This window comes from Archocentrus centrarchus, chromosome 1, assembly GCF_007364275.1.
Source record: "Archocentrus centrarchus isolate MPI-CPG fArcCen1 chromosome 1, fArcCen1, whole genome shotgun sequence".
NCBI classification, from domain to species: domain Eukaryota; kingdom Metazoa; phylum Chordata; class Actinopteri; order Cichliformes; family Cichlidae; genus Archocentrus; species Archocentrus centrarchus.
In genome coordinates this window covers 24,408,866-24,480,954 of record NC_044346.1, presented here as the reverse complement: position 1 = coordinate 24,480,954, position 72,089 = coordinate 24,408,866, and the positions used below count along the sequence as shown (strand labels likewise).

At 39.7% G+C, this 72,089-nt stretch overlaps 2 protein-coding genes across 5 annotated transcripts; both read right to left on the bottom strand.

The window, feature by feature from the left end:
* Window positions 1-20,877: 20,877 nt before the first annotated feature.
* Window positions 20,878-28,254, bottom strand: LOC115787282 (uncharacterized). Of its 3 annotated transcripts, XM_030739914.1 has the most exons (6): window positions 28,209-28,254; window positions 23,805-23,935; window positions 23,265-23,313; window positions 22,638-23,094; window positions 21,785-21,915; window positions 20,878-21,568 (listed from the first exon to the last, which is right to left on the bottom strand). In XM_030739914.1, the coding sequence occupies exons 3-6, from the start codon at window positions 23,287-23,289 to the stop codon at window positions 21,396-21,398; spliced, it is 786 nt and encodes a 261-aa protein (XP_030595774.1). In that variant the 5' UTR covers window positions 23,290-23,313; window positions 23,805-23,935; window positions 28,209-28,254; the 3' UTR covers window positions 20,878-21,395. The 3 variants fall into 3 exon arrangements, with proteins under 3 accessions (XP_030595774.1, XP_030595754.1, XP_030595765.1); XM_030739894.1 differs by having other exon boundaries at window positions 23,265-23,935; XM_030739905.1 differs by lacking the exon at window positions 23,805-23,935.
* A 1,331-nt stretch (window positions 28,255-29,585) lies between these two features.
* rab11fip4b (RAB11 family interacting protein 4 (class II) b) lies at window positions 29,586-57,415 on the bottom strand. 2 transcript variants are annotated; one of them, XM_030737451.1, is made up of 14 exons: window positions 57,028-57,415; window positions 44,096-44,346; window positions 43,339-43,524; window positions 41,041-41,175; window positions 38,300-38,335; window positions 37,257-37,356; window positions 36,648-36,751; window positions 36,151-36,291; window positions 35,766-35,847; window positions 35,337-35,474; window positions 34,931-35,089; window positions 32,831-32,974; window positions 31,833-31,949; window positions 29,586-31,776 (listed from the first exon to the last, which is right to left on the bottom strand). In XM_030737451.1, the coding sequence occupies exons 1-13, from the start codon at window positions 57,103-57,105 to the stop codon at window positions 31,833-31,835; spliced, it is 1,671 nt and encodes a 556-aa protein (XP_030593311.1). In that variant the 5' UTR covers window positions 57,106-57,415; the 3' UTR covers window positions 29,586-31,776. The 2 variants fall into 2 exon arrangements, with proteins under 2 accessions (XP_030593311.1, XP_030593302.1); XM_030737442.1 differs by having other exon boundaries at window positions 29,586-31,949.
* Window positions 57,416-72,089: the final 14,674 nt, after the last annotated feature.

The following is a 72,089-nucleotide window of genomic DNA, read 5'->3' as shown; positions in this document are numbered from 1 at the left end:
TCTGTTTTATCGAACAGTTGAGCTCGTTTGCCTGGAAAAGTGTCTTTCTGTGCACGACTGTTTGCTCCGAGCATGGGAGTCAAGCTCCCAGTCAAAAAGCAGCTAGATTATTCGGCACATTTGCTTTGATATTGTGCTTATGGTGGTGGTGGGGGGAGGGGTGGGTGGGTGGGGGCACAGAGGGCAGGAGTTATCCCCAGGGGAAACTGTCTACCTGTGAGATATGAGGCAATTATCCAAACACACACACACAGACCCTCCATTACTGACATCCAGTCCAGTAGCTTAATCATCTTTGCATGTTCTCTAAAAAACATGTATACCCCCAAAGAAAACTTGTACATGAACCAAATGCTTTGCATTAACATGCTCGGTGTAAAGGAGTCCTTAAAGTTTAAAAATACTTCCGATCAAATTCTCATGGCATGCTTTAGTGATTTAGTTGTGACTCAGAGTTATTTCAGATATTTCACTCAGTTCAATGAGCTGTGACAGCACAGCCAAACATATGTTTACTCTGGCTAACTCCCAGTGTATGCACAGCGGCACAATCATGATCTAGGTTATAAAGTTATGGATATGAATAGCATGTCAGTACATTTTACCGCATGATATTTCCTGCCCTAGGTGACTAACCTTTGCTTTTTGGCTTTCCTTAGAAATTAAATAGTTAGATCTCAATCAGTAAAGCCTCGGTTTAGTGTTGTTTATAAATGTAGGCACGGGTGTGTGTGAAACGGTGCAGATCAGTTTTTGTTTTCAAGTAAGAAGGTACTTTGATGGAAAAGTGTTTAGACATTATCTTGCCAACAAGCCTTGTTTACCATCATAATCCAATGTATCAGCGTGCTAACATTTACTTATTAGAGCTGAACAAAGTACAGCTGTGGCTGATGGGACTGTGTATTTGTTTTGCCAGTATTTAGTCATCCAATAGCCAAGCCAGTAGACAAATTTACATTTTAAACTGGTGACTAGTCTAGAGGCAAAAGTTGGGATTTGCTGAGACATCTTCTTCAAAACCACAAATGTGAACCTCATGTTCGTGTTTGAAGAAAAGTAAAGTGGTCACCAAAGCACAAAATTTCTCAGAAATCCATGTCCTCAGTCTCGAGATGTTTTAATTTGGACAAAAGTTGTTGACTGACAACAGGCTGGTTGACTGGCACACCAAGACTGCTGTCCATAAAGCTTCTTCTACAAAGTCAAAAGATGCAGCTATTACCTTTGGAGCACATATCTCCATACTGTACAAAGGCAGGTCAGTACTGAATTAAAAAAACATATTTTTGGCAGCGTGGCTGACAGTTCATTTTCAACATGTTTTTCTTTGTGAACCCAGACAGATTTTTCAGACTATTGTGTTTGCTTATCTGCAGCATGGGTTGCATCATGTGGAGAACTGATGCAATTCCCTCACTTAGCATGTAAAAGGACATATCTACAAGCAATGGTGTAGTCCTTACATAGCATGAATACTTTGGGTCCCTGTTAAAAAGAAAAGGTAATAGTAATAATAACCATTTTTGAGAGGCATGTTTTCATATTCCCATAACTCTCATTAGGCTCCTGACCCAGATTTAGGAAAAAAAAAATGCCTGAAGGGGATTGTGTAGACCTGCAGCACACTTTACACCATGTACAACACTGGCAATACTGGGTGTGGCAAGAAAAGGAGCCATGATGGTAGGTTGTAAGAGGAAAGATGAGAGTTTGGAAAGGAAGGATGACTCAGTGTCATCAGCCAGACTGTATCTCACTATAAAAGGCGGGGGTGGCAACCTGGCTTCCTCACACCCACTCGCCATCCCTCCCATCCACCCATCCCCAGACACACATACCAACTAAGGAGACCTGAGGGTGGTAGACTTTTGCCAAACCAATTTATAATAAACCAGCACCAACTCGGTATGAGTCACAAAGGAATTTCCCTGACACATATTTTAACCAAAGACAGTCTTTCTTACTTTCAGCTTCCTGTTTGAGATCTATGACATCCAGTAAGCTAGCACTAAGGCCTTCACTTCAGACACATCTTAAATACCATTAGCAATCGTCTAAATATGTATGAGTCTGTTTTTAACTTCTGTTTGTATAATTAGGGGGTGTTTAGCCAAGCAATTTTTAAATGTTGTTTTTGTTATGTCTAGAATAACTAATTGATGGCAGTGCTTTGGTTTTATCACACTAAATGTTTTAATCTACATCTTTTCTTTGACCTGGCATTGGCTAACTGACAAGGCAACCTCTGTGTGTGTTTGCGTGTGTGTGAGAGTGTGTGTTAACCAGACAGATGAACTGGAGAGAGTAAAATATCTTCACAAGGAGTGCTGGATCTTTTTTTTGATTTTTTTCTTTTTTTTTTTTTATTCTTTTATGTGAAAGATCTCACATTAGCTCTCAGGGAAGTAAAAGGAAGCTTGAGCTGTATCATGAATATGCACAAGTGTGTGTGTGTGTGTGTGTGTGTGTGTGTGTGTGTGTGTGTGTGTGTGTGTGTGTGTGTGTGTGTGTGTGTGTGTGAGAGAGAGATTACAGACTGAAGGGCAAAGAGTTGAGGTGGTGTTTGATGCTAGTCTCAGTGGCAGACTTAAAAAAAACTGTCACTCAGCTTTTGTCTAAGCGATATCTAAACAAACAAACACACGTGACCACCTGCATACACCTGCATACCCACTCACACACAATCTGCCTCTCCAGTTCTAGCAGCGACAGCTCTGACCATATAAATCCGCTCCTCACATGCATGCGGACACTTACATTAATACCTGCACACATAGGTGAACATATGGGCAGGCACATAGAACAGTTATAATTGGTATGATGCATACAAATAACAAACAGGACAAATCAATTCAATGTATATTCAGTGTATAGTAAACAAAGATCATTTCCTGCCGAACAGACGCATATTGGAACACACATATGCACAGGCACACACACTTATAGCATGCATACTGTACGGCTGTGTGTAATCGTAAAGTAAACAGAGTGCTAAGCAAACACCTAACTAAGCAACTTATTCTCTTTGTCACGCACACACATTTAAACAGCACCCAAACTGGGTGATCTTGCTCTTTCCTTTACAGTAGGCCATTGCCTTCAAAAGATTTATCACCAGTGTTGCACAATTCGTTCGATTATCTATGTGTGCGCCCTTCGTGAGAGAGTGACCAACTGAGCTTCTGTGATAGCGTCTCTGTGGGTGTTTGTGTGCATCAGAGGGCCGTAGACTCAAGCTATTAAGATCAATATAGTGGTGAGATATGTGATCTGAGGGATGCTACTTCAGAGCACTGAACAAAGCAGATGCTGCTCCAGAGAAGAAACTGCACAAGGCCAGCATACAAACCCTGGGGGTCCCCTCTACAATGCTACCTTTGAAACAGCTATTGTAGTTGGCCAAATATATTAGCGCCAACAGTTTAATCTAACACACTATAAAAGACTGCCAAGAAAATCTGATGTGTTATTATTGTCACGTTTAACCATCTGTCTCGGAGTTTTGGTCCAAATTTCTTATTCACAACGCTGAATAATATCAGGCCCTCCCAACAGGGATGACTGTGACAATGAGTTGATATTCCTGACAGGAACTATCAGGGGGATTTTGGATGTGTTGTGTAAGATCTCTTGCATACAGAGGTGAGTGACAAATAAAAAAAAAAAGAAGAAGAAAGAAACAATAACGACAAGCAGATTAAAAGATAAACAAAGACAAAAACAGCCAAAACAGACATAATCTACAAATTACTTTTATGAAATGCAAATGTGTGCTGAATTTTTAAATGGAGAAAAACACTGGAGAAATTGCAGGAGAGGAAGACAATAATAAAGGTCAGTGACAAATACGTCTGCAAGATGTAAATACAAATCAAAGAAATCAAGAAAAAGCCACGCACAGCCAAGTGCTCAATATGTACCTACACACTAGTGCCGGCTCACCATTTTTGAACCCCTTTGCCAGGGAGAGACAAATCTGGAAGGCCGACCGGACCGAAATCCCAAAGCTGCCATTTTAAGGCCGATGAACTGCAGATTAGTCATGGCATGTAAAACCTCAGTGAAGAAGTAAAGTGGTCGGACAAGAAGCAACAAGAATCAAAAGTCATCCGGAAAACTATTTGTGAGTCATTCGCTGGAAAAAAGGAAAAAAAAAAAAAATCAGAAAATTATTTTCTTAAACGCTTACCAACCTGGTAGACATAGTTAGATATACTGCTTTCATTAACATATTAACATAATATTGTAGGGACATAATGTTATTCTTTTTTGAAACTCTATGCAGTTATTTGTAAAAATGAATTAGTTTTTTGAAATTTTATATATATATATATATATATATATATATATATATATATATATATATATATATATATATAAATGAATAAAATTTACTAAATATTGTGTACATTAATGTTACTTTCTAAAATCTACCAACAATAAAAAAATTTTTTACTCGCAACCCAATGTGAGTTTGGATAGCTGAGATAAGCTAAGATTTCATGACGATAACTGATGAAACATTGTCTGTTTCCTTTTTTTTTTTTTAAAATACATGTTTTCACATTTTAAAGAGCTGGACTGAAGCGTATTTATAATTAAAAAAAAAACCCTAATATAATATATACTGTGTCAAATCTGGTTTAACAATTAAAAAAATAAATAAATGTATATTACTGGATAAAAATGAGAAACAGACCTGACCAACTAACTGGTATTGATTTAAATATTAAATATTACTCTCCTCTGTTTCAAATGAATTTTAAATGAAATATTTACAGTACGCCTTAATATATTTCAATAGAACACAAATTTTCAGAAAATATTTCAAAATAATGCACCAAATATTGGAGTAAATAACCCTGCTTACACTTGTTTACTTTTCCAATTATTTTTCTTAAGAGAATGAAATGTGCAAGAGAGAATTTGATAAAACATAAAAATGTCATATGAGGGTGATTGTTTGAAACTACCTCCTTCTGTGTGTCCTGCAAACCACCTAGAAAGTATAAACTGCAAGTCAGTAAGAATAAAATCTGCAAGCATACAGAACAATAAGGAGAACAGCTGTTTTAACAAATGGCTTCTATTTTATTAACATTTACTATTCTAGAGTAAATCATAATTTATATGAAATTACTTTTCTCAGTGTGTTTTTTCAAGTCAAATGTCCTTTTACAAAAGGAAAAGAAAACAGATATTTTAAAAACATCAGTGTCAGAAAGGATTTCAATTTAAATCTATTGTAGTAAAAACTGACAGAATAAATCAGTCTTGAGTTAAATTATATCTATATTTTTTTTCTCCCCAAGAACTCAGGATTAAAAGTGCTATGATTTTTGTAACTGTGCTTGGCAGCAACTGGCTGCCTGCAGCCGCTTCCAGCACAATAGCACAGCACACAAACATGTATGAATAAGTTATGAAACATGAATCCATTTGGTCTACGTTCAACAGATCTTTCTCCTTTTATTGCACTTATTGAACTCGATACATCTGACAAAGCTTAAGGCCGCAACGCAGCCAAATTCTTGTAAAGGAATCTTCTGCCGATTTGACTCCGTTCTCATCGAACCTTGGTTTGCGCTTTGGCAACGGGAGCAGAGCCAAGCACATTTCTCTGAGTCATCACAGAGGGGGAGAGAGGGAGGAGGAGAAACAGGAGGAGGAGAAGAAGAAGACGACGAAGAAGAAGAAGAAGGGGGAGGAGGAGAAGCAGGAGGTGGCAAATCTGGAGTTTCCCTCTTGCTCTTGCAGTCGAAGGCCTGCACCGAGCAGCAACAAGCTGAGAAAACCGTGCTCTATTGTTTCAGGCCCACTGGCAAAGTGAGCCTTCCTGAAACTCAGCAAACAACTATCACACAAATGGGAGACAAGCCAAAACTCTGCTCACTGAGAGACCTGCCAAAGTGGTAGAAAGCTGTTGTGTGGGAAGTTTAGAAGGACTTTTGTAGAAATTGTTGTTTTCTTTCCCTGGCAGTAAGACAAAAATACTTCCAATGTAACCTTAAAAATGATGAGAAAAAGTGGAATACAACCTTCAAGGAAAAAAAAAAATAGAATACTTTTTCTAAGACAGGTTATAATCAAGTTGCTTCAGTCTTGCAGTGAGAAGAGAGGTGATTGGGTATGTGACAACCATTAATTATCAATGCCTAAAATACATAGTTTTATTTTGCAGTTATGACAGCTGTCTTTTTAACATGCTGAACAATGTTGCTGAAATATATCATTTAAGTGCTGCAAATGTGTTTACTACATACTACTTAGAGCTATTGTGGGTCAGGAGAGCAGCTACTTGGAAGAAAGGAAGAGGAAATTGACAAAACTGCCACATGATTGATGGTTTCTACGAAGCTACTAGTCGAGCCTCTCCTTCTAGGAATTGTTACAAGCTTCATTTAAACAAAGGTTTGAGAAGTTACACTGACTGTAGGAGCAAGCGGACGTCTTTAAAGCAACTAAACCAGGAGATAGTTTTGCATCTTCACACCAGCTGTGTGTGGAAGCTTGTCACAGTGGCAGGTTTATTATTGTTTTTCTGACAACAGGCAAAAAGTTGAAGAAATGATAAATGAATGAAAACAGCAAGCGATGATTAACTGCGTGAAATGCAGCGGTGCAGCTTCAAAGTGCAACCCTTCATCTCTCTCGTCTTGGGCTCTGTTCAAACAGCCTGCAGGTTCTCATGTCCCCCTGGACCTTTCAGGCAGCTCCACTGTTTGTTTTCCACTCCAACGTGGGGACAGATTTGGACAAGGGCGACAGCAGAGTCTATTTTCTCCACCTGGAAGCTTGGAACGGTGGGGAGGGAAACTCAAGACTGGTTTTACCCGCTTCCTGGAAACGGTAAAGCAAGCGGGAGGCCCCGCTGTCAGGGAAAGGGGTAGTGAGAAAAGGAGAGAGAGAGACTATGTGTGCACAGAAAGAGCGACTGAAGCCTCTGTCCAACAGATAAGAAATATGTGTGAATGCATGAGTGGGCGTGTTTATTTGCCTGGCTGTCTGTATGTGTTTGTGTGTATGTGAAATAGCAAATTACAGAATGGTAAAGAGCACGTGCTCCAGCCAGGGGATTTGCTGATGCCCACGAAGATCTGTTTACAGTAAGTGCCCCTGATGACCCCTCCAGAGGATACAGGGTTCAGTTCCAGCACACATACATATACCCACACATCATCCCAGCCTCACATCTCAGCAGACACAGATACAGAGTGTCGAGGGGCACCTGTTAGAAACATCCGGAAGTCTCAACTGCAGACAAAGCATGCACACCTATCGTGGCACTAAAAGCACAGCCTGGAGTGAGGTGTTGTGTGGATGTCTGATAGAGGGAAAAAGAGTGAGAAATGTTCCTTATATTCAGCAGGTGATGAAGCCCTGCACGTACCATTCTGCACTTGAATGAAAACATGCAAAGCACATTCAAACAGCGATGGAGGCCAGTGAGGAGCACGGGGGTTTAAAAGGCTTATTCTAGAGCCTGAAGCAAGAAAAACTGGAGAAAAGGTTGAGGAAGGGATTGGACAAGAGGGAGACATACATGGGCAAAGGCACAAGGACAGACAAATAAGGATTCAAATGTTCAATTAAGCAAGAGTCAGTGAGGAGGGAGGTCAAAAACTCAGTGCAAAAACAAAAAAAGCATTTTGAACAACTGCTGCGTTGTTTAAGGAAAAACTTGGGGAGATATGCCTATTTGCTTTACTGACATGGAACAAACGATAGCTTTGATGCCACTGACGTCTTTAGATCAAAGAAGAAGCTACAACCAGGACATGATGATCACTAGATCCAACCTTGTTGTCACAACAGGGTGACTGGTAAAATTAACTGCATCCAGCCAAGAATACGTTACTTTTGGACAAATCCAGCCAAGCTGTTTCAGGGGACCTACTATGCTCCAGCACCACAGAATCATCTAGAGTAGCTTTGCATGATTTACTGGGGGTTGATGCAGACCCAAAGTTTGTCCACTGTCTGAAACAACACATTTTAGCTCCATTCTCCCTCCCTTTTAAGCAAACAGTCTTATTATTGGCTGCCCCTCGTAAACATAAGGTTGAACAGCAGGTGAGTGGGGCTCCTGAGCACACAGTAAGAGGTGTGTTCCTGATGTATTGGGTATGTGCCCTCCCACTGACTTAATACAGAGTTGAGTTGAGAAAACTGTCAGAAAAGGAGTGTTTAGAGCAGCCGGAAGCCAAAGCTTTCAGCTCATGGGGATTACCTGTGCATACGCTGACCTCATTATTTGAAACTATGGCCATATTTAATAAGAGCACCACTATTGTAACAGCATATACAGTACCAGTCAAAAGTTTGGAAAATGTGTCCATACTTTTGACCGGTGCTGTATTGGCTGCAACCTGTTTCTTCATATTTACCCTACAGACGTAGGTAAGTATTTGAGATCTTCCACCTGTCAGCACAGAAGCCAATAAGTATATTTTCTAAACTATTACTTTAAATCCCCATCTTCCACCTCCACTTGCTCTCCGCTCTCCACTTATCAGCCCTGCTGTGCTTTTCACATTTGCATATGACGGCCAGGTTTTAAGCCTGTCTGTTACATTTCAGTGGCAGACCCACTTGACACACATGGACGTGTGTGCATGCCTGCTGACTCACTAACCTGCTCATCTGTCAAAGCGATTACGGATGATCAATGCTGTGTGCCAACCATGGCTATGCTAATGCACAGTAATATGGCCTGTATAAAAGCAGCAGCTGGCTGCAGTGAATGAGGTGGCACACACAAAGAGAAAGTCACAGATTAACTTAACATAAGCTCTAAATTATAGGGCGTCGCTTCGATACTATGCAGTGAACACAGTCAAGGTCCAGCGTATTTAAATGTGGTGTGGCGGACACACCAAAGCACAAGAAGCATCAAGCATGAACATGCTACGTGTGAATGCCTTGAAAAGTGTGTATGGGAGTATACTGTACTGTAGTGTGTAAATATGTGAGTGTATGGGAAAAGAGAATGCGTCTACGTGACCACAGGGACAGAGATGGTGAGAGAAAGAGCGCAGTAGAGGGGAGGGCGAATGTGGGACAGACAGCAGCAACACAAGATCTTAGCTCCCTCCTCTCCTCTCCTGCTCCATCCTCTCCTCATTCTCCTGTCTTTTGCCACTAAGGGGAAGCGAAGGAGGTCACCTACGCCTGTAAGCACTCAATCAACCTGGCGGTGACCTTGCTTGTCCTGGATACAGTGCCCGCTCCCTCTGTTTGTCTGCCTGCTACACTGCCAACCTGCTGCCATCTCTCTGCAGCTGGTGCCAGGTTACAGTGCCACAGGCACAGAGGTGTCGTTCCGCAAGATGCCCACTTTTCTGCTCATGCTGTGCCAAAATTCAGAGGCAGACAACTCTGTTTTCCATCAGTGTTAGGAGAGATTTTTGACAGGGGTTTATGTCAAGCCATACCCAGGTTAATTAGTATGTGGGGGATCTTATTCCTCTTTATATGCTCTGCTGACAGACTGCTAAAAAGTGATTAATACGGCACATAATGAAAGAAAGGTTTTGATTAACCAAACCTTAAGAAACTTGTGCATGTATGTAAACCCCTTAAGAGCTGGTTGGTACCTTTAGAGCCGGATATGATGTGAGCACATTTTATATGCTTCACATCTTGAAAAGAATGACATCATGGATCTGAGGACAAAGTGCTGTTTTAATAAAGTCAGTGAATAAGTGTTTGACGCTTGATGGGTCTAGCTTGAACAGTAGCTTGAACAAAACGAAACCTAGCAATGCATTGTCTCCGTCACAGGGAAAACCTGAGGCAGGAAACATTGCCTTCAAAAGTGTGTGGAGGCTGTCTTTTGACTTGTGCATACTTATCATTTGCAGAACCCATAATACGTCAGTCTTCAGTGTAGCAGACGATGAAAAGCTTAAGCTTAAGTTCTTTTGGCACATCTTGGAACTGTCTCAAGTGATTCCCAGTATATTTAATCTTGGATCCATGTGCCATTAGGTTTGGATTTCCCATTCTTGCAAGAGGCCCCTCTTCAGTATGCAGTCTATGGCAGTGTACATAACATGTTATGTGACAACAAATGTAACACAAAGTGCATAAAGTAATATATAATTGATAAAGTATGAGGGCATGTCTCAGTAATAAGCACCATCTCAAAATTTAAGACCATTCACTTCATTTGGGGCCACTAAAGACAAAGAAGGATTGAATTCTATTTGCAGTCATTTATCTCTGTCTCTGATACCTCTCCACACTTTCATGTGGATACATGGATAGCCAGAGGCTGGGTGAGCAGCAGCAAAACCCCAGCAAGGAATTCAGATGCAGCAAAGAAAGGAGGAGCTGGGGCGGAGGTGGGCCTCAAAGCAGCTTGCAGATGGAGAGCAACTGTGGGCAGGCTAAAGCATGTTAAATAGCGTGCGCTCCATATTTGCCAAATGGGTGTACAGAAGGGCATCAGCTGATCCTTCAGTTGGCACAGAGATAACGGATCTGAAGGGACTCTGGCTGCCTTTACAGCCTGTCTGAACTAATGTTTTTTTTTTTTTTAAATCAAACTTAATACTTCCTGTGACTTTAAAGGATCCACAGGAATCATAGCTCTGGCACAAATGAAAGGTGTGGCTCATCATAAATAAAATCATTTTTTATGGAAATCATGACACTACCATTTCACTTTAGCCCAAGAGTAAAGAGGTATATTAAACTGGAGGTCAAGGGCAGGGATCGCTCACTGTGAGAAGCTCCATAATATCTAAGGATTGTATTGCAAGACTACCTGACATGTAACAAAGTTGTAAGCAGCTGAACTCCACCAACCGCTACTGCAACACACAATGCCACAGATAACTCTATCAGCTGTGACAGTGAGGTCACATTCCTTTGTTATGTGCTGTCTGAGGGGCCTTCCCCTTCGGAAAGTTGGTTATGACTGTGGATACAGCTGCAAAGATGGCTCCAATGACCACAGCTACAAAAGGCATGGAAAGACAACACGTGGCCTGAGACAGATGAGGGAGTAAGATGGTGAAAAAAAAGGTTACATTTTTCTGAATGGATGGCAGAAAAGTTGAAGAACCTCAGCCGTGATCATGTATTAGCCTGTTCCTGTGAGTGTGTGCATTAGGAAAAGGGAGAGACAGAGACAGGAAGGTGGATGTAATTCATCTTTAAAAGGGCAGATTCTTGTGTGATGTATGATGCATAGAGTCTGTGTATTGTAGAAATGGGTGTGGGAGGTGCAAGCTAGCTAGCTGCATCTCTTCTTACTGCTTCACAGAGCAATGTAGAGAATGAGGATTTTAGGTTCTTCCCTGCTGATCAAAGACACGTAGAAGCTGATACAAAATCCTCCTCCTGCTCCCTTCCTTTCCAATTCTCTTGTGGATGTACACACACACACACACACACACACACGTATACACACAGACACAAAATTACAAGCTCAGCAAATAGCATCCAGGCTAACAATTTGAGTGATCACACCACTGGAAGTCAGAGGGAGTTTAGTTTAAATATCTGTGAGAAATTTCACTGAAAAATGCCACCTGTTTTTCTACATACCTCCACTGTACACTCATATGACTCATATGATATTTCAGTTACTTAGGCAAATTCACAGGCATAAAAGGCAAAATAACATCCCTCAGTGTCATGATATTACTTATCAGCTTCGGCCCCAGTCAAATGGACTAGAGACTAGGTGACCGCCTCTCAACAACTGGTAACTATAGGGAGAAATGAGTATTCCCTGACCAGTTGTGAAAAGTTGCTGGCAGTCGTTGTGAAACCGATTGCTAAAGTCCCAGTCACGCAGACTTCGAGACCAGTCAGTGACCTCTCCAGTCTGAAACAGAGCCCGACCGATATAGTTTTAAAACCAATACCGATATTTGGTGATATAAAAGGTTGACATATCGGCTGATATTTTTTTTCTATCAGGAACATGAGACATAAACAGATTTCCCTGACATTGGTTATGTGTGGTTATTTAGGAGTGCTCACTATGATAATATGACAACACAGTTTAAAAATAATTACGAGTAGTGGATTATTTGTTTATGCTCTGCTCGAATCTTTCAGGATCAAGTAGCTGTTGTGTTTGTGGCGTTCCAAATGTGTGAAAACAACAGGGAAGTTGCAGAGTGCCCTTTAGTGGGCAAACTATGCAACATTAACAGTCATAACATGGTTGAAGGTTGTTTCTCCCATCTGTACTTTACTTTTTTAATTTTAAATTTATCAGCTATTATGAATGCTGATGCTGATATAGCTAATATCAGCCCTGCTGAAATACTGGTCGGGCTCTAGTCTGAAATTAAAAAATGCCCATCACATTTTCCTTGAGCATAAAGTAAAATTACCTTGTCTGGCTAACAGTCAAACACTTAAAAAAGCAAAAAACTCTTTGGGGTTGACGGTACACATAAGCACGATCACTCTGTGTAGAATAAAGGATGATTTTACATTATTTGACCTAATGTGCTTTTGTTTTTTCCTGTTACTTCTAGTTCTGATAACAACCAGAATGTCAAGGAAGCAGTAGCCCATCTGGCTCATGATCCACCATAATTCACAGGTTATTGTAAGATATAAAGTAAAGAAAGAAAATGACAAGTTTTATTGTCACTGGTTGGCTGTATTGCACAAACTAATGAGAATTAAAACCCACTGGGAAGTCAAGGAGGCTCTCAAACAGTTATATCCAGGACAAATTCATCCTGTTTCACTAAATTCTTACCAATACTGTAGCAGCAGCAGCCATTCTTGTGAACTGTGTAGGAACAGACGGATGGCTGGAGACAATGGACACCCTGCCATTGCATAAGCTCATCGGTCCTTCAGTCAGATCATTAAACATGATAAAACCGCAAAAACTGAGGACCCTCTTTGAAAGTGCCAAAAATTTCTCTAAAAATTCCACACAAGTTTTGCATTTTGCTTGATGAATAACTTTATGCATTTATTTATTTTATCAAACTAGTTGGAAAGTAAATTTTCTCTTGATAGAAAAAAAATTCTTAACTGAATCCTACGTAGATTCATGTCAAATTTTTTAATTTGGGGGTACAGCTTCAGTTCATGCCCTGTAAGATTCTAAATATTCATTTTGCTCAGAGAGTTTAAGCAGGGCATTTGACCGCAGCATTATATAGAAAGAGAGGCCCAAGGTGCCTTGATGAGATTAACTAGAGTCAAAGTCATGTATACAAATGAGTCTCTGACTACAGCACTTTACATTAGATGGTCTCATCTGTAATTCAGATGCAAGCCTCATCACAACGCCAGTGTGCAGAGACCCAGGAGTCTGACACTAGATAACTGCATGTGTGGGTGTGCATGTGTAAAAGAGAGCGTGAGAGAAAATGTGAGAGACACAGACTGAGTGGATATGTGTTTTTGTGCATGTAAAATCCCTATAGAGTCACAGTTCTGCTCTTCAGACTAACAGTACATCTTGCACACTAATTCAATAAAAGAACAGCCGTGGTGTGTAAGCCTCTTAATAAGCAGCATGCCCCGTCTGTCTGTCTCCCAATCTCTCGACTCACTACTGCTTTCACTCACTGCGCTCTGCTTTCCCACCTATCCATCTGCTTCACCCTGCCTTCGTCGTCTACCTCTGTTCCTCTTTAACGCTTGTCTATCTCCATGTGCTCACTCATTCTCTGCCTCTCAGGGTTGCTCTCCACACCCTCTTTAACTGTATGTGCTCCCTCCCCACTCATCTCCTCCTTTTTCTCCATTTATCTCTCCTTTCATCTGTCACAGCCACCTCCTACGCCCCCTCTCTTTCTCCCTCTCACCCTCCCTCCGTGCCTCTGTTCTTGTATGTGAGTGGTCGGTCTGCAGGGTGCTTGTTATCCAGCACCTTTCCAGACATCCCTCGGTTGGGAAGCCAGACAACCAGACAGGCAGCAGGGCAGATAGACAGACAAAAGGAGAGCAGAGAGGAGGGAAGAGTGACAGCCAGGCAGCTACTGCAGCAACACTGACAGGCAGGAGGAAAGGCAAAAAAAAATTGCAACTGGACGGCAGACGTCCAAGGAGACAGCTAAGAGAGTAGTCTGTCAAAAAAGACAAGAGAGGCTGTCAGTAAGAGACTACCAAACAGGTAAGAAGACAGATAAAGGCAGACAAGTAGGAGAGAGACAGGTAAGCAGAGTAGCCAGACAGGTCGCCACAGGCCGGTGTGTAGCAGCCAGCCGAGCTACGAGCCCAGCATCCCAACAGGCCACAGGGTCAGTTGGTGCATGGCTGATAAACACTGCCGCTGTCTGGGCCTGGCACGGTACTGCAGGCAGTAATTGATGCCCGCATAGTGACAAATAACAGTCTAATTACAGGCTGTCCAATTATCTCCTCCTAAAACCGGTAGTAAGGGTTGGAGGAATGGAGTGAACATTAAGGTCAGCATCATCTGACACTTAACTAAAGTTAACAGCATCACAGTTCACTTAGACTGCTACTCAAACCAAAGTTTTTGAACAGATCAACTTGTACGTAAGAGAATTGTGATGAACAGATTTTGATTTTTATTGACATTCTATGGGTCTAATAATGGAACAAACTAGCAAAAAAATCATGAACTTATTTTTACAGTTTTACGAGTAATATAAGGTGACTATTTAAGCAGCAATATGGATAGTCTATTATAAGCAGAAACTATTTCACAAAGTATAAAGCTTAATATTGTTTGGAAATGGCACTGACATATTTTCCTTTTCTCCTACTAATTCTTTGTGGAAATGTGTTTTGTGACGTCGAACAGACAGGTTTTATATCTTTTATGATAAAGCTCACATAAACTGGATCTCAGAACAGCCATCATATGTTGCCTTAATTCATGTCAGGAAGGATTTATGTTAAAACATGTGTATTTCCTCAACTGTACCCTAATAAAAGTCATCATGTTACCGCAAGAATGGACTACAAAAGCATTACTGTGACACTCAGGAAGTGATTTTACCAGACCCAGGCTTCCAGCACTTGTGCAGTGCTCCAGTTTCACCATATGGTGAAGATTTCAGTCAAGGCAAACGCCTCCTGATTCCAATCACCCTGACTCAGCAAAATCCATTGGCCCTTCCTCTGCTCACCAGATGTGGCCATTTAGAGGAATCCTCCAAAAAAAAAAAAAAAAAAAAAAAAACCCAAAAAACAACATTATATGCTAAGACTTTAATTGCAGAGTGCATGTTCTGAAATATAAACATCAATAACCTGGTTCAGAGTTGAGGCTTAGAAATTATTTAGTGTGTAATAAGCTCACCTCACATCACAAAGTTAAGAAACAGTGTGCTTTGTCATCAGGCTATTGCAGCCTTTACAGCCACTACTGCCAGCTATTTCCACAGGCTATGTGGGGGTTTTTCCTGATGGTCTGTCACCCAGATCTCTGCACTCTGGCTGTCTTCCTACTGGGTCAAGTCACAATGACAGGAAACCATGAACCTTCTTCTTTGGGAGCGATACAAGCGGCTTTACAGAAACTAATAGCAGGGAAACTCAACAGAATTCAACATGTTCTGATCCTCAGAGTCAAAAACAAGCCATAAAATACAATCCACCATTTCCCGAAAGCTGAGGGTTAAAATTGCCAAGAAGTCATTATATTTAATGCTGCCAAAATTCAACCAAAAGAAATCCCAAATTGAATTAAACTGGCATGGAGCTCAAGTAACTGAGGCGATTTTTCCGAACGGCCTTTCTAGTTTCCATCTTTTACCAGTTTTAACTAGTTGACTGCAAGTAATTGTTCAAATTTACTGGAATCTCTACACCCCCAAAACTGCCAATTTATTTATGTTTTTGTAGTGATTAGCTCTGGCTGTAGTTAGCTCACTACATCTTTCTGTACTTGCCAACGCGCCATTACAAGATCAGTCAAGAGGAGGCACAGAAAATGACCGGACACACTGAAGCGAGATGAAAAAGCAATGACTGGAGGTGAGTCACAGAGGAGAAACAAAGCGTTAGCTGCCTTTCTGAACTGGTTCTACAATTTATCATGCACGGTGGGAGGTCATTTAAAGGAGAAAGAAAGGGGATAGCATCGTTTTGATAGAACAAATAGCACAGGTTGTTCATATGGAAGCATATAAAGGAATAAATGTTTTTTTTTTTTCAGCTGGTAGAACTACAATATTTGGATTAGAAGGAAAGATGTGTAAACTGAAAAAAAAATTATTTTCATGCTGTTATAAAATGCTGCACATTTTGTATTTGGTTACGCTTCTTTTTCTGAGTTAAATCCGACTTTGGCTAGGAATAGAGTAAAATATTTATTTGAGATCTCTTTCTACTATGTAAACTATTGTTAAAAAACAAAACAAAACTATGAAAATAATTTTCAAGGGATGGGCTCATTTGTGGTGCTGCAGCATTTTCCATCACCTCGAATGGAGAATAAGCCCTCTGGGGTTAACATGCAAATTTGATGCTTATCTCAAAAATACAAGTATTTTAACTTCACATTTTATGAACTAATTTGTCGATGTTTACATTTTAGGAAGGTTAATATTTTAGGATTACGTAAGCAATACTTTATGTAAATAAAATAACATTACTCTGCCATATAATGTAAAATATTGATTTTTTAAAACCTAATCCTGCAAAAAACAGCCATAATTAACAGTATATTTTAAGTTAAGAATACTTTCTGACTCCTTGTCTGTGGGAATGTTTATTTTCTGTCATATTCATATGTTATTAACATGGTTATTAACATAGACAAAGTTCCAAATAATGAGGTCAGAGTGTACCAGTAAGTAATCCCTGTTAGCCAAACTCTCAGGATTCAGACTGCTTTAAATGATCGGTTTCATGCAGTTTTTTTTTTTTTTTACCCCACTTTTGGATCCATATGACATCAATAAGTGTTAATATGCTTGAAGAACACCAAATTTTCAAAAACATGAAAGAAAATGTTACTTACAAACAGGAGTACATCTGAATTTGTTAGGGACTATTTAAAAATGTGGATAAATAAATGTTTGGTGGCCAGTACAGCAGCAGGTTTTGCAAAAAAAAAAAACAACTAGAGACTACATTCAGGATAGTGACTGCACTACAAAAGCTTATCTTATCTTATTTATTTTTTTAAAAAAAAGAATCCACTTCCTTTTTAAAATGTATTTTGCTAAACATCCCTTAGATGAGTGAGTTTTACTCTGCACAGTGTGTTCGGCACTAGGAGACGAGAATGTTTCCACATTTATCTGATGAAAGCTGAACGTTTGTGTTCACCTGAAATCCAAATACAAGACATTTAACTGTGCATATCAGTTAACAAAGAGGTTAAAATGTTTTATAAACAAAAATGATAGCACATAAAACTGTTATGAGATGGGGTGGGGAATACATGCAATTTTGATTATTTCTAACCAAATTATTTGAACGTTTTTATGGAAAACCACACAATATCAAATATAGATATGTCTTCAGGCATACCTGGAGGGGACCTTATGATAGACTTTACTTATTAAAAAAAAATAAAAAATTTATACTGAATTTAACTATAAAATGAAAAATATACAGCAAAATGTATGATTACACAAGGTTATCAAAGTAAAACCCCTGACTTAGAATAACAGTCATTACTGTGACAAATTTCCATTTGCTACTGCAGTGTGTTTGCTTTGGTTAGCTGCAGGGGATTGAACTGACCACACTGCTGCTTCCTGTCTCCTCCTGGGTCTCTTCATGTGCTCAGGCTAACAAACCATTATGTTGCCAGATCAATAAAGATGGTGAATGCTAAATTACTGGTCACACCGGATCCAGATGAAATAACTGGAGGGGTGGTGAATCACAACTGAGAAATGTGGCTCTTAAGGCCTGGGGCTGATTTCCCAGAGTCATGTCTGCATGAGAAACTTTTTACAACAATCAGAGGATATCTGGCAAGAATTCATTATTATACCATATCGTGAGCTGGTTAGCGAACTGCCAGTGTGTGAATTTCAGTATAATTTTCTTCAATTAAAAGTTGAACTCTAGGAAAACAGATGAACTTTGAACAACAATGTGTAGGAGGGCATGCAGGGCAGGGCTGGTTCGTGTATCTGCTTTTTTTGTCCAAATACAGGATGTGGTGCAAGGATCCGCTGGGACATATATGGGTATTAATCACTCAGCGTTTACAACATGTTCTGAGACATACCGTTTCTTAACATTAGCGCTCCCATCACCACCCCCACAAAATGGTAATGCAAGACTATTACAGCTACTTCAGCATTCAAAAGGAAGTCCCTTGAAAACTGAATGCTGGTTAATCAAGATCACAAATGTGAAGCAGCATCTAAACGCGAGCACCACGACGATGAACAGCAGATGTCTTAGTGCACAGACTCAGCATGTTTAGGGTGACTTTGAATGTAGAAACACATTTTTAGAAAAAAAAAAAAGCTCATATGTAAAGTGAGTGAAAGTGACATACTTTATAACAAAAGAAGCATCCGGTCACAATGACATAAAGTTCATTCTGGTTTTTTTTTTTTTTTTTTTTGGGATTCTTCATGCAGAAGGAAGTTATTCATGACCACAAGTGTTCATCAACTGTTTATGATCAAACAGATAGCATATGTGAACTCTGCTTTGCAGTAGATTTTCACTGGAGGGTTAGCCAAGTTTACAAAGAGTGATGATTACTACAGTACATTAAATACGACGTTCAGAATGGGTCAGCTTCCTGGAAACTAATGCTTCAAACAGATGGAGACAAGCACAGATTAGAATTAACAATCAGGAAATCATCCATCCAATTTCTATCGCTTAATCCTCTTCAGGTGTGCACATGCTACAAGCTATTTGAGTAGTTTGCAAGGCTATTATGAGGCCATTATAAACATGCAGATCTCAGCTTTACAAAATGAAACAATTATATATATATATATATATATATATATATATATATATATATATATATATATATATATATATATATATATATATACATACATACACACACACATACATATATATAAAATAATCTAAGCTTAGTCACAAACCTTGGGTGGCAACCAAAGAATACTCAGTAGACCTACACAGACACAGAGGGGACATACAAATTATTCCTTCCTGTTGGGACATGAAACACACTAACCTTTGAAACAGTGAGCCACCCAGACTGAATCATTTCTATATTTTGAAAAACTTCATGTCACCTTTCTCCCATTTATGACAATGTCTCCTAAGACCACTTCACTTGTACTTAAGTAGTGCTCAGTCACGGGTCAGTCTCCATGCGCACTAACATGCTGTAAGGTCTTGAAATGTCTGGGCAGAATACAGTTTTCATAAATTTGGCCACAACAACTGGTGTGATGCAATTATTAGCTTCAAGCTTTAATTCATGGGGTTGAAAAAATGATTATACTATCATATATATTTTTTTAAATTTAGTCTTCTCTTTTATGGGGTAAATGAGTGCCAGAGTAAAGTAAAGGCTTTTAATAGTTCATGATCTGAAGCATACAACTCCGTAAAACACAGTGCAGCCAGTGTGATCCATGTGTGGCTCCCAGTTGCGCTGGATCACTAGAAGACAGAAATCGGATGAATTCTAGGTTTAGGGATATAACTGCTGTTAAAATTCAGACAAATGCACCAAAGTTGACTTGACAGATAATGCACAATGAAACTAAATCTACTACAAAAACAACCCGGGAGATTTTCAACTTCAAGAAGTGGATTGTTCTGCAATCAATCACCTGACCTGAACCTGACAGAACTGCATTCCTCTCGCTTAAAGCAAACATAAAGACCTAAAGCCCCTCAAACAACTCAAGTCAGCCGCAGTATAGGTTTGGCAAAGCATCACAAGGGAGGAAACCTGTTATTTGGTCATGTTTATGAATTCCAAACTTCAAGCAGTCACTGCCTGTGAAGGATCCTCAACAAAGAAATCGAAAATATTTGTTATGTTAATTTGTCTAAATACATTTGAGCTCCTGGAAATAGGGGATGGTGTATAGATGGCTGTAATTCCCCAACAGCTGAGGCAATATTTTTGTTCAGTTGCTTGAATTAGAGCTTAAAGTCTGCACTTGAACTGCATTTTGATTGATTCATTTCAAATCTGTTGTGTTCAGAGCCAAAAGTATGAAAATTGTTTCAATTTTCAAACATTTCCGGCCCTAACCATATCTGTGCATGTCTGCAAACAACAGTAAAGTACAAGGGTATCATTATCTTTCCCTGTCATCACCATTCCTTCTATCATATTTGCCCCCAACAATCCTAAAACAAACAATCAGGTTCACAAGAGCCTTCAGATTGCAGTTTGATTTTCAAATTTTAAAAAACAGAGCAACTTAAAACACAATCTTTTAAGAGGGCCTAGCTATAGATTTCATTTTATCATAACCTTAAAGGATTACTGACATTGTGTCTGTAAACATATTTAGTCTTACTAAATGGTATTAATCAGCTCAGCAGCAGTGTCTTGTTGCATTCTTAATTCCACACCAGACAGAAATGTGCTGAGCAGTATGCAAGCAAATGCCTGTGTCTCCCTAGTCCTTGGGAATGAACCCACTGAACTCCCCGTGGTGTGTGGAAAGAACTAGGAGAATGCAAAATCCTATATCCACTCTGCCATCTAGTGGCGAAAAGCCATCATTGCTTCTAAAAAACCCTTTAAATAGCAACAGATGGTAAGATTTAAACCAGGAAAAACGAGCAAATCCATTTGTTTGTGGTTAAATGGCAGAAAAGCAGAGGTGGGCCTGCCTGATTAATAACATTTTTGACAGTCCAGATGGAAACATACAAGGTTTAAGCAGAAGTTAGAAGAAAATCTGATTTATTATGGTAATAAAAATGAAAATGATATGAACAAGTAGATTTTATTACATAATCAAACCATACTTTCTGGGTTAAATCGGCTGTCCCATAAGTATCAAATTAAAATAGTTACTTCATTTACTTGCTATGAACAGGTGCTGCTTATAAACATATCTTTCCGCTCAAATGAGCAACTTATGACAACAGGGTATTCATTTCAAACACAAAGAAACAGTTAAAACTATTATTTTAGCTCTTTTAGCACAGACAAGTATGGAAGTGAAACAGGAAAAGCATGGCCTGTTAAAGAAACAGCACTGACTAAAGCAGCGCAACTAAAAGAAAGTGGCAGTTAACTAAAACCAACATTTACAATCCCCAAAGTGCTTTGCTTTCATATAAAACAAATATAAAACCTGAATTTAAAATATAAAATAGAACCTACAGTAAAAAACAACCTGATGGCAACCTAGACTCCACCCCACAATCTTTGATCTATGGCATTAAATATGTTTTCTACTAAACCAAATGCTAATGAAACAAATATTTGATAAACAGGTGAATTTATATAATTGACCACTACTCTAACATATAAGCCTATGTCCGGTTTACTAGTCAGCATCTGCAAATTGGTCTGGCACAGTGGGAGTGTTGTAACAGGACCATGTCAGGGGGCACGGGTGGTGCACGGCCGGGTTGTAACCGGCTGTCACCGGCAGGTCTGCGGTGTCCCTTTGCCTAAGTGTCATGTCCCGCAAAGCAAAATGGAGCACGTCTTCCGGACCTGGAGGAGGCACACAGTACCAGCAAAGCAGCTGTCATGTTCTGAATCCGAACAATAGCATCAATATCTGTAGTGGTGATATATTCAGTAATCATCCTTACAGCAAAATAAGCTCATAAACTTGAAACATTTGCATGCATACAATAATTGGTTAAGAAATTCAGCACAGCACTATGGGGAGGGCAGCTGTCACGAGGAGGTTTTTTTTCCCTTTACCGTAAGGTTGAACCCCAAAACACAGCTTTTCCCAGCCAGAGAGTGTGACCTCTTGGATCTCGTTCTCCCAGTCTTCCTCCTCTCGTGGTGGCACGAACGCACGATTTGCTGGATAGGCGACTCGTTCGGCACTGCAAAAGGGCTCAGGTTAATTAAAGTGGTCCAAGAAGGTAAGTTAGTTACACATTTGAGATACATTTCTGGCTTTTGGTGGTTTGTTTTAAACAACTGCTCAAAACCCATAGCGTAGGTTAGCTTTTGCTTCATCTTTCTCCCCTTATTATTCACCTCTCCCGAGGAGGTGATGTTTTTGGTAGCATCTGCGTGTGTGCGTATCATTCTGCCTGTACACACAACAGCTTGAAAAGTTTTTCATTAATGATAACACTTTGTAGGGGCGTAGAATGGGGACTGTGAAGCACTTTGTAGCCTTGTGTTTTTAAAAGTGCTATTCAAATAAAGCTATAATAATAATTATTATTATAAATGCCTACAGAAGATATTCAAAATTGTCTTAATATAATTGTTTAGCATTTTCAATTACATATGCAAAAAGGAGCAAATCTAACTCATCTCTATCAACTGAGCTCCAAGCCTCAGGGCTTCTGCAGTAGTCAATCTTGCTACTCTAGATCTGTTAGCCACGCTTCACTGCAAAACATCAAATGTGTGTTGATTTGAAGTGGAAAAGTACAATGAAATGAAAGCCTGGGTCATAATTGATGACGCATCTTTCAATTACCCTTTGCTGCCCCCCCCACAGACACACACACACACACACACACACACACAACACCACATATAAGTATAGGTGCCGGACTCGAGCACTTTAAGACTAAGATATATGGTGCACCTATTCTTGGGTCTGAATCTCCTCCTCCTCCTCTGCTTCTTCCCTGATGCGGACAGGCTGGGATCTGGTACCACTTGCTGAATATTACTGGGCTGAGCACTAGCTTTGGCTGATTTACCACTTGGAACATCTTCTCCGCTGACCCCATCGGCTGCTGAGGCATCATTGAGAACTGAATTTTTGCTTCCTTGTTTCTTCAGCGTCCCCGAGGGTGCTGCTTTTTTACTCTTGCCTCTGTAGCCATGGTTAATATAACCGTTAATCCTGTATGCAGGCTTAGGACCATAAAGTGTGCCAGCTGGGATCCTCCCACTGGTTCTGTTGGCAGAAGCTGAGCAGCCATTGTAAACAACTGCTCCATTAACCAAACCTGTGTTTTTGACCAGATCATTGGTTTTACAGCTGTTGTGATGTGTTTCCCTTCTTTTAGCCTCAAATCTCATACCAGCCTGAGGCACTGCGAACAGAGACGGGGAGGAAGCAAAACATGAATTAAAAAAAAAGAAAATTCACATAAATTTTGACATCAGTTATTGTCAATTCCTGCGAAGATGTTTTACTTAAAACAGACAATACATCCACGATCCACAGAAGATGATTTCTAAAGAATCTTGTGAACCCCCTCACCTAAGCCCCTTTGTACTTCATACATCTTGGGTGGTTTTCTTCAGATGGACTGTAGGAGGTAAACACAATTACACCAAAGCGACAGGAATATTATACTCGGATTTCTCAGAGACTACAGTGAAGGAATGAAAACATCTTGTTAATGGCATCAACAGATCTTTGGTGTTATTAACATATCAAAGAGATTTCCATACTTTTACAGTGACTGACACAGAATATAGAACTTTCAAATGCAAATTAGTGACAAACTTCCTTCCCTTTATACTGAGGAACGTTTGTGTTTAGAAGATGTCATCCTGGCTATTTTTTTTTTTCTTCCCAAAGTTTCGACATATCTCATGTATTAAAGTCTAAATTCACAAACATTTACTTTTAGTGTGAATAGGTAGCTTTGAGCTGACAAATGTACTTATTTTTTTTCCAGGTGTATGTCATTTAGATAAAGCCGAACCTGAAGCCTGGCACTTCTGTAATAATCGTTCCCTGAACATTTTTCCAGATGTATTCATTTGGCATGCTCTCATGCATCTTCAGTCTTACCTCTTTTGAAGTTTTTCTTTAAACACTGGCTGCTTTTTCACCTATTTTCAGTGCAGTCCTTGTACCTGACCACTTTAAGGGGGGTATTTTATCTTTGTTAATCCACTTAATGAACTATGAATCATTCAAACCTAAAAAAAAAAAATGGCACGTTATTCAAAGGATGAACCAGTGTTGTGACTATAACAGGCAACTTTGCAAAGCTACTGCTGTTTGCCTCATCAGAAATGTTACCTCTGTCAAGAAGCCATTTTTAAGGAAGGGAAACAGGGAGAAAGGGCTGAGGTATGCCAAATTTTACAAGGACCATGCTGATAATCAGTGGCAGCAGGTCTTGAACACAACTCTGAAGTTTTTGGTTAAAATCATCATCAATATGAACAGAGGTCTGGACAGAGGAACAACAGTGAGTGTCTACATCTGTAAAACACAAGGTCATGGTTTGGGGCTGCGTTTCAACCAGTGGTGTTGGGGAATCTTGTCGAAATTGATGAAATTGCAAACACAGAAAAGTATCGTCAGATGTTGATCCAACATACAGGCAATCTGGAAAGTGACTGACAGCTTAATTTGTAGCATGACAATGATCCCAAACACACTGTCGAGGCAGTAAAAGCATATCTGGATAGAAAAGCACAAAACTGAACACTTCCAGTCATGGATTGGTCTCCCCAGGGCCCAAACCATAACATACTGAAGCAGTGTGGGATCATCTTGAGAGAATGGAACAAAAGGCAGCCAACATCCAAAGAAGCGCATTGAATTTCCTTAAAGAAGCCCGGAGAACTGCTCCCAAAGAACCCTTTATTTACCATGGGCCTGCCGGTGGCCCGTGAACTTCAAAAGTGCCGCTACTCGCGGACGTCCGGCAACAATGACCGCAATAACCCTATGTTGGGTGTGAAGTGCAATTTGTCAGCTTTCAGAAACCATTTCAATTTTTCCGATAGGACAAACAGTCACGCAATTATGGTAATTCAAAGTACGTTTGATCAGATGTCTTAGTGGTGATACACTCGGATTAACTCTGAATGAAAAGGTGGTCACACCAAATATCGACTTTCAGGAACAGTTAAAAAGTCTTTTTTAAACAGTTTTTCCATGTATGTTTGCACATGGTTCAATAAATCTCAGCACTTATCTCCTATTTAGTTTTAAAAGTTGCTGCTCTTTAGAATATGCCACGTAAACAGCGTAACTTTATTAATTAAGCTAAAGCATCAGCCTGCACCTTCTCAGTCAACACCCTTTCTACTTTTTCTGTCATGTATTTATTTCCATAGGCATTTTTTGGTTGTTGTCATAACAAAAGAAAAAAAAAACTTTAAGTTACGACAGAAATTAAATAATAACTCACGGTTCTAGCCAGAAAAAAAAAAAAAAAACTCAGTCCGGCGCGTGAGTGTTGGGACATTTAGCGTTTAGCTATTAGCAACCCTGCTTGCTAATTCAGTGACCATGAACAGTTGAATAATTATATATATATATATATATATATATATATATATATATATATATATATATATATATATATATATATATATTCTGTCATAATGGTTAGTACTACGGGCCATTGAAGGCACCTGAATCTGATTGGACCATGTGACTTGATCCCAATAGGGAGTGTGGATTAGTGGTGTCCGATACCACAGATTTCCTTTCTGATCCGATACTGAGTAAAATTCAAGCTGGTATTGGCAATACCGATCTGATACCGATACTTTGTGCAAAAACACCTAAAAAAAAAAAAGTGGTGTAATTCAAATCTTGGCTTCATAAAGAACACAAGATATCACTTTGATTTATTTATTTTAAACTCAGAAGTACATGGAGGTATCAGCCTCATTTATTACTCATTCACAGATCGTGTCTTGGCTATTTGTGGAGCTGAAAAAGCTCCAATCGTGACTCCTTGCATCTGAGTGCGCAGCAGCAGTACACTGTGCACTTAGGCATTATGTCCTTACGCATTACTGGCTCGACACAAAGGAGCGACAAACGACACATGGGACAAGATAGCGACGGCAGCATAGCAAATCGCGCTCTCACGTCACTTGTCTCCATGAAATTGGAGCAATTTTGACATTTTCAAAGCAGTCCGTGTCAGACAAGGAAATAAAGATGAAGAGTCAGAAGATTTTACCAGAACTGACAGAAATCTTGCTGTTAAGTCTCCTCTACAAAAGTAAAGTACAACCTTGGGTTCATCCTTTATCTATTTCCTATTATACAGGAAAGTCAAACACAGCTAAAACGATCCTTTCCTCCATGTTGAAAGTGGTTGCAAACTTCAGCGTGTAGCATACTCTCTGCCAGTGATGTCAGTAATGCGCTACTTAGTAACGCGTTACTCTAATCTACTTTTTTTCGGTAATGAGTAATCTAATGCGTTACTATTTGCAGTCCAGTAATCAGTAATCTAGTAATCTTATCCAAGTCACTGTGTGTTACAGGCATTATTTGGAGTTTGTGTCAGCTAAAGATGACAACATCAAGGTTAGTTGTGCACTCTGTGCTGGCGACAAAGTGCTGTCTAGCTTCAAAAACACTATGTCAGATGTGAAGAAACATCTGGAGTCAAAGCGCAGTCAAACTTACAGAGCGAGTCACAACAGGTGGAGCGAAGCAGAGCTGCGGCTAATGCAGGAGCCCCCCAGCACCCAAACAACAAAAGCTGGACTTCGGTACAAACCAGTAAGTGGGGGAGAGCTGAAAAAGTTGAAAAGCCCTCTACTACAGTATTTAGTAGAGGCTGGTGTTGTGCCAAAAAATGATCGTCTGCCAAATAGCAATTTTCAGTATTTGTTTTTTTTTTTCCAAGGTAAAAACTGTCTGACATTAAAAATGTCTTTTTAAACAGAAATCTGACTCAGAAGGCTGCAGAAATCACAACAAATACAACATCACAGTTCTATAAAGATATTTGAAGTGGTCAAAAAGCACTGGATTGATTATAATGTAGATACAAGCACACAGGCTCCTAAAGATTGTTGAAAAACAGGTTATTTCTTCATTTTCTATATAAATCAAGTTGACTGCACTCTATTTACCAATATAAGCAAAGACATTACACATAAAAACACACAGAAACATCTGAATCACTTTATGACAGACGATCACTTTTTGGCACAAGACCGGCCGCTGTTGAAAGTAACTAATAAAGTAACTTGTAATCTAACTTAGTTACTTCTAAAATTAAGTAATCAGTAAAGTAACTAAGTTACTTTTTAAAGGAGTAATCAGTAGTCGGACTACTTTTTCAAGGTAACTATAGATCACTGCTCTCTGCTCATTGGTCGCGTCGCCTGCCCACGTGTGGACGTCTACCGAACTCGAAATTTCACAGACACAAATTTCGCCGGTTGCTTAGCTGGAGGAGGGCAAGTGATTGTCGCCTCGTCGCACAAGTTCCATAGGAAATAAATGAGAGGGAGCGACGTCGCTCCACGCGTGTCGAGCCCATAACACACTTACCAGGTGGAAGAAAAAGTAGTTCCCATCAACCCCGTCTCATTTAGGCAAGATCTCAATAATTTAGTTACTTTTTAACGTTTTCTTGTTAAGATACCTTATCTCAAATGTCTGAAGTATTGAAAGTATTGATACTTGGATTTGAGAATCCATTTTAAAGCATAAAGGTCTGTATCGGAAGTATCGATATTTCAGTATCAATCCGCACATCATTAGTGTGGATCCCTCTAGGCTGTTAGGATGCTCTGAAAATAAGATGCATATTTACCTGCAGCTATTGTTAATAAGCATTCCTTAAGCAACAAATCAGTGTGTTATCACTGTGAGTCTACAATGACAACAAGACAAGCTCCTGGGATTTTATGTTGAACAGGAAGCCCAAAATTGTCCTTTGAGCTCCCCTTCCTCGCCACTTCTCCCTCGGTTTCACGCTGGTAGCTATTTTGCCCCGCAAAATCTAGGTTATCAGGACATGGCATGCACATTGTGAACGAAAATTCCGGTGAAATAATACTAGAGTGCAGCGATCTAGCCAGAGACCAAGAAAAATAAATCTGTCTCAATATCGGCGCGGCCTGTGCTGGCTTGCTAATTGCAGTGATAGAACAGTTCCGATAGATAGCAAATCGTGAAATTCTTAGCCTGGCGCAAGGCGACCTCAGGATGACGCAGCGCCATCCCGAACCCTCAATAACTAATCGAATCAATTCAGAATCAACTAGACAAACTGACACGTCGCTAGTCTATTCAAAACTCTGACGCTAGTTTTTCCTGTTAGCTATCATCATGCAGGGTGCTCACAGTTTGTGAACTTACTGGGGGAAGAAGGCAACATGCGACGGACAACATAAATCGAAAGCACAAAGTAAAGCGTTCACATGCAAGTCAATCCTCGAACATCATTCATAGCCTTCATTTGAATCTGACTCTTACCTGCACAGCAGCGTGGGGTACGCCAGCCGCGTGCAGCACCAACTGACCAAACGAGGCTGCGCAGGTCGCCGATAGGAGGCACTAGAGTACACAACACTGAACACCCACCAAGAGCCCACGCAAAAAACTAGAAGCACTCCGAGAGCGCAGCTCACTCTCTGGGCAGCATTTAGGTTCAGTTCAGTTTGCTATTCAGTTGTTTTCTTTGTTCTTTTAAAACGTACCGTAAGACCTTTGTAGTGCAGTGAAAACAAGTGCAAAGTGCGTGCTTTTGTTATCTGCCCTGTTGAAACCCATTTTAATAACCTTGACATAATTTTGAGTATATATATATATATATATATCACAAGTTTATATATATCACAAGTTTATTAAAAAAAAAATTAACCTATCCAGGAACATTTTACATGTATCCAAATGGTTATGTGTTTAAGCTGTTATAACCTGTTACTTTAATGTACATAACAAAATCATAATAAAATGTGATATTTAGACTCCCTATATATCATTCCTTATATGCTGTCAATACAAACAATGGCAGTAAGAAACAGTTTTAAATAGCTCTTTATATCATTATCACTTTGAAGTGCTACCAAAAACATAACCTCCTTGGCTGATGTAATAAAGATGAAAATACTTAACATATGAATAAAATCAAAGATAAATCAAAATAAATAGTGATCCTGGTCAGGATCCACTTCAAGTTCTGCATGTGAGGAATTCCACATGCTGATTGCTTGAACATAAAAAGCTTTTGGAGTTTGCAGTTTCCATTAGAACCATCATGTTCTTCTTTAGGGGTCGCCACAATAGATTATCCTCCTCTGCATGTCTTCCTTCAGTATACTTCCATGAACCTTCTCTGTGGCCTTCCTCTTTTCCTCCTGCCTCTACATATCCAGACCATCTCGGCTTCGAACTGCTCTAAATGTTTAGATTCAGACAGTTTTTCTACTCTTTGCTCTGTATTAGGTAAATGAAAGCAACGAGGTGCACAACTTCAGCTGTGAGCACAGACTCCCCACCCACTACTGTTCAGATCCTTTAGTTTGCAAGGTGCAGCCTATGCTTGATAATCCCATAGGTGTCTAAATTAATTAAACATAGATTTATGTTTGCATATATGCAAAGCAGCCTTCCCTAAATCTGGAAAAGGTTGTGAATCTTGCCTGAGTTTTAAAATTTCCAATATGACAAAGCACAATGCACACACTTAAAACATCACTTTTAAGTTAGTCAAGTAACCAGATAAGAATGGGTTACTTTCATGCCATTTCAAACACTTTTATTTATAGCAAACTACATGATGGCAGCTAAGACAGCAGCAACATACACTGTAGGCACAATATGAGTTGTTTTTGTTTTAGAAATTATAGCCCATTACAAATAAGGAGAACTGAAATCAAACGAAAGCAACAGAAATTTCTTGAGGCAACATCACTGCCAAAGCCATTTTTATTGCTATTTAAGATGACTACATCCAATTGGACAGTCCTAATAACAGAAAACTACAAGCCATGAGTTTGTGACAGTTTTTACAGCTCAGTGTATCATAGAAATTCTTTATATTAAGAATGACATAAGCAGATAAAGAGTGAAAAGGTTTAAGATGCTAAACAAGACACAAATCAGCAGGTAGTGGTAATAAGTTAATATTGCTCCTAAGTCACTGTTTAAGTTAGGAAGACAGTTTACAACCATATAAAAACCCAGTTTAAAGCAGACTGAAAATCAGTAGACTTACTAAAATTAACCAAAAAAAAAAAAAAAAAAAAAAAAATCAGAAAAACGCAAAAATCATTGCTCACTGCGTTTCAAAACAAAACAAAAAGAAACTGGCTTGTATACGTCACAAAGCCTTGTGCTATACTGCAAACAGGACACCTAAGCAACAACAATTAGTTTCTTGATCAATCTGTATAAAAGTGTTTTCTCAGTATCAATCTGAAAAAAGGACTGGTGAGTGGCACATAAAATACAAATTATCACTAGATAATTACAACATTTACAGGTCATGAAAATGTCATACACAGACACAGAACGCACCTTCAAAAAACAGCGCAAAATCTATAGCAAGATTATCTTGAAAAATGTCTTCAAAAAGGCACAGACAGAAGTAAATGAGACCATGCAAAAGGAAACAAAACTTTTTTTTTTTTTGTGCAAGGAAGCAAAACTCAAGTTTAGAATAATTACATAATACATGAGACCGTAATGGTTTCCCCTCTGAAAACAATGCCCTCCATACAACCGCACTGAATACTGTATATGCGTTGCTAAATGTCGTAAATTTCAATTCAAAACAATTTTTTTTTTTTGGCCTCAAAGAAAGGTAATAATGAGTTTTACATTCATGATATTTACAGTATCAGAGGGCTTCAGAGAGTCACTGGGACTTTAACTACAATCTGCAACCTGCTCTAGGTGCTGTAGGTGACCACAAATCACGTCTGTTGTACCAAAAAAGTGAGTCTCCTGTGCATGCTCACATCTGCTATCCGAATCATTGAGCGTAAAAAGATGACTCAGTAAACCATGTTACAATGGCTACCAGTCACTCCACCACACACCGCCACATACGATACATTCACATCTTTACATTTCTGTGCAACATCATTTGGGGTCTACTGCCAGCAACAGTGACTTTTATTAAGCTCAAGTTTTGCTAGCAAATAGCAGCCATGGAAGTTACAGTTTGAAGACACTCCTTGGTTGCAGCTTCTGCGCCAGAAAGCGACACTCTGCGAACCAATTCAGGGCCACTACTCACTATTATTGGACTGACCGACAAGTGTGGCTTCAAGGTTTCCTGGAAGACGTGCGCAAGAATGAACAAAAAAAAAACCTCAATTTCACCTTCAATGTACCTTCTCCGACTTCACAAAAAGCCTCTTTTGGTAGCACCTGGTTTGGTAGCATACCTGGACTATCGTGTAACATCTCTACCTCTTCAGGCATCATTCTTTTTCCTCTCTCTGACCGCTTGTGCCTTGCTTCTCAACCTTCTTTCAACATATACTTGTCCAAATATGTCATCAAGTGCACTCAGAGAACCTGCATGATAGGGGAGACTGGCAGTTTACAGGTCAGGCCACATTGCACTCATCTGCCTTCATGTCTGTTTCGCACTGGTTTACAGTCTGCTTGCCACCTTGCCTCTCTACAGCATGCCAAACAGTATTGGATCAGGATACAGCCATTGTTTCATTGTTCCAGGTTTCATGTCCAGTGTAGTGCATCAAGCAATTGCGTCAATCTTCAAAGCACGTTGGGCGCAGAATATTCCTGGGTTTTGTCACAAGACCAAACTTGTGACTTCAACGCCAGCTCACAGCATAGACAGAGAATAAAAACGGGACAGAATGAGTTGAACAGTCACAGTAGTATAACCATCAGTCAGTGAACAATCACTGGCTGAGAAAACTCCCTTTTGTTCAACACAGAATCCCCCCTCTACTGTCTGAAAGAGAAGCTCTTCTCAGTACAAACAGCAGGGGGCGATGCATGTCTGTTTATATAAGACTGGCTCTGCCTCTCTCTCAGTCACCTGGCTCTGATCAAACAACTGGAATGATCCTCGCTCTCCCGAGATCAGGAAAGATGCTCATTCCAGTTGAGTCACTGCTAGTTCTTTATCTCCAAAATGGAGGGGTTGTGGTCCAGGATGGACAGGATGATTTTGTCCATGTACTGTCGCAGACGTAAATTGATTTCCTCTTGCTCCTTCAGGGCTTCCATTAACTGGGGAGAAATAAGTATAACAGAGGTTACTCACTAAAAAATACATGATTATGATTCAGTTTCTTACTTGTACTCTGGGGTTTATTACTAAAAACCTAGTAGTGTCTGTATACAGATTATCTTTGTCTGGGCACACCTGTAAGAATTAAAGTACATAAACTGTTTGATGTTGATTAAGGCTTATTGTAATTAATTTCTCTATTAACCAATGAATTATTTGATCTGTAAAATGAAAACATACAGTAAAACAAATAAAATAACCTCAATGGAATCCAAAACTAGACATTAAACTATTCTGACTAATCAGCCAGTCTGAAAATCACAAAAAAGTGAAGCCAGAAAATGTTTGAAACAATACTTCAATGATTATTCAGTTAAATTAAAATCTATATTTGTATCTAATAAAGTGGCTGGTGACTGTATAATAGTTTAACAAACTAATAAAAAAAAAACAATAGCGCTAAATATTTTTAACCAACAAAAGCAGACCTTAATAAAAAAAAGAAAAAATCATCACCACTGTTGAAAATAACTAACTATAGTATAACTAGTGCACTAAACTGAAGTGAATGAAAATAAAAATAAAAACTAACAAGAAAAATCTAAAATATAATAACTCATAGTAATAATCTCATTATGCAGAATAGATCCAAATCTAAAAAAGAGGTAGCTCTGGAACTCCATCATGCTGTGATACAGCCTGAAAAACAGTTATTGCTCACTGTATCTAAGGACCCTGTAAGCACTGAGATAAAATCCTTCCTGGAAGCTCAGAAATTTGCGGAATACTCAAAAGTCCCAACGTAGCCACAGGGGTGTTCATGTTATTTCTTACAAAGAGGTAACAACAGTAAAAGACTGTAATAATATCCTGATTCTACCTGGTCTCTGGAGGCATTATCGATCTCAGCAGCTAGAGACTGGGCCTTGGTCTGCGTGGCAAACAGATTCTTGGCTTCGTGCAGGCTGAGGCTGAGGATCTGACCGTTCAGCTCCTCATTCTGCTCTCTCAGCTTCTGGTTCTCCTAAAATACAAAATTGGGGCAGGAGGTAGAGGAGAGAGAGAGAGAGCGAAAGAAAAAATGAGGTCCTAGGCCAAACAAGCGTATTAAAATGGCTTAAAAAGAAATGGCCACTACTCAAGCCACACTCAACCCATATGAGAAAACACTGCGGTTTGATAGCAGCAAACACAGCAATGCATGTCTATTCTTTGCGATGCCTACAACATGTCACATGGGTTATGCGTGTTACAGAACAAACTCTTCCCCTGCTTTGTCTGGTGTTATTATGAAAGCTCCATGAATAAGTGTCTTTTAACTGCTGACAAGAGGTCAGTTTGCATTTCCCTTACTCTACCCTTAACCATTAGTAAGGGAACTGCAGTGCCCGGTCAGCATGGGCAAGTTCACTCTACTCCATTGTGATTAGTGGTTAATCGGTAGGTCAGAGATCACGGAAGCAATTTTACCATCAGACCAGGACGGAGCCGAGCCCCAGACAACACCAGGTGCTGGAATTCAGGGGGAAGAAAGTCCTGGGACACAAATCGCTGGACACACACATAAAGACATTTACAAAAAGGTGCACAAGCAAGCACAAGAGAGTGAATTTATCTTGCTCATTGGTGACAGAGGGCATGATCCCATCACATTAGAACTGTTAAACACAGACAGTTTTATGTGTCTGAGTTTAAAAAAAAAAAAAAAAAAAAAACATGCTTGGTGGGAGGAGAAGATTTAGAGAAAGATAGAAAATGAAGGCCGTGTGAAACTACTGCTATCACTCCTTGTCTTGCCTGCAACTAATATGACAAGTCTGACTCGAGGCTACAGGAGGACGTGGACCTTATCACGCTAAGTCACTGATAAAAGGCACACTGAATGAATCAGCAGTTCTGGCTGGCTAGGTGTCATTTAAAAGCTAGCTCAAGGCCGCAAGGGTTTGATAACAACATGTTATAAGAATAAGTCACAGAAAAACTTCTACACAACTGCTTTTACAGGTCTTATCAGGGAGGATATCTGAAAAAGACTTCCTTCTACTTGCTTATCTCTAATGTTTACTTTCCACCAGGTCTGTCCACTTAGCAGGAGCGCAACAATGCAGTTTTATTTATGCAGCGCCAAATCGCAACAGTCGCCTCAAGGCGCTTTACACTGTAAGGTAAAGACCCTCCAATACAACACAATAACATTTGACTCTGCAACTGCAGGAAGGAAAAATCTGGAAGCAAATGTCAGACACACACAGATCTAAGAAAATATAAAGATCACATGTCCTCTGCTGCTAGCATTGCATTTAATAACGTTGAGGAGCGTAACATTTATAAAGTACGATAATCTATTCTGCCTAAATGCAGTCTGTTGCACTTCACTGTCACTGATCACTGTATAGAGTGCAATATGCAGCATGATTGGTAGTGGAAAAATGTACATATGAGCCAATAACTGTAAATCCATTCAAAAATATGAATCACATTAAAAGCACAGTTTGAATCGATGAAGGATAAGAAGCCAAGTAAAGTCTTTTGCTCCATCTTTGACAGAAATAAAAACAACTGGTCAGCCAAGGTACTTCAACTGCTACTCTAATCAAATGAAACATGAATATTCTGAATATTCATACACGTTATGCTACATTCAATCCGTGACAGCCTAATTTGTAGCTCACTTTTTACTTCTGTGCAGCTAAAATCTCCACATGCATCCAAAGCTACACATAAAGAGGAATCATCTTTTCACAGAGCAGAAATTTCTGCGACGGGATTAAGTCAAAACAAGTCCTTAGATTGCTCATGCACTGTGACCCTTTTGGAGGCCAGCAGGTGAATGAACACCAACAGATTTTAGAAAGTTGTAAAAACTTTTTCATGTTGTTATTGTTCATAATAACAGTCTTAAAGCACACTCAGTAGCTACAACACTCACTGATCTGAACTTGCTCAACAAAGAGATTTTAACAGAGCATTTCATCAGTACCTGCTTGAGCCTCTTGACCTCATGCTCTAGCTCCACCTCTCGACTCCTGTTGCTGAAGTCTGAGAGCCCCGAGGAAGAGCTCCGGCTCCTGCCTGGCCTCTCCGTCTCCAGCTTGAAGAGTTGCAAATGCTCCAACTCTCGACGAAGGTCTTCTATCAGCTATGCAAGACAGAAAGAACAACTGAACAATGTTATATAATGTGCAGAGGCAGTATCATGTAGGTGTAAGTGTATCAGCTGACATAACCACAGGGAGAGACTGGTTACAGAGAAACAGAATGAGCAACTGAACAAACAATCACACTTTGCTGTGTGTGTGTGTGTGTGTGTGTGTGTGTGTGTGTGTGTGTGTGTGTGTGTGTGTGTGTGTGTGTGTGTGTGTCTGATTACATAAAATTCCTCCCACCTCCTGCATGGCATCCTTTTCTTTCTGGAACTGATGTCTATTCTGTCTCAGTTTGTCCATCATTTTCTTGTAGAGGTCCATCTCATCCTTCAGGCGCAGACTGGTATCCTCCAGCTTATCCGTCATCCTTTGCTTCTCCTGAGGGGACACGTATAGAGACAGTTACAGGTTGAACTTGGCTTTCTCAGGATCTTTAACAGTGCATTTATTTAAGTAAATAAGTTTTATAATAATAAGTTACATTTTTAGCTTCCGTGACAACTTGTGTGTGCAATATTTTAGAAGCTATAGTCAGATTTGGTGTCCTTTACTTGAGAGTTGCTCCAGATGGCAGCTTTATCTCGATGAGTTACAAATATAACCAATGACAGAAAAAAGCCTTAAAAGAGCAAGACAGGAAATATACCAGGAAAAGTAAATAACACTGACCTCATCCAGCTTCTCTGTCTGCGACTTGAGTCGGTTCATGTTAAGGGACATCTCGCTATTCTCCTCCTCCAGCTGCTTAACTCTGCAGACACAAAATGTGGTGTGTCAGTGTACGTTTCTAAAACGAGTGCGCCACAGAGTCAGCCAAGGCACTGTTTTGGAAAAAGTAACACAATATATGCTGTAGAGGGAAATGACTAAGAAAATGGTGTTTAGCATTTAGTTCTCCATTCTGTACTTTTCTTAAGCAAACAGGGATGTAAACATCATTATCCAGGGTCTCAGATTAAGAATTTTTCCCTTAGCTGGATCTCATTATCAAACTATAATGAGTTTCACATATATAAATAAAAGGAAAATTAATATGCTTGGTAAATTGTGTCACCGGTTGGTCAGCAGCTCTATCTGTGTGTTCTTGTCTCTCTCCATCTTGCTGTAGGCCTCTCTGTGTCGCCTCAGGCCCTCCTGCAGATTTTGTTCCGCGCGGGTCTCTTGGTCTTTCAGCTGCTCCTCCAGCTCATGAACCCTGAGATGATGAATACACCAGACAAAATGATTTTTTTTTAAAATACAGTATAATAACTGAGCTTAGTCTTACCTTGGAATAATAAATTACTGCTACAATTTTACAACATGAGTCATTTGGGGGAAAAAAAAAATCTGAATAACATGCCAAGGTCCCATTCATTTATTGCTCTGCTATAAATTAGATCAGATTCAAAGCCACTGAAATGCAGTTAGCATGCTATCTAAGTGCAAATGCAAATGTACTGCAGCATGTTAAGTATGTACAGTAAGTAGAGTTTATCAATAACTGCGGTGTTGCCAGTGGAGAGACATGTATATGCAAATTCCATGCAGTGCAAAGGGGTCTGACTCTACCTGTGTACTAGCTGCGTGTTCTCCTGCTTCAGTTTGGACTTGAGTTCACTGTTCAGCAGAATCTCATTCTCAAGTTCTGCCACCTTCTTCTCAAGAGATGTGACCTGAGAGGAAAAATAAAATGTGAAATTACACCAGAAACATAACAACATTTGACAGTTTTATTCAAAAATTAAGGTTGTGTACGCTAGCCATTATGAAAATCTGAAAAACAGTTATTTTGCTTATCAAAATAAGCAAAATAACTGTATGTGAACTGTGTTTATAGGGCATATTTAAAGCTGAAAACTGATTCATAATTTTTATACAATGCCACTTAACAACTTGTTTCATACTTCTGAAAAGATTCAATTTATATATTACTTGGTTTTGTAAATGCAAGAGAAGATCTGACAGAGATGAGCAAATATGTATCATCATATTAAGCTGCAGCATTTTGAACATGCTGGAGGTGAGAGGTGCTTAATATTTCAGGTTTTCACAGTTTTTCACTTCCACAGAAAAGGCTAGATTGGACATTATCGCATCCAATGAGCATGTTTATAACAGCTCAATCATACATATCAACACACGGAGCAACGTAACGGAAGGAAACAAGCATAATCTTACTTTCTCATTGATGTCGATGTCACAGGAGTCGATGCTGTCTCGGAAAAGGTCCTCTGTGCTGCCGTTACTGCTGCTCAGGTTGCTGTTGTGGAGCAGCTGCCTGCTCGAACACACACAGACACACAAGCTTAAAGAATATGCTGGGAATAGGTCCAGGCAATGATTGGTTCTGGGTGTGCACGTTCTGCAGTGATGCTGCTGCAAGGTAACACAGATGCGGGACTAAAAAAGGGAAGTGCCAAGCAAAGAAACTGCTGCAAACAGGATTAAAGTTAGCACTCTCACATTCACACCCACACAGGTGTACATACATCAGGCTGTGATATTTATGCCATAATGTAGCTTTAGCTGCCCTAATTTAAACTGATGGATGATTGGGAACAACAGGCTTCTGGCCCATTACTGAAAGTAGCAACAGAGAGGTGAAAGAATAGACAGAGAGAGAATAGGAGAACAGTTAAAGAGAGCAATAAAGTGGAAGCAGACATCAAACCAGACAGATGAGAAAGTTAAAGAAAAAAAAAATCAGGGAGACAGCCAACCCTTATATTGAATACATAGATCAGGCCTGACAGGCCATTTTCACTCTGTCGCTATAACTCAGTTTCTGTGGCTGAAAATAGGACAACAGCCTTTATGCGAAACATCTCACCCACTACAGAACAGCAGTCCATGTAGTGGACTATCCCACTGCTACCACAAAAAAAAAAAAAAACCCCACTGATGTCAAACTCATTTTCTCAGCTCTGAGACAAAAACAAAAGTTTGCACAGCGTGCTTGGGTAGAAGTTAAACGCTCTGTATTTCTTTGAAGAACTAGTTAATAATCAACTTATTTAGTGCACAGTGAGGACAGCTGAGAGATAAGAAAGCACTAGCTGATAATCCCGCTCTGTGTTTATGTCACTCTGTCAACCAATCGAACAAGCACGTGTAGGGCGAGCTGTATGATCCATAAACACACAGAGGACAAGTGAGTGACCTTTCCTGTGATACACAGAAGCAGAGGCATTTGGATACAAACACAAAGGTGAAAAGCCTACCTTCCAAAAGCAGTGCTGGAGATTTTTCTGTTGGGGCTGCAAGCAGAAAAACAGCATTTTAAATCAGACTTTTTTTCCCCCCTCCCTCCTCAGTGAACAGTCATAGATATGTCTAGACACATAGCTTAACAATACAGTGGATGTAGCTGCAGACTGTAATGAAGATTTTGGCTATTCAGTGTGAGAGACAGCAGGAAAAGTAGGAAAAATGAGAGAAAGAATCTCTGAAGGACATGTCACTATTAATATTATTTCAGGCCTTGTTCTCTGAACAGGGCTTTCTGTCAGCTCAGCAACTGTCTCAGGGGCACAAAAGCCCAAAGACTTTCTGTATGACGTGCCTGCGTTTCACATTGGATTAATAAAAACGAACAAGCACACTGCAGGGTTACCCACATGACAGCTGACATTGACATAAAACGAACATCATCATTAACTCCTGGCACGAAACAGTTGGCTTTCAAGGCTTGAGGAAAAACAAAATTAATGCAGCAGAATAGAGTGCAATTCTACAATTTCTATGAAAACAATCTATTCTGTGCAAAAACAAATCATCACTGTTGCCTCTACAGTATGACTATGGGGGCTTATCATAGTCACACTGTTTCTCCTTCCTAACAGTTTAAGAACCATCAGGACTTTCAGACAGTGACTGTGGAACCCCCCCCCCCAAAAAAAACAAAAAACAAAAAAACAAAAACAAAAAACAATAATACTTTTCAGAGATATACAATATTAAAAGCTTTCACAAAGAAATACACTACAAAGATGTCTTAAAGCCTGATGCTCCAAGAGAATGATCTCAACATTTAGATGAACCAGACTCTGTAATCCTGAATACTGGTATACAGACCAGACCCCCCCCCCCCACCACCACCACCACCACCACCATCATCATGCTTGACAGTTGGTTTGAGGTGTTTGTGCCGATATGCTGTAAACAGACATCGTTACAGAAGTCTTGTGGTTTGCTCGGATGTAACTTCACAAACTTAAGCTTTTAACTGTACTGTCTTGAACTTTAACATTTAATGTGCTAAACTGAGGCCTGTACAATCTGAGATGCAGGTCTAAGGTTATTTTGCAGTTGACCTTGGGATGAATTTGCTGGGATGTTCCCTCCTGGGAAAAGTGACAACTGTCTTGAATGCTTTCCATTTGTGAATAATCTTTTTATTAAATGTAATAAGAGATCAAACAAAAATCTGAAGGTTGTCTCAACCTGTCAAACGCTTTACAACTTTGTACCAACAAACATGAGGCTCATCAAACTCCTCAAGCTCTGCCACAATTACCATCTTATCAGCAGAGCCCTTCTGTGAAGACCTAACCCTACTCTTTCTCTGACTGGCTAGCGCTTGTTGCTTGGTTTGGGTTGCGGTTCGATGCTTAATAACAGTACGTGGGTCACCTTTTTAAACGCTGACAGACAACAAAACAAAGGCAGCACATGTCTCAATGCATTGGAGAATTTCAGCATAGGGCTTTAGTACATTTCTATTTTGGTAAAAACATTTATCCACTAAGTTATTGACACACCAAATGAAAAATCTCTCCGGGTGATATTTTAAGACTCCATTTATAAAACAGAAATTATGATCTAAGCAACTTTGTGTTGTGCTCAAAGGTTTAACAGTTAATGAACTCTGAGCATAGAATATGAAGAATATGAACAAGTAATCCTTTAATGTGTGCTGTTCAGTAGCACCATACTAATACATTTCTTTTGTGCACTGATCTCTGAGGGGCACTTTTTAAGATATTTTCCACATTCAGTCACATGGCCTGCTGCAGATGCCTTAACATTTATCCACCTGTTGTATCAAAATACAAAATTGCCCATTTCTATTACAATATTTATAAGGGAGCATGCATGAAGGGTGTGCAAAGAATCAATTGTACTCAAAGACATTATTGTATTAAATCAAATTTTCTCAAAAGACTGCGTCTGTGTGCGTGTGTGTGTACGTGTGTGTGTGTGTGTGTGCGTGTGTGTGCGTGTGTGTTTCCAGGTGAACTGTAAAGCTATTAATGGTCACTGCAGATTATGTTTCCAATAATAGTTCCCCTATTACAATGGCTGGTGAGGTAAGCACAGCAGTGACAGGCTTACATAACAATCAATTAGAGTTTGTGTGTGAACATGTAGAAAGATGATGTGGTCAGTCACGCATGGAGCAAGAGGAGAAATCATTTAAGACACTGTAACAATGAGAACATGCACATTAAATTAAAGCATATTAAAAAAAAAAAGAATCCACCACAGTTAACAGTGACTCCTGGATTAGGACAAGGTGAGTGGATGAATACACTTTAAATTCTGTCTAGTTCACATAATAGCTGACAGCATCTGCTTCTGCTCACCTAACAGTGTGGTGGATGCTTCCTGTCTTGTATAAATGACTTGTCTTGTAATATACACCATGGTTATGTTTGGACAAATTACCTGCCAGGATAAATAACTCAAATTTTCAAAGAAATAAAAGGTGTACGCGTTCTCGTTCAGCTTTACTGTGTAAACATCACAGTATACCTCACCATGTGAGGTTATATAAATACAGGAAAACTGCAGACAGTGAATGCATGCTGATGACTTGACTTCATTTGATTTGACTGGCTAACAGTCATTACAATGTGGTGGTCAGAAGAGATTAAACTGAGAGCAGGAAGACTGTAAAACGTTTTTGAAATGATTAAATATAAACTGACATTACTGTGCATGCATATCATCTGTGTCCTACCTGTTTGCCTTGAGGTTTTTGAGGCGAGCCTCCAGGTCATTTAGCAGGTTGACCTTTTTACTGCACTGAGAACAGTAGACGTCCATCAGTTCGCCCGTGTAATGGTGACGCACTTTACGAGGAGTCTGACCCGCACTGTTAACACACACACACACGCACGCGCACACACACACACACACACACACACACACACACACACACACACACACACACATACACACACACACACACACACACAGAGTTATATCTGCTGAAACCAATGAGAACATTTATTGACAAATAACAGTAATCAAACATTTTAACTACAGTCTCCACATAATGTATATATAATGTTACAGTGTGAATAGTGGGTGCCTCTCAGGACAGCAAAAGCGATAACGTTATTGCACAATCTATTGCCAAAATATATATATATAAAAAAAAAATCTTAGTGCATCACTTCCAAAGTCTGATGTGAACATAAACTGCACAAACTTTGTAAAATCCCATTGTTTACTCCTAAAAAAGTCAAAGGTGTTACATTTTAAATGTTCCCCTAATCTTAATCTTTTTTCTGGTATAAGGTCAATATCTTAAAACTAGCAACTGTACTTTCAGCAGACTTTGTGCTGCATTTATTCAAATGTCTTCGCTGGGCCTCATTTTGAATTTAAATCTCCCTGCCAACTCCATTTGATAAGTTTTGTCTGCTTGGTATGCGTGAAAGGAGCATGGAGCTGTAATGCCAGTCTTTCAGTTGGGAGACTTAATCCCATTAAACATGAGTCTTTGATGAATATTAATGTGGCCTTAAGGGCAAGAACTCCTATGCTACAGTGCTACAGTCAAACCTCAGAATAACATAAGGTAGGTACTCATTCTAGGGCAGAGTCTGCACCCTCACGGTCTGTGGTTCCCTGCACCCCCGGTGATTTATTACTGAATAACAATGATAGAAATTCACATGGGGTTAAGTTCTTCCAAATCACTGTATGTCAAGCAGGTCATTGGTACACAAAAATATCAATTTGTCATTACCAATTTGGCAATTTGTGCAGCATTTAGTGTAAGAAACAGAAAAAAGCTAAAGTAAGATGACTCCAATTCAGAGAAAGTTTGGCCAAGTCTGAGAATTTCTTTTGGATGATGCAGGGAGGAGCACACGTTCGTGATGTTTTAACGCTCAAACATTTGACTTAAGTGGGATTTATGGTCCCACATTTATGCCCATTTCCATAGCTTTCAGGAAAAGTGCAGATTACAGGAATGCAACAAACCCAGAGGCAACGGAAACACACGTACAGTCTGAACAAACTAAGAGCAAGTTGCCTGTAAGAAAACACTATATGCAAAGGCTGAATGTTGTTGGTTAAAAAGTTGGCTAGGACAGAAAAGAGGAACCCAACAGCAGATTTCACCATGAAGAAAAAGGATTGTGCAAAAAACATCAAAGAAAAAAAAACCATGAGTAAGAAGTAGAAAAAAAAATGCAGTTTAAACACTCGGTCCTTTTAGACTGTTGTCTTTTCACAGCAGGGACTAAGCTGAAAGACCAGCAATAACTGGAATTGGTTGTTCCACATATCTTTGACACTGTCCCTATATAACATATTTGGGTGTGCAAAGATCTGTGCAGCACCCACAGTACAAATGCCTAATTTCCGGATCCTTTAGCAGGGTCCTTTCCACCACACTGACCTGTCCAAACCAACACTGTCAATATAAAGACTGCCAATTGTTAAAATAAAATAGAAGCTGGGAATCGGTGCAGTAGCACATAAATAGTAAACTATTCAAACAAAAGAACTAAGCCGCCTACATGTTACACCTACAGGAAGTGCTTGGCCATGGAAACCAATGCCAAGAAGTTCCCAGCGCACGTTTTTTGTGCAGACAGGAACTCTTCAGGTGTGACTTTTAGGCACTATGCACCTCAGCGACCTCACTCTGTAACTTTATGCCTGCCAGTTTGCCACTCCTAAACACTTCCACTTAATAACATCACTTACAGCTGATCGTGGAATATCTAGAAGAGAGGAAATTTCAAAAACTGACTTTAGAATGACCAATTCTATTACAAATAGTTGTAAAGGGAGACCGTCTGGCTACGTGCTTGATTTTATACACCTGTGGCAACGGAACTGCAAAACCCTTAATCCACAAAACAGCTACAGGATTTAGTTTTGGCACTTCACAATATTGAGGAACAACACTGATACCGATACTGTATGTTTATTCAAGTTGTTATGAGCATCCCATTCATCATGAAAACATTAAAAACAATGTTTTTTTGGGTTTTTTTTTTTGGCTCCCTCCTACCTAGAGGGCACAGATGAGCCGAGGTCAGAGTAACCGTTGGTACGAGTCTCGTCGTCCGGACAGGGGCTGCTGGGAGTGTAGTCTGGCTCCTCCCCTTCTCCGTAGTCCTCAAACTGCTCCTCGTTCAGAGAAGCCGATGAACGCGTTGACAGGTCAGAGGTCACAGAGATACTAGTCTGACCACACCTGAGGAAAGAGAAAGAGAAGCTGGTGTTATGCGCTGAGGTTTCTGGCACAACTTCACCTACTTCCAAGGCGCACAGATGCTAAAGCTCCAGTACGGACAAATAATAAAGTAAAGTTGTTCTATTGTATATACTACAAGTGTTGCTGGAGCTTTACCTGCATCCAAATAAAACTGAGCCACTTCATTTGCAATGACAGAAGTACAGAATTTGTTTCCAAGTAATAATGACACTTTCAAGTACATGCTAACATATCCTATTTTTATTTGAGTCTAGAAGTTATATTCCCCCTGAGAATAAATGTGTTAAAGAGAGCAGCTGGCAGTGGCTGTTGGATTTTGGCCTTTATGTCTGACAGAGATTAATAGGGAATATAACAAAATAGGAGCATCAAGCTCAAAGAAACCACACAGAGCAAAGTCTGTGAAACAAGAAAAAAAGAAAAAGACATTTGAATGAAGGTTACTACTGTATGCAGCACGGGAACAAAAAGCATCACTTGAACGTGAAGTGATCATGAGTCAGTGAGGAAAACAGATGGTGTAAGTTAAAAAGGATCCAAGAGTGCTTACTTCTCTCCAGGGAAAAATAGATCCCCTAGTGTGTCTTCCTTGTCTCCCAGTCTGGTGAGCCCGTCTGAGGTGTCTGAACCCTGAGTGCTTTCCACAGCACTGTCTCTGTCCGATTCCCTCTCCCTGCTCTCGTCTGCCACCTCCTCCTCGGGTTCCTCCACCTCTTCAGGGAACAGCTGGCACTCACGGACGGGGTCAGGATAGGTCCGCGTGCACATGATGACCGGACAAACCTGATCCTCCTCACCACCCTGGAGAAGACAAAGAAGGGGACAAGCACAGAGCAGAATTTATCAGAATTTGAACAAGGCTATGTTACAAAGATCCCTCACAGTGAGAAACTAAGTGAGTTTAAGTGTACTGTCCAAATGTATTTATAAGTGTGGAAAGAAAACATAAACAATATTCGTCCTAAATGATATCCTAGTGTCCTAAATTTAAAACACAGAGAGTATCACCTTAAGGGTTTCCATTAGTGTTTTTTGGCCTGCTGGTCCTAAATTAAACTCACTCTGGTACTAAGGTACTGCGCTACAGTGGTTTCAATCATATCTGTCTAACAGACTCCAATTTGTTCCTGAAATGGGGAATCGTCACACACTAAGGTTAATTATGGTGTTCCACAGGATTTCATACTATGACTAATTCTATTTATATTATACATGCTTCCCATTGGCAGCATTATTAGAAGGCACAGCATACATTTTCATTGCTATGCAGATGATACCCAGCTTTACCTATTCATGAAGCTAAATGACACACACCAATTAGTTAAACTGTGACAATGTGTTAAAGACAAAGACTTGGATGAACTTTAATTTCCTGTGTCTAATTTTAGGTAAATCTGAGGTTATTACTCTGGAACAGGGTAAATCTGGACTCATCAGACCACATGACCTTTTTCCATCGCTCCAGAGTCCAACTTTTAGGCTCCCTAGCAAACTGAAGCCTTTTTCTGATTAGCCTCACTAATAAGTGCTTTCTTAAGGCTAAACAGCTTTTAGTGCCATTCCTCTGAGTCCTCTTTGAATTGTGTGTGTGTGTGAAAAGGGCCTTTTAAGGGCCTTCTGACATTCTAGGACTTTGAAAGTTGTAACTGTCTCCAATAATAACATTATTTCAGATACTGCTATTTTCTAACTCACCTTCGGGCATTAAGAGGTCAAACAATTTAACCGACTTTATGACAAATTATAATTTTAATACATTACAAGTTTACTCCTTTACATAGTGTATATAAATTAGTTGATATTCCAGAAACCTACAAGTACAAAGAATCAAAAACAAGCAAATGCAGGCACAGGGATTAAATGTTTTACAGTCATTTATCTCTGAATAATGTTTTAAATATTATACCGTGGAGTTGCTCTGGCATTCATTATTTTTGTGTTACAGTCACAAGTCAAATTTTGTGTAAAATCTATTCAGTGATTTGATTTCCCACTTAGTAAATTCCTTCACTGTGGGAATGATCCCGAGTTCACACCAGGGCAGATTGGAGGGGTCATGGGTCAGAGGTCATGGGTCTGACTCAGTCTTGTTTCATCCTCCAAAAAAGAAAAAAAAAAAAAAAAAGGCCTTATCTCAGCATGACTGACCAGCTGAAATGAAGGGCAGGTGAAGAGCTGGATAATGAAAAGAGAGAGCAGGGAAAGTAAAACGCTGGGTTAGAGAGAGTCAGGGAAATGGAGAAGTGGGCGGGAGAATGAATAATGAGCTAACGAGCGAGGAGAAGGAATAAGGCAACAATGCAATGAGACTTACAAGGAGTTAGCTGTACAATGTCTATGAGGATGAGATTAATCAAAGGATGAGCCATGGGAACAAAAGGGATGCAAGACGGAAGGAGAGTTAACACAGCAGAGGACCGCCAAATTAGTTTTTAACAACATTATAGACAAAATTTTAAAGAATTAGGAACCTCTCAAAACTATATGTACTTCTTTGGATTTAAACCAGAGTAATGAGGGACGACACCTCAGAAAGCAGTCTGCAGGTTCAAACACAGACCTTTCTGTGGAGCATTTCGATGATGCGTTGGCTTTCTCCCACAGTGCAAAGACACGCATGTTAGGTCAAATTATACAATGTATTGCGTATTGTGTGACTTTCCTTTAAGCACTGGAAGTTATTTCTATAATACCAATTCAACGAGATAAATGTTGTTTGTTCTGAAAAAAAAAAAAGTGAAAATGAGAACCGCAATGCGTTAATAAAAAAACAAACTGCATATAGGTCCACCTGAAAATAAAGTTTCAGGTGATTATAAAATTACGAGAAAGCCATTTTGTCTCCAAGTTTTACTGCTGCAAAAATGTGCATGCTTATGTAGAAGTAAATTATTTTAAAAGCAGCCTATCCATTTACTACACAAACTGAAGCACTGCACCAATACAAAGAGCCAACATGGGGTCTGAGGCTGAGTCACGGAGAATAAAACAAAGGATAAAGGTCTCTTTAGCATTCCTTCCCTGCAGCACAGAAAGAAACACAGTGTGCGGCAAAGAAGCAGGCAGTCCCACTCTCTGTGCTCTGTACTGCAACAATTCAAAAAACTGAACAAGCTAACACAGTGGGCGACTTGACACCTGTTGTGAAGAGACAAGAGAATGTTTTTCATAAGCTCCTCAGCAGAGGCTGGAAATGACAGAAATCATGTCCATGCAAAGAATATACTATTAACAATACAGTGTATACAGTGTATACTGACATTAACTGGAAAGTTTGACTTCACTTGCAAAGTCATGTATTTATGTGATAAAAGTGGTAACAATAAACATTACCCAAAATAACCTTTTGACACACTGCTAAGGGGTCTGGTAGATGCAAAAAAAGAAGAAGAGGAAAAAAAAAGAAAAGAAAAGAAACATTTACCTGCCACAGTTCTGGATAAACTTGGGAGATTTAATTGCCAAAATTTGGCAACTGTATTGGAGTTTCCTAAATAGACTAATGCGCAGCTCCAATCAGAACAGTGAAATGTGAGAAATATAGATGTATGAGGGAAAAATGTAAACTTGTCAGAGATCTTGTTCTTTAGGGGTCACCACAGCGGATCATCTGCCTCCATCTCACCCTCCTCTATTCTATTCTATTCTATTCTATTCTATTCTATTTATATAGTGCCAAATCACAAACAGGTGCTTTGTATTGTGGGTAAAGACCCTACAATAATATAGAGAAAACTCAACAGTCAAAACGACCCCCTATGAGAACCTCCTCTATGATCTCCTCTTTTCCTCCTGCCTGGCAGCTCCATCTTCAACGCCCTTTGTCCAATGTATCTACTACCAAATCATCTCAGCCTTGCCTCTCTAACTTTGTCTCTCCAAACCACTCAACCTGAGCTGTCCCTCCAATATACTGAATTAACACATTTAACCTGTCTTGTTTAAGATAAACAGCTGTGACTGGCTCAGCACTACTACTGCTACTGCAAACTTACTATAATTATAATTATAATGAAATTAATTCGCTGTCAAGCATCCTCGGCATCTAATTCAGTCAGGAAGTATCACAGAAGAACATGTGATATAATTTGAGGCAAAGACGCTGCTGGACAGTAACATCCTGTGGTGTGTGTTTTTTCAACCAGAAACTCTTTGTACTCTTCAAGTCACTTTGAGTTGCTCTGATGAGACTGCTAAAAAAAAAAAAAAGAAAAAGTGATGATTAAGGGAGGATCTGTGCATGTGAATGCATGTGTGTATGTGTAGATATTTGTTAACACCCGCCCGCTCCAGGACAGCCTGGGGGGTTTCAACTGCCAAAAACATGAGCCTACAGAGTGTTCTGAGTTGCTTGATTCCCTGAAGCAAAAAAAGAAAGAAAGAAATAAAAAAAAATATAGCTGGACTGCCAACTACCATCTAAACTGCCACTGGCTTTGAACTAAGGATGCCAAGATCTGCTGTACTTTTAACTGTAGCTGTACATGAAGGCTGGCATGCCTTCATATCACATTTGGCCAAAAGAGGATTTTTAATTAGTCTATTAAATGTTTGATTGGGCTAAATCAACATTGTTATTGATAAATTATCAAATGCACCAAAAAAAAAAAATTATGCTCAAATTAAAAGCCCAACAATCTCTTGTATGCAATTTAATGCACACTTTACACCAAATGAACATAAAAATATGTAAACAATGTTGGACGCATGCAGCTTCCATTGCACGGCGTGAATGTTGCTGTACATAGATCTTAATATTTAAACCAAATGGGAAAACTATTTTCTGATCTCTCCGTGAGACTGCTGCTGCTGCAGGGTCTGACCTAGTTAAAATACAGACATCCTATCATTCCGTTCCTGCTCTTCTCCCAAGTGAGGCCGACATCAGAACAGAGAAAGATGGAGAGATGAACACGAGAGAACAATTGCTCTCTTCCTGCAATGCCTTTTGTCAGCCGAGGTTGCAGTTTGTTTGTGGTCAAAATGAGTGAATGCAGACTATAACTGTATTTGTATGCAAGCTAAAGATAGTTTTGTGTGTTACAGTACTTGTGTGTATGCTCTCCGTCCAGCTACCTCTCAGCCAAACTCCGCCTAGTTACCATGCAGGGTTTGAAAACGAACCACACAACTACACATCACCGCGGACTGGCTAACGTGAAGCCAATTGATTGTCATTTGTTATTTAGAATGTGTAGCCTGGTAAGCATTTCATCGAGTGGCAGCCCTACATTTCAAAGTGCAGAAACAGTTGGGCAGAATCGAGAGTTATGTATAAGAAAGAGAGAGGAATATACAGACAAGCACTTGCAAAAGTGGAATGAGTGAAAATATCTACCCATCTTATTTACATGCAGCTGCCATAGCAATATAAGCAGTGAGGAGTAAAGAGATAAGAGGACAGAAAATAAACAGCAGAGGACACTTTCCATTTTTTAATAGAGAGAAATAAAAGGGGAAAAATAGAAAGAGAAATAAATTTTAAAGTAGAGAAGAGGCCAGATGTAAATGAAACCAACTAGAACAAAACTTTGGAAATCTTTTAAAAATAAGCATATAATAATTTTACTATCATAACCTTCCAGCCGAGCTTGACAGTGATGTTGGTTTTTCAGCAGAAACTAGATGACATAAATCCAGTGCACAATCCTGAAACTCACAACACTGAGTCATGTGCTTTCTGCGCTACAGTCGTTGAGCAACATTGTGGAAGATTACGGCATAACAAAAACAGTGACATTCAAATGATATTACTGCACAGCTATTACTGTTGTAATGCTAGAGTATTAGTTACCAGGGAGGCAAACAGTATACAGTAATTTCTCATTACAAAATGAGGGTGTGTAACAGATATAATAAGAAAGGAGAGAAAGCGCCAGACATGCTCTTGTTATGCAATGATACAAAGTTCCGATGCCCATATTCACATTTAGCATTTGTTGTTACCTTAAGTCAAATCATTAACCCATCCACAGGCAAGATGCAATTTCCTACTTCATATAAATATCACACACTAGTGCACGCAGGAAAGGTATTCTTAGGAAGTCCAGTTAAATTGAGTCATTATTTGGAGAAAACAGGATGAAACTGCAAAAAGAACGCAATCAAATAAAACAGGAATAAAGGTGATACAACAGTATAGTAAATCATTATAATGAAAGCACACAATCAAAAAACAACAACAGCCCACAAACCCAGTCTTAGAGAGGCTTCAGAAGAAACCTCTCAGCTGGTAAAAGAGCTGTGCAAACATTTGAGATTTTCAAAGGTAACCTTAATGTGGCATGGGGTGGAGAATCAATGGTTTGTTTCAGCTAACGAGAAAACCGTGCACCCACAGCACCAAGTTTTTTTTGTAAGCAAACATTTAACCTGTGAATGAGATTGGACGAGTCAATAAGTCAGTATTTTCTCTTTTCAATGCAGGTTCTGCACCATACTGGTCTTTGCCAAAGATGCAGCTTAAAGACAAATAGAACACAGGCCTCAAAAAAGTATTTTAAAGAAGATGCAGGAGATTTTCGTTTCTCATATGCATAAAGAACATATGGATATCTGGTACTGTCCTAGAAAAGAAGAAAGGAGGAGAGCGATGTTGGTAAACCTATCTTTGGGTGTACTACACATACTTTATTTGCTTTGCCTGGGAAGCAAAGCCTAGGAGAAGCAATAGCAGGAGAGCGATGGCTGCTGTAGCTGAGGAGAACCCCAGAGTGCTGTTATTTTGTACCCTGGGGCAACAGTAGAGCAGGCAGGTAGGTCATGAGCAGCAATAGGTGCAGCTCTCTGAGGAGGTATTGATTAAATTAACGGGCGCTTTGTGCTGTTAGCAAGTTTTTTGTTTTTTTTTTTGCAAAGAAACTGTTACCCAGACTGCTTGGTGACCACTTGGTCCAGGTACCTGAATGATTATGAACAGAGGGAGCATTACAGATGAGCTGATGACTCCCACAGAATGGTCTTTAATGTGCCTATGTATTTTTAAACCTGGGGAGTGGCAGCATCAATTAAGCTGAACAAAAGAGTACCTTTCTTTTCGAGATCAGACTTTGTACATATTGTCCAAGAGGTCAGCAATGTTTTTTTAAGCCTGAGGAAGAGCTGTCACAGTGCATTGTAATGGCTCTTACTGTCCCACTTTATCTGAGATGTCTGCCTCTAGAGTTGCAGATGTATTATTATGAGTAAAATATGCTTTACCCATTTGAACTATTTCAATTTCAGATCCTTTCAATGCTGTTTTGTGTTAACAGGACTGCACAATCGGGACTGTTTTTCTGTAGCAATTACAGAACTTTTTTTTTTTTTTGCCTGTGATAATAAAAGAAAAGTGTGGTTACATTTTAAACAAACTGACTACTGCATTGATTCTTTGACTCGGGCAGCAATACTCTCCAAAATCAAGTGTGTTTAGTCTGCAGCTGCAGCTGTGCAGCACAGTGCAGCTGTGCAGTGACTGTACTTGCATAAGCACAAATTCTACCTTCCATCTCCAATTGGGTGAAGCGGTTTGTCCCTCTGGTTCTCATGGGGGAATCATAGGAACGAAACTGTATTGATGACTGCTTTTTCTAGTGGTTCTGCACACACTCAGTGAGCATACTAGTTAAACTGCAGAGGTTCTTCTCTCAGGATTAATTAATGCAGAGTTTAAGGTTAAGTTCAAAGTTCATCAAAACTGCTTTCTAGAAATAATCAGGAAAAATTATCACAGACAATTTGCATGCATGCACACACAGGTGCAACTTCAATCTCTCAGTCAGCAAAGGCTACAAAGGATTTATCAGGCTGAACAACAACTACAACACTGAAAGAGATTCACATCTTCTCACACCAATTCAGTCTATGCTGAGTGCTGAAGATCGATTCCATTTTAGTGCTGAACAAATCATTAATCTGCCCTTCTGGCAAAGAGGAGAATCATGTGGACAGTCGTGCATTCCAAGGCTTAATTGATGTTAATGTAAAAAAGAGGGAGGCGACAGCTTTAAATGCAAGTGAACGACTTAAATATCGCAATTTCTCATATTTGTGTATTTGCGTTTCACTTGTTTATAATCAGCTTGTCAAATTTTTAACTTGTGCCCAACTTTTTTAATGCATCAGATAAAGCCATAAAACTAATACAAGTTGGAACAGAAGAGCAGTCTTGATTCAAAACAATTTGCATTACATATTTCAGTAATTTGTAATTCACTGCATTTGATTAGTTTAATCGTTTTAGGAGACTCCGAAGTTTTTAATGGCTTTAAGAGAGCACGATTTTCTTCTGGGTACCACCCTTTAAGAATATTTAAGGAACACTTTTGTGGCATGTCATATGCTCACAGACAGATTAAAGGAATTATGCAGCTTATAAGGCTTTAAAAAGGTGTTCCAGTTGCATGTTTGTGGAATAACTAGTTAGACAGTAACCGCCTTTTTCTTGTCTTATTGAGCAAAACAAGTGTTTATGCGGCACACAGAGACGGCTTAACAAAGATGGAGTGCTACGCCACTTTGAAGAGGGTTTGGATGAGCAGACACATGACCTGCCGTCGACTGGATCGATCCGAACCGATGAAGCTTTGATTTAGTGAGTCAGCAGCAAAAGGACTGGAGGATAAGCAGAAGAGTGAGGGACAGATTGAAAGCGGGAGAGATGGAAGAGAAAATGGAAAGAGTGGTCGAAGGAGGAGAGCAGAAAGAGCAAAAGAGAAATACAGACAGAGCTGCAGTGTCTCCCTGCTTGTGTTTTGTCAGACTGAGCAACAGAGATAAGAGGCGTTTCTCTGCAGAGGCTTCTTTCTTTTCCCCATTTCTCGCTCTTTGGAGAACGGAGAGTAAAATGAACAAACGTCTAGTAGCTCCTCCTTTGTTAGTGCCACAAAAATATTCGCATAAAAACTGAATCGTTTAAGCTTCTGCTTTGATATTCAGCATCTTGACTCGGTTACCGCCTGGCACTTTAGTTACCTTGAGCCTCTGATCCTGTGAGAGAAGCTCTGGTACAGGAGGAGTGCATAAGAGGCTTTAGGAAACTTTGAAAGGCTGTTGTTATTCACAAACATTTGAAAAAAAAAAGTGAATCTGTGAGCAATTCAAGTAACTATTAACTAGTTATTTCCTATTAACAGCTTTTTTACAATACAATTTATACTTTGTGATTTTTTTTAACCTCTGTTTGATGATCATCATTTGTAACAGGGCTTTTTTTTTTTTTTTTTTAATTATCATTAGGTTAATTTATAATGAAAATAACATTTAGTATTAGTTCATTTGATGAGCTATGATCACAGCCACACCCACTTTTTGTTTCCCCCACTTTTTCCCCCCCCATTTAAAGTGCATGTTTCTGCCTGTGTAACTGTCTTATTCAGATCCTACAGTAAGAATTATTCTTCCTGAATCATATCTGACTCATATTTTAACACCATTTGGTTAGGTCAACACTGTGAGAAATGGTCAGCAAATTAAAAACACACAAATACGTACACACAACTAACTGAAATCCTGAAACATGTGGAAACCATGAGGCTCCACATATATTTTTCTTTAACCTTTATTTGTACAAGTAGTCCCATTGAGACTCAGTGTCTCGTTTGCAAGAGAGACCCGTTTCCAGAAACATAAAAAAATTTCAAATTTTCATAATGAGAAGGCTTTACAGCCTCCCTCCTGTCTCGCTCATTCATCATGAGGCCAGAGAAATCCTAAGTGAAACATGAAACACACCGGGGCGTTCACAGCAGCCTCACATGAAATACAAACACTCCACATAAGTTTCAGTCACAAAAACCACACATTTGTTTCAGGTAGCTACTTGAGTTACCAGGAATGCTGCACTGCACAAAGGACAATGTAAGGAGGGACTGCAGAGGAATACTGGAGACTCTGTGGATGCATGTTCAATGAAACCCAGCATACATACACTAGCACAGCCCTAGGATTGGAACATTGTGTGTGTCAGTGTTTGTTGCTGCATTTTTGAATTGACTCAACGAAGACAAAAACTAATCAGATTAAGTTTGTTAGTTGAAGTTAGCGGTTAAGAAACAAGCACTTGCGCGGGCACGTGTATGCAGCAGGCCCGTTAAACAGGGAGAACCTGAAATGCATCCCTTGATTAGGAGTGATTAATGTGCCCTAGTTCATTGTGTTATGAATTCATGAGAACTACATGGCTGCAAAGCCAAACAGCGAGGACATGACATTCAGTTTACCTGCAGATTTTCAAAGCAGCTTGTAAAAAACAACTGCTGTATCATTCTCGCCAAAGATGTGGTTTTCATTAGTTTTAATTTGTATTTCGTTTTGAATCTTTATTTTCAATTCAGTTGAGCTTAAATTTGCTTCTAGAGCAGACAACCGCGAGGAGAGACCTGATATTGCATGAAGGAACCCAACAGCAAGCGGTCAGTGGTTTAGAGGTCTTTCACTGTAGGTACATCAACAATTCTAATTTTATAAAAAGTTTTTATTTTAACCACAAACTGTGCTCAACTGAGTCAACAGGACTGAAAGGTTTTCACTATTGTCATGTAAGACCTGTTAGTTTTTATTGTACTAATAGTAACATAACGTGTGTTCACTGACTCTGTACTTGCACTTCATCGATCGCCTGTCATTTTCATATGGGTATGTGTGAATGTGTGCGCAGGAATAAAAGGAAGTGCACTCAGACTGTGATGATCTCCTTTCCTGTTCCTGACAACTTTTCGACCAGTCAGCATTGGACCTACACATCAGGGATGTCATCAGGATGAATACTTAGAACACCCTTTGATAATAAAAAGTATCTGTACTGGATCAAAAATGTTGCTTTGATATATCTCTAGTTTCTGTGTTACTTTGTGATTTTTTTATTTTATTTTATTTTTTTCTTATAATGTGGGGTGGGGTGGGGGGGTTGCATCAAGGACAATCAGTTCAGATAAGGTATCATAATACAAACAACACTTCATCTCATGTACACATCCTTGTTTCAATTTGCACCAAAGCCTCCTGACGTTTGCTGACAAATTTGACTCCACTGACAAAGACTAAAACCAGGGCTATTAGTTTAACTATCTGTCTCAGTGTTATCCATTCATCTTGAAAAACAAAATCATTGAAAGGAAAATATATAGCTGTGTAAGCGTCTGTCACAAAAATTAAAGCGCATGTCAAACAGTATGTTATAAGGAAGAGTAATTACAAGTGGGTAGGTATGTGTATTAGTCAATTTGGCCTTGGCCTTGTTTGACAACTGCTGTGTGTTGCTCCACATCAAAATACACAAGCTGGCATTAACCGGCAGAAGTCATATCAAAGTCGTGTGTGCTATGCTGAGAACAGGCAAGAACTGCAGCCAATGGCTGTAAGAGGAGTGGTGCCTTCAAATGATTGCTTTATCAGTCTCAAACCCTGAGATACAAAACACAGAAAAATGGGAAATGTTTGTATTTTATCCATCACAGACTTAAATTATTAATCCATTATCAAATCTTTGGCGGTTTCATTTTTTTTGTCCGTAGCCAAATAATTTCAGATTTGCAGTCTACTGATTCAGACATTACAGACGGTTCGCGTTTCTCTTAAATTCTCATCATCAGTAGCAAAAAGAGAAGTTGGTTATCTTTCTAGAAAAGAGGAAACACTGACTCATTTGTAGTTTCACAAGCACTTAACACTCACTCTACAGGTCTGTTGTTGCTTAACAGTGTTGTGTCTATAGTGTTTTATGCATCAACAAACTCATGTCCAAAGAAAAAGGAGGGGGGGGGGGGGGGGGGGGGCAGCATCCTTCTTCAACAAAGTGCATTGTCTTTCCCTGATCTGACAGCTTGTAAGCCCATTTATGGCCGGCTACTGAATAGGGGCATTTCAGCGTGCTGTTTGGCAGACACCCGGCAGGTGGTCTAGCCCCTGTCTGCCATAAGCTGCTCCATTAATACAGTGATTCCAATCTTGTATTCTCGGTTTTTAAAAACTAACTTTAAAGACACACATAATTGTTAAGTGGTGAGCACCAGGAGAGCTTCTGCAAGAATGAATTCAAGATTAATATTTATTTTTAAACCTACAGTACATGACCTCAGTGACTGAGAAGCTATGAATGGTCCTGCGTTTAGAGAATTCCTCGTTTTGTCTGTTGATTGTTGCTTCCTGTGTTAGATGGCATGAAAGAAATTGTGTGAGAGGAGTGACTGTTTTCAGTCCTAGAGATTAGCTTTCATTCACTGATCATAGCTTCGGACTGCATGTTAATCTAGTTGTTCTAGTCCCTGAGAAATATGGGTGCACTGGTATAGATACTTGGCTATAGGGCAGTCTTACTGCAGGAAACAAAACAATCAAATTATTGTAAAAAAGCATATATGTTCCAACCCGAAATGTCTTCTATAAATGTTTTTGGCTCAGGGCAATCAACAGGAACTTCCCTGCTCAACCAAGAGAGTGCAAATCTCATTATGTAATGCCCGGTCACAGAGCGGCAGGTGTAGTCAAAGTGACTGCAGGGCCCGACGTCATGACATGTTGCCACTGACAACAGAAATAAAACTCACCTTGCCTTTCTATTTTTGGAGAGTTGAATGAATATATAGAAAAGTTACAGAAATATCAGCTGTACTGTAACAAGCTTGTGTGCATAAAAAAAAAGGAGGGGGGGGGGGGGGGTACATGCTTGTCAGCAAGGATTCTCCAAGTATTTCTAAATTTTTGTGCTTAAATAAAAAAATCATAGGATTTGCAACAGTTAAAGTATATAAATCAAATGTAGAGAGATTTATATGCATGCAGTAGTCATGTGTCAGGAAGACTATAATGTTGTGGCATGTTATTAATGAAACTGTTAGGGATTTTACCTGTCACGAATAAAGGGAAGTATGCATATATGCATATCCAAATATGAAGCCCCTTTAACACAGCTGACATATGTAGTATGTCAGTTGTGTTAAAAGTCCAAAAGATCCCCCTATTTTGTGAATAATGTACACCTGGCCATGCTACATGAAGTGCTACGTTCACTTCACATTTCTTTTGATCACCCTCTCTCTCCCTCCTTCCAGCTACCCTAGTTTCCAATTAATCCCATTACCCTCAGGAGAGATTTTGGGACGCAACAGAAGCAGAAGGGAAAATGACAGGAAGGGGACACCGGAAAGCAGGCAGATGAAAAAGAAGAGCGAACAGAAGAGACAGCAGTGTGCAGGCACTACACCAGCTACAACAGCTGAGCGAGACAAGACAGGCAAGCTGCGAGGCAGGGTCAACTACATGCAACACTCACATTCAAACACACAAACCAGGGGACAATGGACCGCCACTGAAGCACCCCTCCACCCCACCCCCTTTAACTCAGCTGTCTTCCCCCAACGTGTAAACTGTCTCTGCTTTTCTTTCACTAAAACCCCCGCGTCTCCCTGCAGACCTCTTTCTGTGTTTTGTTCTCATTCTGTCAAGTCATCTTTTATCACCCTCACATTTGAGCAGGCTGGGATGCAGTCTCTGGTCTCTTACCCCGTTAACTAGTGAGGGGAGTCCATGATCAGCAGTCTCCCTCTTTCCACCAGCCACACCCTCATCCACTGAAGTCATCCACTCGCCCTGTTTACCAGGGCTAAGTCCGTTGTCTTGGCTCTCACGCGCACAGGTGTTCCCTTCAAAGTGACGGGGAGGCGGAAACGGCGGAATAGTCCGAAGGGTGAGTCCCCGGTAGTGGTATAGTCCGCAGAGAGGCAGAGGAGGGAGGATGTATCGTTCTCTTTAAAAACACTGCACTGACTGCCTGGCTCTTCCTGCACCGGCACTCTCTCTCTCTCTCTCTCTCTCTCTCTCACACTCTGTGTCAAACACACACACACTCTCTGCACCTCACACACTTTCGCTCACTTGTTCGCCGGGTGACTCGCATTCACACAGTGAGAGCTCAGATCAGGCAACAGTTGTTGAATTCATGGCCCCTCCTCCCCGCTCCCTCCTCCTTGCAGGTGGTCGCTTAGCAACTGGCTTCTGTGGGCGGGGCTTGCGAGAGTTCTCACATTGCTGCACACTCCGCTCTCGACTGCCGCCCACTCAGGCTATATTTGCATATGAAGCCCTGCCCGCCTCTAAAGTCTGACTCCTGGTGAAGAAGAGGCCCAGTGCATGTGTGGGCTGTGGAGAGAGGGGGAGGAAGGTGACGGTTGTCACTAAATCCGAAACAGTTTGGTATTCGGTGATGCAGCAGGTTCCGTAAGAAAGGTCAAATATAAAAGATGTGCTGGTTAGTCATAACGGAAAAGATAAAATAAAGGAGAGGAAGCTTCAGTGAGAAGGAGAGAGGAGATAGAAAAGAAGAGGTACTGGCTGTTCATTGTACTTGGCTGAAACAGTAATGAGTTCACCAGATAACTTGTCTGTAATTTGTTTTTCAAGTAGAGGAACAGGCAGCAGATACAATAACTTGATTAACTAACAGAAAATTAATTTGTTAGAAAAAAAAATCATCCCTCCACTGTGTTGGTTAGTTCTGCATTATTAAACAGAATGGGGCTGATTACTGGTCAGAGAAAACCATGGTTGGCAACATACCACCCATGACTTGGGCTTCATAAAATCCAGTGTATGTGACTTGCATTTCATTTGCAGGATAAGAAGAATTAAAGCTCCTAAAATCCTCTCCAAAATGCAAGATATACATAAAGGTGCTTTTCTTGGTTCCTACAAAGTTTCCATTTTACAGTTACAGTGTGTAAATGTTGAAGATCAGTGAAAACATGTCCACGTCTGCACATTCATGATGTGACTGACTTGAATTATGAACTAAAATCCAGATAAACAACTTTATTATATTATGATTTGCTGTGTGCTCTAAAAAGCAAAACTATTTTTACTTTAACATTTGACAAAACTTTTTTTTTTTCCCACAGCCATACAATTTCCTCTGCACTCTTATGTAACTTTAAAAAAAAAAAATTCTGTAAATGTAGGAAAAATATCCTAGCTCCACAGAATATCTGAATCATTCTTACAACTTCCACTCCTTACTTGTATCTTGAGTTGGACGCTGCCTCAGACTCTCTTATCAGGGTGAGAAATACAGAAACAACTGCGAGTCAGCACAAAAGTGGAGCTCAGAAACTGTGATTGCCATGTTGGCTACTCATTTCTTAATAGTAGAGCAATTCTGCATTCAAACTCAGCTCAATATTCTGCCATGTGGGGAAAAAAAAATATTGTACAGGTTTTTTAATATTAGGCAACACGATCACAACGTCAAACAGCTTTACACTCGTGTGGTTAACACGAGTGCACTAATTGAGTTTGTATTCCACAGCGTCAATCAGTGTGTTGTGAACTATATGTTTTTTCCTGCACAGAAGAAATTCAAGGCCTTCATGCCAAGTTCAGTGCCTTTACTGTAAGTAGATGGGGTAATCCAGCCTGTTCTCATTCCCAGAAAGTCAAATACTGTTGGTTTGCCAAAGCTGCTTGTGTCTCACAGATAAGATCAAGGCATCCTTAGCTGTCATTGCTGTGATGCACAGAGATTACGGTAATAGTGAGAGGGGTAGCTCGCTCTCGGGTGATCATACACTGACCCTTGGCTCCACATTTAAATGCACTGAGTAAGTGTCATTGAAATGCTGTGAAAATGCATAGTTCAAACCTATCCAAGTAACTTTTAGAGCCTAAACTTCACCCAAAAGTGGCCTTTTTTTTTTTTTTTTTTTTGCTCTTTTATAATGGTTCTTTTTTTTAGGTATCCAATATTGCCATGGCCAATATGTGAAGGCACTTGTCCAAATCTGTGAGATATAAGAGGAAACTGTGGCAGAAATGCAGAATATGACAGCCTTGGATGAGAATGTGTTGAATGATCATGCTTGCTGTTCTAAGTCACGTGGTTATTCACAGCCAGGAAAAACCCTGAACTACCAGTTCATCTATGATCATGTGAAGGTAGCCATTTCCCAAAAAAGAAAATTGAGATAAGCCGGTTTTTATTACACTACCTAATTTCAGATCAACAAGTACTATTATTATTCACTTTGTCAGATGGGAACTTCCCTGGCTGCCATACTGCTACTGTCCAACCTGCATTGTATCCAGCTAGTTCCCCGTGCAGCTGAAACATAAATCACACTCTATCTACAAACAAATCCCCGCTGGTACTACTTCAGACTAAAATAGAAGGATGGCAACTCCTCTGTGTCTCTATTTTTAAATGACTGTGACTGCATTTCCTGACACATACATCTTTTATCTCTAATGATAAAATATCATTTCCTCTGGTTATATGGTGTTACAGTATCTGTGTGTGTGCGCTTCTGTTTGTATGGTGTTAAGCTAAAGTTTCACCACTTCACCTTTTGTTCCAGTGGCTGGACTCAGCAGCCCTTGGCAGGAGCTGATGGCAGCTGAGCCAGATCCTAATCCTGCTAAAATTACAAGGAAATGCCAGTGGACCCATTACCTTCTCACTATCTTTGACTCTGTCTTCTGTTTGTTGACATATTTTCAGTGCTTTAGTGTGAGTTTCACGACTCATACTATGTTTCTCCTTCTATCTCCTGTGCATGTAGTATCATAATAATAGTGACAAGAAATAAGGAGAAAGGTGGTAAGAAAGAGGGGAAAAGAAGAACAGATATGATTTACTGTAAGTTTAGGGGGCCAAATAAATCAGATTATGTGGAAAGAAATGCGCCTTATAACCTTGTTCTTTCACTTCTTTTCTTCACAAAGTTGCTGGCTGTGGCTCAGCCAGTGATCCGTGGCTATTTGTTTACATGCAGTTTGTTGGAGGGTTGGCCCCTTTCCTTCTTTTCAGAGAAGCCATTTACAATTCTATTCATGTCTACCTGCTTCATTCAGACAACAACACATACTTAGGGACAAGAGGTTTGGTTTTAACTACATGCCTTCACAGAGTGTTAATATTAGTGCTGTTCAGAAAGGAGAAGTGCAAAACGATTACATTAGTTTCTGTAACTAGGTTTAATAAAAGGCAGGTGCAATATGAAAGCAATCAGAGCAGGTGGAAAAGAGGAGATGTGGTGTAAGAGTCCAAATTATATTATATTACACACACACACACACACACACACACACACACACACACACACACACACACACACACACACACACACACACACACACACACACACACACACACCCTGGGTATTAAAAAAAGCACAATCCTAACACCTAACAAATGTGTATGTTGCAGAGTTCAGCTGAAACAGCTCTGTGGGGATTCTCAACCAGCTGCTGGGATTCGCAGTGCAGCCAGATGAATGATCGAGGGAGAGGGTGGAGGTAGAGATGTGTGTGAGAGAGAGAGAGAGAGAGAGAGAGAGGGAGGCTGCAGAGAGGAAGGGAGGAAAAGGAGTGCACAAGAAGCTCACAAGAAGTAGACGAGGCAGCAATACTGTTTGGCAGGGGGTGGGGGGGTGTGTGTCGGTGGGCAGCTTATTTGGGCTGAGTGCGTTGAATGCCAATAACTCTGCTGCTATGTGCAGAAACGCAAGCTTTGGACATGGTGCCACACATTCATATGTGCATCTATACAATGTATGCATATTAAAGCTTTCCTGTAACATTGTTGCTGTTTACTGGGAAAGTTAATTTCACATCATTAATCAAATTCTGCCACATGTCCTTCAAATGTTTTACTATATGCTGCAGTTGATTCACTGATTTCCTTTAAAAGCTCCTAACCCCTGATACTTAAAATAACCACACTCTGAATCATTGCATTTTCTGCCTGTGCAGTATTACAGACTGGAATTTAATATCACTTAATGTTGTCGTGCAGAACTACAGGTACCTTGAAATTCTGTACTACAGACACAACTATCTGCCATCGTGATACAGGAGGCGTCCACTATATAAAACCTGAGGTCTGACAACATGCAAGCACTAAGTGCAGTTTTGTGAGATTCACTGTAATGGAAATGCTGGCAGTGAAGGTGTTCAGAAGAAGGGGTCAGGCAGGGTGTGAGTGAGCAAGTCACTGAGTAATGGTAGACTGAAAAGGATCAAATTTGCAGCAACATTTCTCTCGCTATCCTAAGGCTTGATATAAATATGAATAACTGAGTCTCAGTGCATGTGAATATAAAATGTAGAAAATGAGTGTGACAAGTGAAACCAATACATGAAAGGATCAGAGACAAAAGAGCAGGGACATGCATGCATGTAGGCCATATCCATCCACCCATTTTCTTAACCCACTTAATTATCTGTCTTAGGGTTGTGGTGTACTGGAGCCTAGCCCAGCTTTCATATGTCAAAGCAATTTCTTTCACTTTTCCAAATAAAATATTTCAGAAATAGAACATCTGCTAAGGTAAAAAATTAAAAAGGTTTGAATTTGGACAGTTGGTTAAAAAAAAAAGAGAGATAGTAATGTCAAAAAGCTTCTGGGAAATGGGTTTATAATGAAGAAATGTGGGTACAGAACCTTGATTATGTAAGGGATGAAACAGGTTTACTCACAGATAAGATTTCCTGTCATAAAAACCATATATTTGTACTAAGAGAATGTCCAAAAAGGATTTTAACAGATTCCCCGAATTATTTTTACACACACTACAAATCTCAATCAACACTGAAAATATTTTAAAAGAATCCTGCATTAAAAATACTATGAAAATAACTCTGACATGTATATCTATTTCTAACTATATGATTGTAGTATGAGTGAAATCAGGTCACTGGGTTACTGTTGCCTGTGTGGAAAACTGGATGGATTGATTTCTCTTTACATGGAAAGAATTCATCCATTTGTTGAAGGGCACAATGTTCCCTGACAGGCTCATAGATGACATGCAAGTGTCCAGAATGCACTATAGTACAGGCAAAACTGTTAATTTCAGCAACATAAAGTCACATCCATAACAAAACCTTCAATTAAACAACTGCTCAGAATGCGGTGAGTAGTTGGTCACTTTTACAAACATTTGGCAGACAGATACGCAGATATGTAACTGCGCACGCACGCACTTAGTCTGTGTGGCAACCATGCAAATGACTGCACATTACAGTGAAAGCACTTTACATTTACCTGGAAACAGAAAGTAAACTCTTGTCCTGATGCTGGTTCAGTAGGTCACAGGGCCCTGCCAGTATGACACAAGTAAAAATGTAAAAACCTATTTATTTTGCAGTTAAAAGTGATTTTGATTAAATATGGCTGTTAAGTAAAGCTTAGGGACACTTGGAGCAAACTTTTGTTTTTCCTTTTCAAATTTTATGTGAATTTTTTACTCTGCCAGCTGGGTAATTGTACCTTAAAAGCTAAACATTGGTTGCTTATGATCAATATGCTTTTGATACAGAAAATATAGATGGATTAATCTGGCTATCTATTAAATATGAGCAAAATAACAGAATATTATGCATCAGCTAACAAGTTTCATCCCCTGAGGCCTAACTTCTAATGAATTGCTGCATAAAGGCAGTACAAAAGTAGTGCTGAATGTTTAAGATGTACAAAATAGAAGGCAGTGGAAGCTGTGGTGAACTCAGGTTTGCTATGCAAAAGCTAATTGGTTTATACAGTAAAACTATCTGAATAACTTCTGTGGTTTCTCCCTTTTCAAATATATCCTTGTTGTCAAGTATCTTATATCAAAATAAAAAAATAAGACAGCGTGATAACTAACACTGAGACTCTGTCTGTATGCTGAGTAGGCCCAGCGAACAGGTGACTGACAGCACATTAAATCCTGATGATCAATACATGACTTGACCATCCATCTATCAAATCACTACCACACCACTGGGACAGCAGGCGGCAGAGGAATCAATGAGCGAGGGAGAAAGGTGGAGATAAGGACATGTCTGATTACAAACTGAGACAGGACAGGGAGAGGGCAAGAAAAAGATAAATAGAAAGACATGACAACATGCGGTGTAATTGCACCTCAGAAATGAAGAAGCAGAAAAAGAGGGATGTTTGGTGTTTATAGGAGGTTTTTACTTCCTCTTTTAAAAGGTTACTGTGGAAGGGAGGGTGTGAATTGAGCAGAACAATGCAGCTAGACAATGGCTGCTAATTAGCTTGACAGACGGGGAAAAAAAAAACCCCAAAACAAAACACTAAACCATGAAAGGAGACATTGGCAAAGGTCATGGAATACAAAATACACTGTGCAAAGAAAAGAACAATGAGAAGTGCACATTCACAGTCAAACACAAACAGCCTTTGAGCTTTAGTCTTTTACCCTAAATGCTGTCAGAATTTTAGATTACTGTGGCCAGTTCACCATAACACTATACACTTAAAATCAGGTGAAGTGAGAGCCTGTAACCATAACTGTAAGAGGAAAGGCAGAACCATGACATCATTATCATGTGTATTAGTGACCTATAAATATTTCATTTATTACATATCACACTTCATCAATATACCTCTATTGGTGGTCAACATGAAGAGAATTGTAATTGTCACATATTTGTGGTAATTTAGAGCTGTTGCAAACAACACCAAACACATAGCCGCACAGCACGACTGTACACTGCTGCAGCTCTGGATCTAAAACTAAGCTTATCTGCCTAAAGATTAACACAGACATCATACAGTCGGCTCAACATGTGATACACAGTAGCATGGGCAGTGCTTTATTTTACAGTTTTATGTCACTTCCACAAAAACACTGCAGAAGTGTTGAGGTTTAAAGACACCTGGGTGCTGCTACAGGAAGGTGGCGATGACCACAATTTAGAGCAAGGAAATGTTTTTCTTTCAATCACATTTATTGTTTATGTAGAAAAAAGATTTGAACCAACTCAGAGGTTGTGATTTTTCTGCATATATGATAGAAATTATTTCCTTAAAAAGTAAAGTGAATATTGCAACCTAACTCATAAGTCACAGCATGAAGTGGAGACTGATACCAGAGGCTTTATAAACATGGGTTGTATTTTAAATTACTAAATAAGCAGGGCTTATAGCGGGTCGGAACAGTCCGGAATGACGTTCTGGCACCTTCTGACAATGAGGAATTAAATGTAAAAGGACAGGTTAATTCACATTTTCATTCATTCATTTTAAAGTTTTTAAATCAGAGATCTGATCTACACATGATGTGTTGCTGAAGTTGTGTTTTTACGACATGTCTTGCAAAACAAATTGAAGTGTAACAATTTGTGTTGGTCAAACTTTGTGTGAAAATACTGTAGGCCTACTAAGCAGTTTGGTGCAAGCTAAACTGGTTAGCTTAGGCTCATAAGCTACAATATAAAGTGGAGAGTTAAACTACTAAATAGCTAAGTTTAAAGAGCAGTCAGGAGAGGATGACAAGCTCTAGCAAAAAGTACTGTCCCTTCGAAGCCGACCTCAGGCATGTGGCCGCTCACATAACCTCATCTGGAGCCAACACTGGTCAGTCAGGCAACACCCAAAGACTTTCACTGCCACTGCAAGGAGAGCAGGGGTTGCAAAGGGGATGCATAAAAGTGAATAATAATTGTCACTATAAGCGGATGTAATATTTTGTTAATGCTCAGTTACATTATTTGATTACATTTTATTAACAAATGTCTTCCTGAATTTAAAGCAATGCTATTGTTTAAAGATTTTTTTTGGTTCTTTTCATGTTTTTTTCACTGACTCAGCCTGCAAGTGTGATGCAATGCTATGACTTCCACTGTGAGTGGGAGTGTGCAAGTATAGTTGCACATAAGTATAATATGAAAGAAACTGAGAGAAAGGGGAGAAGGAGGTACTGATCCAGAACTGAGTTCTTGTGACAAGCTTTTCTATTCAGTCCACACATCACAGGACAATCAGCGACCTGATTAAACAACAGAATGAGGGAGAAAAGAGAAAGAGAGAAAGACAGAAGAAGGAAAAGGAAAAGAAACTGACGATGGAGGGGAAAAAAATGTGCGTGCTGATCAAAGGCCATTGAGAAAAACAAAAGGGGAAAACGGGATCAAAGTCACAAAAATGAGGGTTAGAGGGAGGGAATGTGTGGATCTAAAGAGTTAGTGGAGTGAATCCGTGTTTGAACCACGTTATACCCACATGAGTGGCACAGTGAAACGTAAAGCTGGAAAGAGGGATTGTAAGGGGGCTAGTGGAGAGGGGTGGAGTGTTTTGAACTCTGGGTTTGAGCAGCATAAGAAATACTGGCTCAGATTTGGGGGCACAGTGAGGGAGGATGGGCAGAACAGAGCTTTGACCAGACATCTAATACTGTTCAAGGGAGGAAAACAGTAATCTAACAGCAAATTAGAAAAGAGAGGGAGGAGAGCAAACTGTTTTATTCAACAAGGCAGAGAGGTGGCACAGGGATAGAGTTTACTAGTAGTGTAACTTAACTCAATCAAGCATTTTTGTGCACTTAAAAGTGTTGTCTTTGGGCTATAAAATCCCTGAAAATGAGTTACCACCTACACATTAACCTTTTATCTGACCAACAATTAAAAGTTTAAATATAATGGCATTTCTGCTATACACAGGAAACCAGATGATGGAGACTGTATTCCATGTATCACACCAATTCATCCATGTATTTGACACTTTCAGGCATCATTCAGACTTAGTATGTAATAATTCAACTATACAACAACTGTTGTGTCTAAAAACAATAATTAATCAATGGTATTACTCTGTAATACATATTGCATACATAAGTATACATATATTCTACAGTACTTATGCAGTCACTTAGTTTTTATGTTAGCTGTCTGTGTAGCTTCACAGTCATCCAGGTCATAGTAGTGATTGTGGTGACCCACGCCTTCTTTCATACATATATATATATATATATATATATATATATATATATATATATATATATATATATATATATATATATATATATATATATATATATATATATATATATATATATATATATATATATAAATACTGTACAATACTGCATATATTATTTTATATAGATGTGGATAAAAAATAGGTCAGCAGATCCATGCTTACGTTGCAACATCATGCATAATTTGCATGCACAAGCTTGTTTTTGTGTTTTGCTGAATACAGTAACTTTTATTCTTTCCTCTTGATTCACTGGAGGGGGAACACTTAAGGGACCACTTAGCAGCTGTGCAAGTTCATATGTCTGCTCAGTCTAACAGTGAGTGAAAAAAGAGTCACCCAGAAACATGAAGAATGAGATGTTTTTTGGAAATGGACAGCAAAAAGTGATGGCAGAACCAACTGACCCATGCATGTACAGTATTAAAGTACTACTCACAACCATCCATACACACATACAGTGAGAGAGCGAGAGAGAAGCGAGAGAGAGAGAGAGCGAGAGAGAGAGAGAGAGAGAGAGAGAGAGAGAGAGAGAATCCTCTCTTTTAGTGGCTTCCTTTATCCACAGTGGATCACTTGCCTCTATCTCCCCCTATCCTTGCATCCTTTTCTAACACACCAACACTCTGCATGCCCTTCTTCACTACATTCACAAATCTCTTCTGAGGTCTTCCTCTTTTTCTCCTGACTTGCAGTTCCATCTTCAAATTTCTTTGTCCAGCATATCCACTGTTTCTCATCTTGCACATGTCCAAACCATCTCAGCCTTGCCTGTCTAACTTGTCTCCACACTGATCAACCTGAGCTGTCTCTCTGATATGCTCATTTCTAATCCTGTCCATTCTGTTCACTCTCCAAACCATTTATCTTAGCAGGTCTCACTATCATCTTGTAAATCTTCCTTTTCAGTCTTGCTGCTATCCTTCTGTCCCAAATCACCCCTCACACTTATCATGCATGTTCACCTTTCCACCCCTGTCTCACTCATTCACACACGTCTTGCTTCTACTGACTTTTCCTTTTCTCTCCAGTGCATACCTCCACCTCTCCAGGCTGTCTTCCACCTGCTCTCTACTCTCACTACAGATCACAATATTATCCTCATACTCCACAGAGACTCCTGCCTGACCTCATCTGTCAGCCTGTCCATCACCATCACAAACATGAAGGGGCTCAGAGACGATCCTGGTGTAATCCCCACTCCACCTTGAACCCATCTGTCACTCCTACTGCACACCTCGCCACTGTCTTACTGCCCTCATACATGCCCTGCACCACCCTCCACATACTTTGCTGTCATCCTCATGCAGTACCAAACAATGGATCCTCTACGATAACATTTATTGCAATAATGAAACAATTCTCAACTTTCTTCCCTTGTGTCTTTTACTTCCCCACAATCTCCTCCTCCACAGTGATAGGCGTCATATTGGATTGAGTATGACCGTACAAAGTTGAAAGACAGGTGCGTACTACTGCAGTTTGATCCAGAGATATACAGTTATTCATAAACTCTGTCTGTAAAAGTCAGACTGAGGCACCTGGCTCGCCAAAAGGAACAAACACTTTTTCGTTACTGAAAAGACCAAGACAACCTATCAAACACAGCTGGAGAAGTTCAGAAGTCAGTGGTGGAAAGCTAAAAGCAAAGGACTGACTATGTGGTTGTTGCAGCATAGCTCCAAATCACTTATAATCATATACATACAGTTTTACAATCATATAATGTGATTTTTTTTCTTTTTTGCTGTTTTACATACAGTGGTTTATTAAAGGTACATTTGATTACTTTGTGTAACAAAGGATACCTGACTTTAGGACTGCTCCAGCAACACTGTTAACTGTGCCAAAAAAGAAGAGAAGTTAAGGTGAAAAGCATTTCCCTCTGACAGACTGTGCAACTCGTTTTGAAGCTCTGAGCCATGTCTGTCAACATGCGTACATTATGACATTTCTTAGCCTCACTGTACAGATAAAATCAATGCATGCATGCAGGGAAATGTATATGTACATCATCCAAATGTGCTGTGCGTGTCTAACAGCTCATGCTTCCAGCTCTCCTCCCAGATGCTCCTGCCAGGAGGTGACCTCTTTCCACTAACAGACGGTCTGGTCCTGTGGCAACACAAACATCGTATAGGAGAGAAACTCAAAGCCAGCTCAAAGTCAAAATAAGGTCACATCAACTTCCACAATGCCTAGTTGAACAGGAAACAGCAGTAATACATGCCACCAAACCACCTGTTCTGCTTCCTCTTTGGCTCTAGCTTTGCTTGTCACATTGGTTGAAGCCATCTTCCAAATACTGTCTCAAGTTTAAGGTGCAACATAATGTAATATTTTCTTTGCAGCAATATGATGTTGCTCTAAACATCTTCGGAGGAGTTTTGCAACTTGTTTTCCGGTCCTTTATTCATAACATAGTGCAAAACAGCCCACACTGACACACACATACACAAAACAATGATATGTTAGTACTGGCTGAGGCAATCAAACACCAATGAAAAGCATCATTTATCACAAAGTGGAGATGATAATTACTTGTGATACTCCTGATGATAGGGATGCTATTTAATTTTGGCTTGGAGTTGATCAGGGTAAAGGCAGAGGAAAGAGGGAAATGGAAAGATGGAGCATCACAGAATACCAGAAATTCATAGGCTATAATGGAAAGAAACAAAGGCTGAAGAGGATTAAGGACAGTTATAGTTACCAACACAAGCGCATATACAGGGGAAATGGACAGAAAACGAGCAAGAGCAACTTGGCTAAGAGTTTATAGCATTGCTAGTCAGTGAGACCAAGGGGGGAAAAAAATGCAATATGTGCATGATAAAAAGAGGAGGAGAAAGAAACAAGAGAGAGGGTTTCTGTTCATTAGCAGTCCTCCCTTATAGCAGAATAGTTACAAGGATAATCATGTCGAGCTGGTGGCAGTGTGTCCTTGACTGTCATTGGTGGGTGTCTGCTTGGGCCTCGTCTGTGTGTGTATAGTGTGTGTGTTTGTAAATTATGAGAGTCTTTTCAAAACTTTAATTAACCAAATAAGCCCCACATACCTGCTGCCAAAAACTGGGGTGGCAGCAGTGCCTCAGTTCTTTCTAATCCACGTCTTATAATTCCCTGATTTCCAGTAAGCCTAGTTGTTGCCCGTTGAATTCTACTGAGAATATGATTCTAACTGAGATAATGGTGACAGCAATAAGTACCATGCTCTGCAATTTTATATACAGTACCAGTCCAAAAGTTTGGACACACTTACCCTAATGGGTGAGTGGGTCCAAGCTTTTAGACACACTCATTTTAAAATCACATCCTTAAACAAACCGGGAGCCAATGAGTCTAAAATCGGTTATATGCTTTTTGACACCAACTAAACGCTGAGCAGCAGCAATTTGTATCATCTGTAGTCAGGTAAGTAGTGTCTGGTTCAGCCCAATGTAAAGTGCATTGCAGTAGTCTAAACGAGTTGTGATAAAAGCATGAATTAAAATTTCAAAGTGATGCTGAGAAAGATATGGCCTCACCTTGGCCTGTTTTAACTGATGAAAGCTGATGGTCCACTGTATCGAAGACCACTGTTAGGTCCAACAGGACCCAAGCAACACAGTGACCAGAGTCAGTGGATAAAAGAATGTTACTAAAAACAGCATTGACTCAGTACTGTGATGGGATCCATGGTGTCATGCTTATTTAAAAATGAACTCATTTGGCAGTAGACAAATTTCTCGAAAATTTTAGAAAGAAAAGCGAGTTTAGAGAGCAGCCTGAAATTGAAAAGTTTAGAAGAGTCTTAGCCAAATAAGACTAAGTGGGGTCACCACTGCATACTTAAAGCTGGCAGGCACCGTCCCATTAGCTAAGCTCCTATTAATAATATTAAGCATATATAGTGCCAAGGTAGAATGGACCTCTTTAAAAGATATATATATATATATATATATATCTTACTTTCAACTTGAGAAAGAAATAAAAGAATAAAAAAAAGAGAAACAGAACAGCGATCCTTGAACAGGTTCAATTTTACAGCAACATCCACTTTGGTCTAGTTTCATTAGGATGCTCTGCTGCATTTCTTCATTGATGCTATCCATTGATTAAGCCCTGCCTGCACTTCCTTCAAAGTCTACAATATTTCGGTCAACTGGCTACTTTTCTCAGTGGTATTTTCCAAACTCGTGAAGCCCTATGATTGATGGCTAAAAAAGCTGAGCATATTTTCCACACATTTCAGAGCATTACAGCAGATAACAGTTGTTTTTTTTTTTTTTCTCATGTGTGTTTTTCCAAATTCAGAAAATTCACATGGACAAACTGTTTCAGAAGCCAGTTCAGCGTAGATACTTACAAGACCCAGGATAATGTTGAAGTGTTATCCAACACATTAAAGTCTTAAAACTTGATTAACGAATAATTGTTACAAAACAGCCACAGTGCAGACATCCACATGTCTCTGGGTTCATTTGTCCACATCCTTGGTTCAAGAGAAGGCCAGTGGCTGATTTGGAAGTGAGAACTGATGCATGTCACTAGTACTAATGAGTTCTGTCACTCACAACCACAGGCCAAATGGCTCATTAATACTGAAAGTTAGATAAAGGTGTTTTCTGACTGTGCTCTTCTTGTAGCTGTCCTCTCAGTTCGCATTGATTTCTATCCGTTCTGCTCTCTCTCTATGTTTCTGTTTAGCTTCACTTCAGGGCTGCTGCCTTATCTCTTTCCAACTTTCATCCTTCACATCCATCAATTCACACTCAACCCAGCACATGCCATCTATCTTTCATTTGCCACATATTCAATGATTTAACTGCCCTGTCTATTGTTTCTACTTTTTCTTCAGTTTTCATTATAACCACCTTATAATCAGCCCCTCACTCGGAGCGGCAACACAAACTCACATAGTCAGCATTCACAAGCATACTCCTTTCCATAGCTTCCTTTGGATTCACAAAAAGTCAATACAGTCAATCAATATAACAATGAATGCAATCAGTACCAATAGATTATACTCTGTTTTAAACCAATCTAGGAACCCTGCGGCGAGTCTGCTGACTTTGCCTCTGGGTGTGATGACCGTCTGTTTTGGCCTTCCTGTGGATCCAGTGGCCAGGAAACCAGATAATGGATAACAGATGTCTGGTTTAATATTTCCTTTCAGTGGGTTAGTCATTGTTTTTGAATACAGAAATTTGAAAAAAAAAAAAAAAAAAACTATATATTTGTCAGGTGATAGCAGATGGTTTGGACATTTTTACAGATTAAATCTCTCTTCTGCTTCCCACATATTCTGTTTCTATGCATGCAGCCAAAGCCAGCTCAACTTAACAGGTCAATAGAACCTGGACTATATGTATAAATGGAAATCAGAAAGCCTTGGTACCAGAAATCTTGTGTATAGCTGACAGATTTGTCATATTTATAAGGAAATGTCAATTTAGAGAGACAAGCTTTAAAAACGCTTGAATCAGTGTGTTTTTGCTACACTAATGTCTTCTACTGTGCTCGAATAAATGGTGGTGGCTAATCCTTGAAAAACGGTAGTTAGGGTACATGCTGTTGGACCATTTAAAAGTAATCTGCCTGTTATAAAAAGGGTAAAAACACAATATTGTGTGATACACAAAATCTCTGTTTGTTTCCCCACAAACTCCTCCTAAATGAACAGGAGTTGACCAACCTAAATTGGCACACAGGTGCATCTTAGGATCCTGACAATTCTATCTATATCAGATATTATAATATGATAATGTAACCTAACAACTACCTACCAACAGGTTAAAATGACCCAGCGTTTAATGCACCTACAACA

Coding starts and splice junctions, on each gene's coding strand:
- LOC115787282 (XM_030739894.1), bottom strand. CDS start 23,289: ATGTATGAAGTACAAAGGGGCTTAG. Junction 23,095..23,264: donor TGAAGTACAAAGGGGCTTAG/GTGAGGGGGTTC, acceptor CTCTGTTCGCAG/TGCCTCAGGCTGGTATGAGA. Junction 21,569..21,784: donor TTTTGGGGTTCAACCTTACG/GTAAAGGGAAAA, acceptor TGCCTCCTCCAG/GTCCGGAAGACGTGCTCCAT.
- rab11fip4b (XM_030737442.1), bottom strand. CDS start 57,105: ATGACTTCAGTGGATGAGGGTGTGGCTGGTGGAAAGAGGGAGACTGCT. Junction 44,347..57,027: donor TCCCCTCACTAGTTAACGGG/GTAAGAGACCAG, acceptor TGTCTTCTCCAG/GGTGGTGAGGAGGATCAGGT. Junction 36,752..37,256: donor ACATCGACATCAATGAGAAA/GTAAGATTATGC, acceptor TTTTCCTCTCAG/GTCACATCTCTTGAGAAGAA.